Consider the following 72,089-nt stretch of genomic DNA (forward strand, 5'->3'; position numbering starts at 1 on the left):
GCCATTCTCTGTAATGACTTGAAATTTTATATAGGAGCTGTGGCACGCATAGTCTCAGAATTTCTCCAAACTCTCTATGATAAAATTCATTGATACCCTTAACTGAAATCAGGCAAAAATTGGTTGCTATGTTTTATAGTTACCATGGCAACATGTCTTAAAATTCGAAAAATGGCATTTTTTAACATGTTTAGAGCCCCATAGTTAACAATTGCGGCAAAGCAAACAATTGGCAATAACTGTTTCCTGAAGTTGAAGGTCAGATGTCTCAAATGCATGATAAACATGTTTGGTAAATCAACTATTACATACGTTACTATGGTAACAAAGTATTCAAAAGTAAAAAAAAATATTCATTGAATTTTATAAAGTCATACACGTAAAAATAAAAAGCAATTATAGGATGAAATGTTACCAAATAATAGAAAAAAGAGCCTTGAAACATATACCAAGAACAAAATATGATATTTCACTTTGGTTGGCAATGGTTGCCAAGGTTTTTATACCACAGAGAGCCTTCAAAGTAACACTCTGTATGTTTCAATCTGATCCTATCTTTTAAAAAAGCACATTTCCTCATAACTGATGATCAATTTTTGAAGATGTTGGTGTGCTCCTAGTTTTCCCATTTGAAAAAATTCAGTTTAGATTCTTTAAATAGAGCGTTGCTATGGAAATAAGCAGAAAATATATGCTTAAAAACCTGAAAAATATTTTCTGTCCTTGGATACGTACCCTTAAATGTAGATTCCCAAAACTTTTATGATTGATATTTATTAACAGCTAATCTTACTTTTAATTTTGACTATCATCCAATCTCTAAGTGGATGCAAGAAGTTGGCACACAGGGTTTAATATTAATATAAGGTTCACAAAATCGAACATTTTCCCTTCTTGGTTACCATGGCAACAGTGTTGTTTTCTTCATCAAATTTTATCTATGTATGATATTTAACTTCAGTTCCAACAAATAAGTACAATTCAGGCTGAGTCCTTTAATTTGTTTCTTGATTATATGGCAATTTAATTCTTAATGCAGCGAAAAATAATTAACTTTTAAGCACTGGTACTTTGTTTCCATGTTAACACTGCAAAGTAGCAATTATACCCAATTTTTCTCGTGGTTTTGGTGTTGTAAGGTCCTAAGGATGCATATTTGCCAGTCTTGAGTTTTCATGTTTTTCCTCAAGACAGTAGCATTAACCCAAACTTAGCTACTGGTTTTCCATGGTTACACTGTGTTACCATAGCAACCATTAAAGTTATTTATAGAATAATATTGCTTATACTCATATACTTAAGGTCAAACATTTTCATTGTTTTTCTTTAGTCGTTGATTGAGTTTGAGCATGTAACACCTACCATTAGTGAATACAGAGTGTTTTTCAGCATATTTCAGCATGTTAAATGTATTCCAAATGTATCCTTGGTTACCACTTACTTAGAGATATATTCTAAACAGTTTCTTTACAGTATAAGTGACGTCAAGGTGTCATGTTTTTGTAAGAATGACTTGTTTGCTTTTTCTAGTTTTTATTAAGCCACAGTTAAGATTTAAAGTGGCTGAAAATCTCGATTTTTCAAACTTTTCCGGTTGTTGCCATAGCAACCGAGACACATAGCAACGAAATTTTGTTTGATATTTGTTTTTGGTGTCAAGTACTAAGCATAGGTGAAGTTTCATCAAAATCGGTGACCATGCGTGGCAACGAAGTTTAAGTGGTTACAGAGAATGGCTATTAAACTTCAAACATGTTTGTATAAATTATTTACACGGATGATTCGTTAACTTTAACTCGTTTAGAAAAACAATTTCCTTATTATTCTACTTTCTCACTCAATAGGATTAGTTTAACTTCTTTGTTTTAGTGTATATTCAACAATTAAGGAACATAATTATACAAAAATATAACAAGAAATATATCTGACATCAGTCTACTTGTATTTATTTAGTCTGGTTTGCATCCCATTAACCTTTATTGTCAAGACATATTACTACCAGTAAAACAAAAATTCTTTATGTAAACTATCGACTGGATGTAGTAAGTTTTTTTTAGCACAAGGAAAAGTCGGACAGTTTGATTTACACAAAACAAATTTTAAAGGAGGCGGGGAGGGGGGAGGGTAAAAAAAAACAAACCCTCAAATTAATTTTTTTATATATATTATATCTTAAGCTTTAAAGTAATATTGGCAAAGATAAATTTTCAAGATTTGATCATTTTTGTATATTTACATATGGAGATATCTTCTTCTAAAGGAGAATCCCGTGGGGATCCGGGTTAGAATAGGTCCTCAGTACCCCCTTGCTTGTCGTAAGAGGCGACTAAAAGGGGCGGTCCTTCGGATGAGACTGTATAAACCAAGACCCCGTGTCACAGCAGGTGTGGCACGATAAAGACCCCTCCCTGCTCAATGGCCCTGAGTGCCGAGCATAGGCCCAAATTTGCAGCCCTTCACCGGCAATGGTGACGTCTCCATATCAGTGAAATATTCTGGAGAGGGACGTAAAACAGTAAACAATCAATCAATCTTCTAAAGGAGATCTATATAGGCTAAAAATGGTCACAATTCCCTAACCTTCTTAAAACCTTAGAGTTAATTTACACATATGCCTCAAAGAGCAATATTTATGTAGACATCATTTAGTACTGTTACTGTGACTAATAATGGGGTGAGGGAGATGAACGATAAAACTTGACTTAAGTTTTTTGGCATGTATCAGTAAAAGTATCTTTTAATAAAAACTCTTTCCATAAATTTATACCCCAAACGTATAAAAAGAAATACGTGTAATCAAATGTTTAACGATGTCCATATATCCCCAGCGTCAGATATGATCATCTCATGATCAATAGATGATGTCAATCATTTTAAATTGTCGTTAATGCCATTGTTATGTTTTTATTTGTCTTTGTTTTCAAATTCACTTCCTTGTTTGTTTGTTTTTAAATTTGATAATTGTATCTATACTTTTTTTTATTAAGCAGAATAAACGATAACTGTGCAAAAATGCTTTAAGAAATTTTGATTTAAACCTTGCATATCAATTGCACTTGGAGGAAGAGTAAACACTTTAAAGGTCTATAATATATTTGACAAAGCTTCTTTATTGCTTCTCCGTCATTACATTTCATTTCCAGTATTTTTGATTGGAGAAAAATTAATGTAGATTGGCAGTATCAGATTCTGAGTGAAAGAGTAGTCGAAGTGAAAATTTTGAAGAATCGAAATACAATGTACTATAGATCAAATAATTACATTATCTTCCAAATTACATAGTGAATATTATTCAGTACCTTTGGTTTTGGAATAGTATTTTTGCAAAGTTTATGCTAAAATGTACAATTTTCTCTCATTCTGCGAACAAAGTATTGTGGGAAAATAACATTTGATGCAACTTTGCATTTTCTTATTGCAAGCAGCACTGTTACATATATGGCGAACTATAAAGAAATAAACGAATTCAGACATGCAAATGCAAAATTTTAACTTTTAAATACTAAACTTATTATTGTAAATCCATATTAGCAGCTGACTTAGGTATTTATAGAAACATCAATGTATACGAAAATTAGTATTCAATCGCTTGGCCCCTTTATTTGAAAGTTACGCGAAATATGGATATAAAATGTACTTTATGGATGTCACACATAAATTGTAGTATCGCAAGGATATATCAAAATTCAAACTAAAATAAGTTCAGTTCTTTATACCTTGTGTTTTCTAAAAAAGTCCTCTTATTTCAAATAAAATGTGTAGTTTATTAGAATCTGTTTCGTGTATTGAAGCTCCAGTTGAAATATGGATGGCCTTTACAAAGTATTAAAGGCATTCATTTATTTATGCTCACAAATTCGGGAAATTTATGATATTTAGGAAAGTTATGAATATTATCCTTTATTTATACATGTATTCAAAATGGTTAAGATCTATTAAGTATATGCCTTACGATAATGTGATTCAATTAGGCACCGCGATTTCAGTTTGCCAGATCTGTTCACAAAAACAAAGTAATATGCATACATTAGATAATTCTCTCGACAATAACTGATTAATCACATTAAGATAATTTACTTTTGCATTAGAAATCCATCTAAAATCTTGAAAGCAAATGCTATTTACTTATGAAATGCATTAAACTATAATAAAAAAAAGAATACTCGATTTGCCTTTGATAGCACATACAATAGGTTTGTCTTAACCAACTTGACGTTGTCATGTTGACAGGTTCATTGTAATAAGTGCTATGTTTGCAATCTGCTTTTTGAGAAAGTAATGTATAGGTAAGTTTTATTATTGTTTGATGCGCTGTTACATAATACAATTGCACCTATTTATTTTCTTGCATTGATAAAATGGGCTTTTCAGATCACAGTGAACATTTCTCGTGAAAGCTTAGCCACAGGACCCTTCATGCAGCCTTTAAAATATGCTGCACAATCTACAAAGATAATTATAAAATATTTCTTTTTTTATTTGATTATAATGATGCGTCACTGATAGGCTCGATCTGGATGAGGAATCTAAATTGTTGATTAAGCCGAGAGGTAGATGAATTTTTTACTCGATCATAAAGATGTGAACTCGATCATGAAGATGTTTACTCGATCGTGTAGGTGTTTACTCGATCATGAAGCTGTTTTCTCGATCATGAAGATGTTTACTCGATCATGAAGATGTTTACTCGATCATGAAGATGTTTACTCGATCATGGAGATGTTTACTCGATCATGAAGATGTTTACTAGATCATTTAAATTTGGATGATGATGGAGATATTTACTCTTTCATATAGATATTTACTCAGTATGATTATGATTAGCATTATCATATTTCCTTGATCATCAATGTAAAGATATGTGCCAGACTAAGTTCATAGTTGCTTCGTAAAGAAGATCTTTTTTGGGCTTGATTTTGAAGATATTTTCATTATCATGTAGATATTTAATTGATCATATATATAGATATACATGTGCTTGATAATGGGGATGTTTGCCTGATCTTGTAAATATTTGCTTGTTTAATTGAGATTCAAATATTTACGATCGGTAAAAAGTCTATATCCTTATATATCGATGTCATTTATGAATATTATTCTATTTTTAATGTTTCATATTAGTAATATGAATTGCACCTTACCTTAAAAAGAAGATAACAGGTATGACTCCATGCAAATATATTACACCATGGAATAACTAAAGGATATCAAACACGGGCATGTGGACTGAGCACTTCCTAACTGGGACTGGAGCTTCTTTAAATGTTATACAACGCACACCGTGACGACCATATTATGTCGGGTAGATCGGGGTCAAAAGTCCTTACAGCAGGAAACATCTTTAAAAAATATGCGAATTAAAACTGTTCACACAACGTTTTTTCTTCATTGTTAATTGAAAATCCACCAAAGCATGACTTTTCTTCTTTTTAACCAGATTGTAATGAAAGCATAGCCTACATATTACTTTACAATAAATTAATAAATAATTTAAAAATAAAACAAATTTCTTAAAGAATTTCGAATCACGATAAAAACAAATAAGAATTAACAGAATCAGTTATGTGTAAATACGAAAGTATACACCTCTCTGAAATTATTAGGTTTTCAAGAGAATGAGATTTAAAATATATATACCTGAGTTCTTTTTTTTAAGTTAATTTTATTCTGCCACTCTAACCAAGTATTTCACCATACATATGTTGTCTCTTCAGAGCAATAAAATCGTTTCAATGGGTTCATCAGACAACAATATTGGGCATCCGCAACAAAACCACCATGGTTACGCACTTGTTTGACATTCATTTTATTTTACTTACAATATTAAGCATTAAAAAATTATTTTGTTATCTAGTGCATGATCAGATTTTTCCAGAAATTTCATAAAATAAACTCTCGTCTTTTATATAAAAAAAATTTCCATTGAATACAAATTAAGCATAATTTCTTCATATTTTGAGGCTCGTCAATACACAATACTTTGTGAGCAATGGACAGTATTACGGTTCGTCATCATAGATCGTTTCTGCAGCATTGTGGTTTTTTTTCTGAAAGGATGAATCAGACCAACGTAGGCACTGTTTCAATCAGGGTCGTTAGATCACAGTCATTTAAAATGTGAAAAAAGTTGTATGAAGCCACTGAAACATCAGTCATCAAGTTAAATTGAATTTTTAAATCTCGACTCGGTGTTATAACAATGAGCAAAAAATGAGATTCAAAATCATGTTGATATGTTCTATTACGTTATTATTTGAAGTTCGATTAAATATCTATGAAATATTGTTAACAAGGTACATTCATTAACTTAATTCGTTTCATTAACACATATTTGGGATTTTTTTTACCCTCCAAATGGAATCTGTCGCGGTGCAAATATTCAGCATTAAGGGGGATGTACAAGCCAATTGGATCTAGTCTGGTGTGAAATAAGAAATGCCAAGAATGCGCTTAATACTCGTCTAAACTAGCCCAAAGTTACTCAAAGTGTTAATGCACTAGTTACCTAGTGTTAGAGACCAAAATTAGTAAATAATTAAGTTTATTTTGTTTTAATTAGGAGGAAATTAATCATTGTAGAACTGCGCAGCTACAGCATTCACGAGATGAAAAATGCATTGAAAATGGTGTTAGTTTGATTCATTGATAATATGGCTACAACCATTTGTTTCGCCTTTTTCTTGTCATTATCTAGAATTCTTGAAAATTTGATTTTTCATATGTGTGTCTTCCTGAGGCCACGTGTTTATTTCGTCCGCCATTCCTCTGTCACACAGAGTTCGAATAACATTGATTTTAGAATAAATGCGACCATAAAAACATCAAGACAAGAAATTACTAAGTAAAAATCATTAGGTAATATTACTTACTACTTTTATTTGTTGCATCGCTTCGTTTGATTAATGAAAAAACGCGATTTTAACCCCACTCCAGCAAATCGGGAAAAACTGTTCTGTTATCAGCTCGAGTTTCCTAGTAAATATTAATACACTGAGCACGTGGTTGACATGTGCATATATCTGCTGTGGATAGATGCGTTTATTACCATGATTATATTTAATTTTTCATGGAACAAGTCTTGATAATTTGTTGGTAACTTTAAAACTCAAGAAAAAGCTAAAAAATGCCCTAAACATATGTGTTTACGTCGGGTCTTTTTTCTGTGGCGATAGAAGTTATTTTGAAATGGGGCACTGCAAGGAGGATGCTTGGCATTTAATTTGAAAATGTTAAACAATATGCGGTGCATGAAAAACAAATTGCAATTACATGTCTTACATTCGAAAAGTTGGTACATATGTCTATTTTGTTTAGCAGTTACATAGAAAAAATAGGCAGTTAAAGGATTTCCTTCAGGCACCTCACATAAATAGCTTGATTGTTTGCAATGACCAACACATCGTATGGAGTAATGTTTGGACATAAAAACGCATCATGTCTCATTATGTTGACTACGTTGTAAGCTCTCGATCATTGAACATACGAAGCTTGATAAAATATATAGAGTTGTTTTTTTTTTTAATTTAGAAGCAATCACAATGTTTGCAAACAAAGGTCCATTGCATATGCTATGTCTATCATCGCAAAAAAATGAGAGACTACCCCCCCCCCCCCTTCCGAAAATCCTATGTTCTTTTTTTCAAAATAGTGCCAAACATTAAAAAATTTTGCATTACTAAGTATGTGATGGAACATGTACTAGCCTTATAAGACCATTTGTTGTAAAAATATTTGGTTGCCCTCTCTCCCGATCTACTGCCTAAAAATGGCCCGACTCAATTTTATTTTACATCCAATTACAGGATTTTTTTTTCTTCCGTCAATATGATTAAATTTTCTCACCATAAATACGGACCCAATAATTTTCCCTGAGTTGGGAGGTCCACCAAACGTCATTTTAAAGATGGTATAAAATATTTAATTGAGTTGATTTTTTTCTTTACTCTGTAAAATTGTAATTTTGACAAAATGGGCAAATAGAAAAAAAAATTATTCATTAAATCTCCTAACCCACTCTGAATGATTTTATTCCTTTTCAAATGTTGCTCCGCTGTAATGAAAATTGTAAATGTTTATTTGACAGAGTATATAGGGGGGGGGAGGGGTTGATCAAAAGTAAACGATATCTTAGGTATTTGATAGTTATATTATTGTTGAAATATTCAAGTATTTTTCAAAGTGTAAATTGGAGATCTTTGATAGCATATTGCTTAATTAAAAACAAACCCCTTTTCAAACTTGCTTTCACCGGGCAACATAACAAGTATCATATTCAACCATCTGCCTTCCTTCACTAAAACGGTCTATCCAATCATTGATTGAATTATTAGGAAGTCATTTGTCTTAATAAACTATGAACAAATTCTTTTACGTTACTTCAAAGGCAGTTTTAAGATACACCATAATTATTTTAGTCGTTTGTTGAATGCGTTCCACTGAGACAACCATTTTTCGTCACAAGTACCTGCATAATGACTTTATTTTCACATTGTGAGCAAAACTTTATTCGGCATATGCTTTTTATAGAACTTGAGTGTGCACCAAATTTGTTTCTAATCTAAATTGTTGTTTTGTAGATATAGAGATAGTTCGAGAACTTTTTGATCACCCCTCGTACTAGTAGGTACTAACACAAGGTTTTTCATATCGATTTTATGTGTTTAATTTCTTTGTGTTTCATTGGTGATAATTAAACTTTGATAGATATTATAAGTTATATGTGGCAAACTTACAACCTCTTAATTTTAAACTTTGATGGTGCTCATTTTTCCTTACCTGGAATCAAAAAGTTTATTTCAATACGTACACTATTTAACAACTGTTCGATAATAATACTAAATAAATTACTTCAAGCCACACTATAACACAATTCCTCTTTGAAAAGTGTTCATATTATTTGAAATATTTTGCAACTGTAATTCTCTTCTACATTTAAAGATTGTTATGTCCCTCCATATTAAGAAGAGGTCTGGAAAACAAAATTCTGTGCTAAAAATAGACCACGTGCTGCTATCAATGAACTACTTTCAGGTTTCTTTACACTCTTTTTGAAGACAACGATACCTTGTTTTGAACTTAAAATTATCATTTAAAAGTGCAAAATTTAGACATTTTCTCAACAAATGGTTGTAGAGAGAACATTAATGCACACTTTGCGTATTTTTTTGGATTTTTTAAGGCTCTGCTGAATTCTGTAGCTGCGCAGTTCTAAGGAGCATATCAAAAGCATTTTTCTGCAAAAGTATAGATTATATATGCACAACATGCAGTCAGTTATGCATATTTATTGTATCTTTATCATAAGGGTTTAGAATTTGATCAAATATAATGTACTTTAGCCATTTGAAGAAATGTTTATATTTTGTTCTCACTGCACTAAATGTGGCCGTACATCCCCCTTAAGAGCGAATCATCTACAAACACCATTCTCTTTATGAAAACTGAACTCTGCATATAAACTATCGAATACATTTAATTAGTTGGGAAACAAACATAAATGATATTTTTTTTCAAATTTTATGGCAAATATTACTTACTTTTTAAATAAAACGCTTTCTATGAATTTCTATTTACTAGTTATAAAACATTTCGTATATTCAATTGCCTAACGGTCTCCTTATATCTAGGGTCAGATATGAGCATCTGATAATCAAATGTTCAAATTTGATCACTCTTCCTGGATATTTGAATTCTCAATTTGGATAAACGATAACAGTTCAAAAATTCCCATAAAATAAAAATGTAGAAGTTGTATTTCAATTAACACTTGGACGAAAAATGAAAACTTGATAATCCGTTATATTTCGATGAGGAATTTATTATTGTAAGAAATATAGATGTTTGATTCATCATGTACATACATATCTTTTCGATATGAAGACATTAACTTGGTTTTGTACATATTTTCCTGATTATGTGAACATTATTTTGTACATGACCAGTTGATATTTTCTCGATCAGATTATTGTTTCGTGTAGATATTTGGATGAACATGTAAAATTTTTTTTATCTTGTAAATATTTTCTTGTTTAATTGCTTGGTCATGTAGGAATTTGCCTGAACATGTAGACATTTTCATTGATCATGCTGATATTTGTTTGATTGTGTGGATATTTACTTGACTATGTACATATGTGTTTGATCATGCAGATAATAGATTGAACGTGCAGATATAAGGTTGATCATGTAGATATTAGCTAGATGTTTGCTTGGTTCATTAAGCATCAGATCTGGACTCATTTCTAATATTTAATGCTATAATTATTCTTTCATTATACAATAATTAACCATTAGTGTTGAAACTGACAACTATTCAAGAAATGTTTCATATTTTCTTGATCATGAACGTGCAGATATAAGGTTGATCATGCAGATATTAGCTAGATGTTTGCTTGGTTCATTAAGCATCAGATCTGGACTCATTTCTAATATTTAATGCTATAATTATTCTTTCATTATACAATAATTAACCATTAGTGTTGAAACTGACAACTATTCAAGAAATGTTTCATATTTTCTTGATCATGTAGATATTAGCTTCAACATGCAGATATTAGCATATACATGCAGATAATAGCTAAAACATGCAAATATTTGCGTGATTTTGAAGATATTTCCTTCATCATATAGATGTTTGCTTGGCTCATTAAGCATAAGGTCTGGTCTGCATTTGTAATGTTTCATGCTATAATTAATCTTTCATAACCATTAGAGCTGAGACAAGAATTTAAGGTATTTAATTATACATGTACTTCTAGTAAGCACTATTTTATCATCTTGATACTAGATACTAAAGAAAAAGTTAAAGTAGTGGAGTTTAAAAAAATGTTTCAATAGTAATAAATTCATTATATTGACTCCATTGCAACGTACAGTATGTAAGTAATATTTTATGGCCTTTAAGAAAACATGAAACCTTTAAATCTCATAATTTTTATTCACAAATATGTATAATGTATTTTTTAATATTTTTAAAAAGTAATTTGTTTCCATTTTGTATGCTTATGTATTTTTTAATGTGAAGAGCACTAGAGTGTCTTTATAGAAAGCGCTATAGAAATCGTTTTATTGTATTGCATTGCATATAAAGTTCATAAATGAGCTAGTTATTTAATGAATTTGAAACATAAAACTAACTACAAACATATGCATTTCATCATATCAATGACAAGAATTGCGCTTTACCTAAGAAAGTATGCAACAAGATATACACCATAGACAATATAAAAGATAATCAAAAATAAACAGGTGGACTAAAGGTCCTAACACTTCCTACCTGGGAATGGAGCTTCTGTAAAAAGTTTATAGTAGGCATCACGTGACGAATTTAGAATGTTGCGTGGATCGGGGTCAGAGGTTATTATAGCAGAAAAAAGCCTAATATGTATATTATCTATTCACACAATGATTTCTTTTCTTAATTGATAATTGCAAATCAACCAAAGTATAACTGTTATTGATTTGAACTCGGTTTCCGGGGGTTTAATATTGTAATGGATTGAAAAATTTAATTCTACAATATATTTCATTGTTTGGCTTTCATTTTATTTTTCCTACAATATTAGGTAAACAAAGATTTTTATTTTCTAATCTATTGATTGATTGATCTGAATTGTTTAGACAATTCATGAAGTATACATCTTTTTACAATCAAATCCATTGCATAAAGTAAAGCATAACTCCTTCAAAAACATATTGGGGTATATTCAGACAAGGTACTCAGGTGCGTCACCCGAGATTGTTTTTGAGGCAAACTTTATTATTATTTTTTCTTTAAGGCTGAATGCGTTCGCTCAATGTCTTTACATTTGGCCAGTGTAGATTAAATTTCATTCAGGATTATATGATCACAGTCATTTACAATGTGAAAAGGAGCTGTGTGATGCCATGGAAACATTCAACAAAGTAGAATTTCTAGACCTCGTATCACTGGATGGAGTCAGCCGATTTTAATTTTAATTAAGATACATGAACATTGTTTTAGGGGATTGGGGTTTACTCAGGGATTTATGTACATCATTACCTTTTTGTATGCAATGCTGTGTAAAGGTTACATGAAATAATTTCAAATTTCATTTCTTTACATGGTAAAAAGGAATATTATTGCACGAATCTGTTAATTATTATGATACATACGATGGTTAACATGAAAAACATCTTAATGAATCGATTCAAGTAATTCTAATATTCGTCAATGACAACCATTTAATCTCCTCTGCGAGGTAAGGGGGTACTAAATATTTAATTGCCGTACATTTTGTTAACTTTGTACAAAACATCATGACTTTTTTCATTTTGTTAGCAACTCATCTTAAGGATGGAACTTGAAAACGTAATATATGAACATGTTTCTGTCTTATCTCAAATAAACAGGAATACAAGTAAAGGTGGATACTATTTGTTAAAAGTTAATGACACATGATAATTGATTTTCTTTAAATTGGCCGGATTTAGATTAAAATGAATTCGAAGAAATAAAAAATATATATATTGGACATATATCATTGGAAAGCCTAGGTTTTGTTAAGATTGCATGAAATGGTTTCAAATTTTCATTTCTTGTTTTAGAAAGAAAAATGGATAATATGTTTAAGAATCTGTGTCAGAATGACACGTATCTTCTATACTTCTCCAGTTCTTCTTCTTCAGATATTTTATCGTTACCTTTTTATGATTTAAATATCTCGTATGAGAGATTCATTAATTGCTTTTTAAGTCCCATTCAATTATTTTCTCTAATAAAAAGACGTTACCATATACCAGCGAAGGGCTTCACATTTTGAAATCTTCTCGGCACTCACGGCCATTGAGAAGTGAGGGATCACTTCAAAGTGCCTAGCCAATTTTGAGGAAACAGTTGCTACCGATTGTTTTATCGACTTAGAACAGTCGTGGCCGAGTTTCAAAATAATGTCCTCTCGATCACGGATAGAACGCTCTACCGACCGAGCTCCGGGAAAAGTAAATCTATGTGAGATTTGTGGCGTGACGTCAGTCCTTAGACGTTCTGATAATCAGTTTGACGAATTGCACCCCTACTAATGTGTTCGGAATTTTATATTTTTCGGTGTTCTGCAAATTATAAAACCCGATGAGTTCAGAGTAGCTCTGGCAGTGGCTCTGGCGAGAGTTAGCGAGACTTCAGCGAGATAGGGAAAAATATTCACGGAAATGTGCTAGAAAGTGACTAGCACGTGGAGGCATGGTTAACAGAAAAGATATGTTGCGTTTCAGTTTTCACCACCCTAAAATCAGCTGATAATGTCTGTAGAAATGTACTTCAATCAAACGATTTCTCTCACATTCATTCAAACTAAATAAGTATTATCTATAATTCAATTTTCTGCAGTCATGAATTAAAATTTCTTTTTAGACAAATATTTTTTGCATGGAAACTGGGACTATATTTTTTGGCGTCAGATTCGCAAATGCGGCACCAGCATTATTTTAACTGACCAATCAGCAGAATGAGTATTGCATTATGGGTTACTACGAATACTACAGGAATTTTACGCTTGAAAAAAAGGAAAATCTTATGATAAATGAAAAGCATTTTTAAAAATAATATTTTCATACTCATGATGACAAACGATTTATTTCTTAAATAAACGGTGGAAGTCTAGGTCTCTGAAAGTCATACTACAAAAGCGATTTGTGTCTGGTTTAATTCCTTTGTTGTGTAACGTGCGGGACCCGAGCGATCTACTTGGGATCGTACTTGGTTATGCCCAAGTCTTATAAGGACAATATGGAATGCAAAATATACAGATTATAAGAAATGCAATATATACAAATACGGACGACACTTGCCTAGTGTCAAGTTGAAGCAATATATACAAATATAAAGGACACTTGTCTAGTGTATGATTTAAACAATCTATGAACAGATTCCTGCCACTTGACTATTATCGTCGCCACTTGGCTACACAACCGACTATACTCAGGTCACTTGGCTTGCCTTCTCCGAGCCACTTGTCAATACCTGACACTAGGCTAAGCAGATGTCACTTGGTTATACTATAGCCCCTTGGCTATCTATAAACCAATTCGTATGAACCTGTCAACTAGCTCGACACGTTCAATGTATTCTATATCTGCTACACTAAATACTACACAAATTACTTTCACAGTTGTTATCATTAGCCGTTTGACTCACAAATGTCGCTATCCGGACGACCTCTACCAACAACTTGGTTTCAATCATTAGACAACGGAACCACTGACCACCTGCCTACTTATGTGATCTTTTTGTCAATGATTACAAGTGCAGGAAATCGATTCCGTAAATTTCCGAGCATACTTTGCTCATCTTAACCAAAGTTATGTGTTTGTTGTATTTCTATTTATATAATATCCTTTGTTGTAAAACCATTTAATCAATAAACCAGTTAATTACATTATTTACAATTATTTATTGATTGTACAATATGTCACAAGTGGGATAACTCCCAACCGTTTCATTTCTCCCCCCTTAAGTCATGCGTCCCGCATGATAATATATACATGTCAATATTGCACTACTTGGTACAAAGATAATAACAAACAATAATATGTAATCAAAATGGCTGTTATTTACAACTGGCTACCCCTGTCTAGGGTACCAATATATCAATAAACAAAGTCTTGGAGCCAACCAGGAGCTTTTCTGACTCTACCAGAACGAAGAGTTTCAAGGTTGTTGTCAACCTCGCTTGGTAGCTGTTCTATCTCACTGACAGGCTTCTCACTTTCAGCAGTACTAGAGTCTGCATTTGTAGGAGGACTTTGTTCCTCGTCTCGCAAAATTTGATCACGCTTCACCCTGAGCCCGTCTACGTGTATAACTTGGGTCTTTCCACGTGACCCACAGTTAACCTTGTATGTAACATCAGTCACCTTGTCTATGATTTCATATGGACCTCGCCAGTAGCTCGTGAACTTTGGAGACAAACCAACTTTTCGCAAAGTGAAATAGACATAGACCTGATCTCCCTTGCTAAACTTTTGCCACGAGAGCTTCTGATCATGGTATTTCTTTTGGCGGACCATAGATGCCTTGATATTCTCTCTGACAAACTTATGGGCCTCTTCCATTCCAAGCTTTGAGTTGCCAAGCTTATTTGTTTTTGGGAATGTACTTCACCGCATTTGGCATTTCATACATTATGTCAAGAGGCGTAGATACCTCTCTCCCGAGCATCATGTAATTTGGCGTGAAACCAGTGGTTTCATATACTGATGCCCGGTATGCCATCATTACATACGGCAGGTAACTGTCCCAGTCAGAGTGGTGCTCATTGACATATGCGCTCAACATTGTGGCGAGTGTTTTATTGAAGCACTCTACCATCCCGTCACTTTGCGGGTGATACAGGGTGGTACGAGTCTACTTTATTTGGAGCACACGACACGTCTCAGAGAAAAGTTCGCTTTCATATTGGCGTCCTTGATCCGAGTGGATACTGGACGGTACGCCAAATCTCGACACTACTTCCTCTTGGTACAGGTCATATGATCCAGGTGACAATTTGGTTCGGCCTTTTGGTTCATAATGCTTGTCACTCTTAAGAGTAGAACTATCAAGACGATAACGCTTCAATTTCTCCTCTATCCTGTCCATTGTCGCAAGCATACTCTCATCTACAGCAATGTGGTCTTTCCCCGTTGCATTCATAATGTCCTATAAGATCCCAACGCTGCCACCAAATTTTGTAAAGTGCGGGACCCGAGCGATCTACTTGGGATCGTACTTGGTTATGCCCAAGTCTTATAAGGACAATATGGAATGCAAAATATACAGATTATAAGAAATATATACACATACGGACGACACTTGCCTAGTGTCAAGTTGAAGCAATATATACAAATATAAAGGACACTTGTCTAGTGTATGATTTAAACAATCTATGAACAGATTCCTGCCACTTGACTATTATCGTCGCCACTTGGCTACACAACCGACTATACTCAGGTCACTTGGCTTGCCTTCTCCGAGCCACTTGTCAATACCTGACACTAGGCTAAGCAGATGTCACTTGGTTATACTATAGCCCCTTGGCTATCTATAAACCAATTCGTATGAACCTGTCAACTAGCTCGACACGTTCAATGTATTCTATATCTGCTACACAAATTACTTTCACAGTTGTTATCATTAGCCGTTTGACTCACAAATGTCGCTATCCGGACGACCTCTACCAACAACTTGGTTTCAATCATTGGACAACGGAACCGTTGGCCACCTGCCTACTTATGTGATCTTTTTGTCAATAATTACAAGTGCAGGAAATCGATTCCGTAAATTTCCGAGCATACTTTGCTCATCTTAACCAAAGTTATGTGTTTGTTGTATTTCTATTTATATAATATCCTTTGTTGTAAAACCATTTAATCAATAAACCAGTTAATTACATTATTTACAATTATTTATTGATTGTACAATATGACAGAAGGGAGATAACTCCCAACCGTTTCAGTTGTACTATGGGTGAATACAATTTCCAGGTGGATTCCCTGACCGAACACGTGATCACGAACGTAAACAAAGTTTTGTCCATTTAAATTCATAAGAGATGCTGCTCGTGTTCCTTACCCTTGAAGCGCTGGTGTTCTTAACTAGACACATACTACATTTTATTAAACATTTTCTTTTCAGTTAACAACAGATTAAAAAAGCCCGTAAAATCTTTCATGGTTTCTTATATTGTATTTTGTTCGTGAGACTGAACATTTTTTTTATTTTGCAGTCCACTGACATGATCCTAGATTGACCTTAACTACGTGATCGAAGTAAAATGTAAACATGTATTTGGTGTAAACGTTGCTATTCATTCAACGATTGGTCAGTTGCTCGTGCTATCATGGGAAAGATCCTCTGTGCGCATTTATAACAATAGCCATATAAGGCAAACAAAGGTTTGTCAGTGTAGATGATAATGTACATTTTTTACCAGAGAATCGGTCACTAGTGAGCTCTAATTTTCGCCGAAAAGTATAAGATAAATATTTGTATTTGAACACCCCTCTTTTAGCCACCCTCTTTCTTTTGAAAATCATGAAAGTCTTTCAGAAAGGTCTGGAAAGATTTATTACAGGACATGTTTAAAAAAAACAGGCTATAGCAATATCATGTTTACTGCCAATTTTATTTATAAAACCGGTTCTATCCTATAACCTTTGAATAGGTCAACCTAAACCACGTGTCTTGAATTTAAATCACAATAACATTAGTGGGGGTGAATTGAGTTTGTTTTTGATATGCGTGTAAACTTGTAAAATTTAGTGCAAAAAGACTTGAGTCATCCTTTTCATTGAAAATTTTTAAAAAAAAATGAAAAAGTGGTATAGAAGGCAGAAGAAAGTTACACGGTTATGTTTCTGAAGGTAATCAAAATACATATAATATATTACTTTGTGAAGTCCACCTATATTTCAACCAGTGCTTCATTACAAAAAACGTTTCCTAATGCAATGTGAATCACATTTAAAACAGCAGCAAGGTCAAGGTATATAGAACTACTATTGAAATTTTTATATGGCCTCTTTATTATCATTGATCAAGTGACTTAAATTAAGGTGGCCAAAAAAAGTTTAAATACAAAATGGTTTATTGAATTGTATTTGTATAAATATTAAATTTATCTGTCAATATAATATGTTTACAAAGATAAATGCAGTATTTAAAAGAGCGATGACCAATGGGTGAACCTTATGAGACAGAAAGACACGCCCTTACTTTTAGAGATGGTCAGGGATTTTGGTTCTGTTGGGGAATAAATTATTTTTGTAATAGAAAATGGATTTCTCTAATTACCAAAAAGTATTACCATGACCACAATAATTTACTTTTTTCCAGGTTACTTCCACAGAGACATAGGTGTGTTGCAAATTTTTATACCCAAATGTCGCCTGATACACTCGGGATTTACCCAGCATGCCCCAACGAGATCTCCAAGACATCTCCAGGCCGAAATCTGACGCCTTTGTTCCACTGAAAAGAGCCAACCGAGGGAAATAAAACGGTTATTATCACGAGGCTATTGAGCGGGAAAGTATGAGAGTGGAAGCCAGAGACATTCCGATGTTATAGATATAGATATAGATATTTAATTAGCAATTCCAGGAAATTGAATATAAATGTGTTTTTATTCTCACAGTTTTATACCTGTGTAATAATTGTAAACACGTCACCAATACTTGGACTATGTTTGTATAAATAGATGTTATTCTCATTTGGTTTGTTGTGTTTTTAACTTTTTTAAAAAAGAAATATACGTTAAATATTTTTGTGTTCTAATACAGACAGAATTAACAGAATTGGATAAAATTAAGTGTTCTGGGTACATCAAACTCTTGCAATAAAGAAATAGGTAATCACAGACTACAGACTCACCTCAATGAACGGTGTCTGTAAATAAGGCACACTCCAACATTAGTTAAGCATACAATCAAGAAGTTTACATCTAAATCGCAAAATTTAAACTATTTTGCCTGATATAGCTTTGAGTTTCTTTGGAATAAAACTATCCAAAAATTTCAAAATATTTAAATCAAAATGAACAACAGGATATCAGCCCAAACAAACCAATGTCATACCCCTAAAACAGAAAAATAGCAAACAAAACTAAGCGCCTGGCGGCAACAAAGTTGGGAAAAAGCTATTTTTAGCATTAAGCTCACAGTCAGGGTCACAAGGTCATTGACCTTGGTGTCATATAGAAGAACCTGATTAGTGGAGTTTGCATACCAAATATGAAGTCTCTTTCATGGTTCAAAAGTTATGGTGAATGTTAAAGTTTGCAGAAAAAAAACTTTTTTTAGCATATAGGCCACAGTCAAGGTCACAAGTCATTGACCTTGGTGTCGTTTGAAAAAGCGTGTTTAGTGGAGTTTGCATACCAAATATGTACTCTCTATCTTTCATGGTTCAAAAGTTTTGGTGAAGGTTAAAGTTTGCAGAAAAAACTATTTTTAGCATGTAGGCCACAGTCAAGTTCACAAGGTCATTGACCTTGGTGTCATTTGAAAGACCTTAATTAGTGAAATATGTACACCAAATATGAAGTCTCTGTCTTTCATGGTTCGAAAGTTATGGTGAAGGTTTAAGTTTGGGACAAACAAACAAACAGACAGGAGAAAAACAATATACGCCCCGGATCTATCGATCCCGGAGCATAAAATTGATAAAACTCCATACCAAAACTTTTTTTTCATGACACCACAAACCATCTCTCAAAAGATGATTAGGCTGCTGAGTAAAATGTAGAAGGAGTTCAGGGAAGTAAAAACTTAAGAACTTTGCTTTACTATGGCAATAACTTTGGAACTTTGCTTTACTATGGCAAAAACTTTGGGACTTTGATTTACTATGGTAATAACTTTGGAACTTTGATTTACTATGGCAAAAACTTTGGAACCTTGATTTACTATAGTGAAAACTTTGAAACTTTGATTTACTATAGTAAACTATAGTTAACTATAGTATTTAAATGTGCCCGGATCGTTAGATCCGAGGCTTATATTGTTTTGTCCTGTCTGTTTGTTTATCTGTTTGTCTGTTTGTCTGTTTTTCTGTCTACTGAAAACTTTTAACCTTCGCCATAACTTTTGAACCTTGAGATATAGAGACTTCATATTTGGTATCATACTCCACTAATGAAGTTCTTTCAAAAGACACCAAGGTCAATGACCTTGTGACCTTGACTGTGACCTACATGCTAAAATATTTTTTTTCAAACTTTTGCCATAACTTTTGAACCATGAAAGATAGAGACTTCATATTCGGTATGCATTCTTCACTAATAAAGTTCATATAAATGATTCCAAAGTCGTTGAACTTGTGAGCTTGACTGTGACCTTAATGTTAAAAATAGCTATTTTCGAACTTTTGCCATAAATTTTGAACCATAGGAGATAAAGACTTTATATTTTGTATGCATACTCCACTACTAAAATTCTCTCAAATAACATTAATATCAATGAAATTGTGACCTTGACTGTGACCTATACGTTAAAATAGTTTTTTGTAACTTTGTTGCCGCCGGGCGCATGGTGTTTCACAAACACATCTTGTTTGTTAAGGTAGACCTGTAACCATAAATTTGACCTGGTCCATTGTCTTGAATAAAAAGTATGTCAGGTCCAGGAGCCAAAGCAGATCCATTTTTTGGTTGCATCCAAAGATGATTAACCCTTGCAAATTTGGCAAAATCTTTAGGATGAAGCTGCTTCGAAACTTTAACCTATTTACTCATCCAAAAATATTTTGACAAATCCAGCACCCGAAGCAAGCCTATTAGTGTGCATCCTAATATGTATTAAATACCTAATGCGTATCACTCAATTTTATTGTTGAATTTACACAATCACGTGACCTCGTGATCTGACTTTTCGGATTACCACACTGAAGTTTTCTGAATCCATATCACCACTCTCTGAAAATGATGACGTATTACGCAGAAATTAAAGTCCGCTGTTATGATGTTTCGTTTTATGGATAAATATTATACAATTGATATAATTGGTATTATATAGCGAGTTTTATTTCGCTATACATGTATTTTGCTAGTTATGAGGGGGTATGAAATAAATTTATCATTATAACAGTAACTTTGCGTCTCGTTAGATGTGATGATCCACGCCTGTCAACTCCACGTGATACGACCCTTCGGATCAAGTTACTGTCATAATAATAATTTAAATATATCGGCCTTGTAAGTTTGCTCAAGAAAGGACTCATCGTTACTTGAAAATGAGACCTGCATAAAAAATCTTTAATCTGTTCACTCAAAAAGAATTTTTTTTTCAGATTCAGCATCAGCATCCGAAGCATGTCTGGTAGTGTGCATCCTAAGATGTATCATCCATGCAAGTTTGGTCTCCATCGAGCTCATAGTTACTGAGAAAGAATCAGAGGCAGTAAGCATATATGAGCTACACAATAATTTAAAAACATTTTTACACCAGTGCTTTCGTTATGATGGTTTATTTTTCATTAAAAGTGGCCGCCCGCGTGGCGCAGTGCTTAGAGTGTCTGCTTTTGGTTAGAGCGTTTGCTCTAGAGACGCGAAGTAAGGAGTCAATCTAACGTCGCAATTTCGAATCCCCTGCGGGACGTGGAGACCGGTCCTTCGGATGAGACCGTATAAACCGAGGCCCCGTATAGCAGTAGGTGCTGGCACGAAAAAGATCCCTCACTGCTCAAAGGCCCTGAGTGCCGAGCATAGGACAAAATTTGTAGACCTCCAGCGGCAAGTGGTGGCGTCGCCATATGAGTGAAAAATTCTCGAGAGGGACGTTAAACAACATACAATCAATCAATCATTAAAAGAGATGACCATTTTGATGCAAATAGAAATAAAATTTTCAACATTTGATTTGTAGTTGAGTTATCACTATGTGAAGCTGTGTGATTTTTCCGGAATTGAGAAATTTACATGTCGACCGGTTTCCTCTGGGGAAAAATTGTACAGGTACCTCTATACTTGTAATATGACCCTGACCTTTAAAACGCTTTAAAAATAGATGTAACATGCAGTGTTTTAAACAGTGAAAATAAAAAAGCGGATTCATTATCCATAAGAAGAATTGCTTTTAAACAGAAACAAAAGAAAACAACAGTCAAATCTTCGCCAAACAAGTAATGTCAATTTCAAAGCTCTCAATCAATGACATGTTTGTATGGAGGAAATTCGAGTTAAAATCTTTAACATTGTTGAAAGTATTTTTTTTTACTTGCACTATTTACTGTTTTGGTGTTAATTTATATGTTTGCTTTATTGATTTAAATGTATACTCTGGCAATTTAAAGCTTTGTTCTGAATTTTAGATGTAATGTCAAACATTCCTTAGTGTTTTGAGTCTTGGGTTATTAGGGCAGTAGTATAGAGCGAGGGATTATAACCACCATCCATGAGCAGTGAGCAAAAAAAAAATCAATAAAAAAATCGATAAGGACCACTACTGGTCAGCAAGGAAAAAAAACAATATAATACCTGGGTATGAATAATGGATGACGCATTGATTTGGATAAAGAGATCGATGAAAGATAAAAACAATGATATTATAGGTTTCGCTCTTCTATTAAAAGTTCAAAGTAGATTGTTTTAAAAAAGAAGGTGAACTTTAACGTTTGACCAAGCATCGTACCTATATAGATGTAACCTAAAAGTTCTCATTGTTGTAAATTAATGGACAGTAGTCTGACATGCAGATGGCCGATTTTTTTATTCGTTTTTGAACAAGAGTAGCCAGAGTCAAGAGAGCTATCTATCAACATTTAGAGAATGGCAATTCTGTGAACTTTTGTAAATGTAAGAAACTGTACTTCACGAGAGCAAGAACAGTTCAAGAAGCCAACTGTATCGTGAAAATATGCATAAATGCTTGGGAAAATGAGAGAACTCCTTGATTGTGCTAACCATGTGTATACGATGTGTATACGATGAACCTTTTCCATATTAAAGCGAAGATATTGGCAGTGAAAGACCACGAGCGGATAAATGAATATATTCACTGATTTTTACTACGTTTTGTTGATAAAAAATCAGTTTTTAAAAAACATAATAAGCACTACTGCTGGTCAGTGACTAAAACAATCCATAAAACAACTGGGTATGAATAATAGATGACTTATTTGTTGGGATAAAGAGATCAACGAAAATGGAAAACAATAAAAGCATTGGTTAATTTATGAAAAATAAAAAAGTACCATTCACTTCCCAATTAGAAGATCGGAGAGATTCTTCTAGAAAATACCATAAACACGTCTTATTTGTGGTTTTCTAGGAAACCATCGATCAGGGTTAGCAAATAACCAATGAACTAGAATTTAAACACACCTCTTCATGAATAACTCATTCATTAAACAGATTGATAAGTTACATTCGAACACAAAAGAATCATTCCTCGATCTCGACCTGTACCACAATGTCTCGCTGCAAATTGACTCTAGGAAATGAACGCTTTGTACAAATTGTTGAATGGAATAGGGAATTACGAGTGGACATCAGAGAATGGGAGAACGAAAAGCCCACAAAGAAAGGAATTAGTTTAACTTTGATGCAGTATAAAAATCTGATGAATGGGATGGAATCAACGGTGTCTTCTGCATTCACTGAAGACGACGGTAATGTGACACACAGAGCTAGAAAGGACGACTCATTTCACCTGGGTGACAATGTATTTTTGAAAGTGACAAAAGACAACCCTTGTGTAGACGTCAGACGATACTGGATGCCTCCCGATCAAACTGAAATAGTTCGAACAAAGAAAGGACTTTGTATGAGACCGACAGAATACCAGGCATTAAGAGATCACATGCCTGACATCGAACACAATCTTCCGGAATTGGAAAACGTGATACCGTGTCACATGCAAGACGACCACAACAATCAGCTCGGGATGTTAAAGTTTAATCATTGTAATCCACAAACCTACCTGAACTGGTGACTTAGAAACGACAATCTGTGTTTTGTGAATTTGGATTTTAATCATATATATATATCACCTAAACTGTTGATAAGCTTCTTTTGTAATATGTCTTATGATCTGAGGACTATGTATGTATGTATGTCAGTATCTCAACAACTCACAAAAATAAATGAGTAAAAAAAAGAGTTTCTGTTTTATAATTGTTAAACATTTAAATTTATGGACAAATATGTAGACCGTGCAGATTTCGAGTACTGCGAGATGGACACAGACAGCGCTTACATGGGTTTAGCAGGTCCAGATTTTCTCTCGGTGGTCAAGCCTCATATGAAAGACAAATACCTGGATGGACTCGTGGGACATTGTAGACCCGGTTTGGAGATCGAGGCAGATTGTAAAGATCATTGGTTTCCTCGCACCTGTTGTAAACACGCAAAATACGACAAAAGAACACCGGGGCTTTTTAAGATTGAATACGAGGGAGAAGTTATGATTGGACTGTGTTCAAAACATACATAGTGGCCAAAAAGATGACAAAAATTACACCGGACGTTGTACTCCGTGCCACTCGACTTCTCCGCAAAGCAAGAAACCTCAAGCGCAAACGCCTGTTTCCAAAGACCAGAATTATTTTGAGACCAAATTTAGTTCTAAAGGGATCAGTAAGAGGACCGTCGTAGGTCCACTTACCACCTTCCGTAAAGTCCTTAGAACCAAAAAAGCAGAAAGTGGTCTCAATAAAGGTATAAGAGCTCGCAACAACAAGATGTTCAGTTACACGCAACAGAGATGCGGGTTCTCGTACTTTTATTGTAAGAGAAAAGTCTTGGCGGACGGTCGAACTACGGTGCCCTTGGACCTGGAACTCTGTCCAAACACAAAAATGGAAGAGGAGGAGGAGTCGGGGGAATCTGAGACAATGGAGTGGGACGAGTTCGATACGGATAATATTAACATATTAAATGAAATGATCATGGATCAGAGTTTATAAGAGAGGGGATCCAGATGTACATCCGTAAGAGGTCGTTTGTATTGCGCCAAAAAAAAAATGCCGGAAAGACAAGATTCGAATACTCGTTGGACATTTTGGGTACCCTTTTACTCAATCAGAAATCGTTTATTTTTGTCAAATGTTATTAGTGTACATCATCGTTGTGACATCGATTGTCAACTTGTCCTTGAATAGTGGAACAACGGAACTGTGGGTCAGCCTTCTCAGCCGTCTTTGGATAAACAAAATGAGTGACGTCGTATTACCTTTATACCCTGTTCCAGTATGTGTGTGAGTGGTCAAACCGGAAGTGGCAAAACTCAATTTGTGTACAGACTGTTACGTAATGTATCCCAAATGTATAAAGAAGATCCACCCGATCGAATCCTGTATTGCTATGGAATTCATCAACCGTTGTTTGACGAAATGGAAATTGAAATTCAAAATCTGGAAATGAAAAAGGGATTGCCCACTCTTGAGGAGATTAACGACTTTACCCAAGATCGCTGTCATCGTTTGATTGTCATCGACGACTTGGCTCATCAACTCTTGAATAATTCGGAGATGGAATTGCTGTTTACCCAGGGTTGTCACCACCGACGTATTTGTGTTATTTTCATGACTCAAAACTTATTTCAAAAAGGATCGAAATTTCGCACCATAGCTTTAAACACTTATTATCTGGTGCTGATGAAAAATGTTCGTGATACTTCCCAAATCCAATACTTAGGCCGACAGCTGTTTCCAGGTCGATCAAACCTTTTAACAGACGCTTATAAAGATGCCACAAAGGAACCTTATGGATACCTCTTGGTAGACGCGTCACCTCACTCAAATGACAAATATAGATTGCGCACACACATCTTTCCAGGGGAAGATCCAATCATCTACCACTGCTTATAAGAGGAGGTGATGACGGGTCCGTACCCAAGCATGAGTCAATTACTCACGGGCCAAAGCTCATTCTTAGAACATTTTGTGGCGGCAGGATTAAAACAGAGAAAAGCCTTACTACGAACGTTGACTGATCTACAATTAAAAGCCATTGGAGAAGTCATCCATAATGTGTGAAAAGGAAACGTACCTGTGACGTCAGAACAACAACGCGTTTTAAAAAGACATCGATCTATCTTGTATTTATTAGCAGACAGAACAATAAGATCTTTTCAGAAGCCAAGCGTCATCGAGAGAGCTGTCAACCCCATCAAACTTGTGCTCAACTTAGCATTATCACATATACCATGGATAACAAATCCGTCTTGATACCGTACGACAAGTATCAACGCCTCTTGAATCAGTCATCATTGCAGACTGCATCTTTAAAGGACAACCCATTGCAGTGTTTATACTGCAAAAATATATTCTCGAGAAAGGACGTCATGCTTCGACACGTTCGGAATAAACATTATTGTGACCTTTTCCCGGGAATGTTAAGTCAAAATCCACCGCCGCCGCCGCCGCCGCCGCCGCCGCCGCCGCCAAGAGACCAACCATTACCGCCGCCGCCACAATCTCCCATACAAAACAAAGGCATATCACCGCCGCCGCCGCCGCCGCCGCCGCCCAGCAGTTCATCGATTCCGCAATCACTGCAGCGGTCCAGTCCGCCGCCGCCTCCATCAGCCATAGTAAATACACGAGAAGTTCCGCCACCGCCGCCAAAAAGCGGACCGATTACTGCCGCCTCGCCACTACCAACAGCCGTGGTAAACCAACAGGACAGCGTATTGCCTCCTCCTCGCAAGAAGCCAAGACTTAAAGAATGGGTGTTTTTCTGATTTGAATTTGAACATTCATTCGTTGTGAAAGTATTTTAAAATATAGATATATATATTGAGTGGGAACATTATGAATTTCAAATTTTCTTTTTTATCTGAATGATGTATTTTCATATTTGAAATTGTTTATTAGTACATACATGCGAATAAATGTGTATAAATGTCGACATTTGTTTCGGTTTATTTCACGGTATGAGATCTGGCTTCTTTAATCATGACTCGTGTGATCTTTAAGTGCGCATGATCAATTATAAGTATATAAGAAACTTTAAAGTATTTACCTCGTTCATTCGTCAAGATGCGCTTGACTAATGTGGTTGTTCAAGGAAAGTTAGATGGTAAAATCGACTTGAGGAATGTAGCAAAGATACTAACTAATGTGACGTATAATCCTAAAAGTTTTAGCGGTCTTATGTGGCAACATGGGAAAATAGGAGGGGCTTGTAAGTTGTTCAAGAGCGGAGCTATACAGTGTAACGGCAAAAGTAGTTCCTTTCACGAGGGAATTGAGAGACTGAGACGTTATGCTCGTTTTCTTCAACGAAAAGGTCTTTGTACAAATGTGATGGACATAAGAGTCGTGACAGCATCGGCTACTCATCGATGAAACTGTAAGAATACAGAACATTCCCTTTAAATTTACCTACGAACCTGAAATATTTCCCGCTGTCAGGTTTCGTCGAGAAGGATTACACTTTGCTTTACATTTCTCGGGTGTGTTGATTATCACGGGGATCAAGTCTCCAAAAGATGTAAACGAAGTTGTATTTCCTGTCGTTTTAGAATTGGCTGTTAGCTTATAAGAGGAGGTAGGCGGAATCAAAATGTACTTTACAAAAGAATAAAAAATGACTTACGAAGACTATCTCAAATCTCTCTATTACAACACCAGTCATGCAGGGTCCTTTAGTGGATTAGACAAATTATACCGAGCCGTTCGAAAAGACGGAAAGTATGTTCTAGGAAAAGCTAAAATTAGAAAATGGTTGCAGAAGCAAGAGACTTACACGTTACATCAACATGTGCGTCGTCGTTTCAAAAGACGGCGCGTTATTGTTCCTTACATGGATTATCAGTGGGATGCAGACACGGCTTCCATGACGACCTACATCAAAGACAACGATGGTTACGGATTCTTTGTTCTAGTTATCGACATCTTTTCGCGATATATTTGGACTGCACCGTTACGTACCACCAGGGGGCTTGAAATGGTGGCGGTCTTAAAGTCGATATTCGACCGAGGAAGGACGCCCGACAAACTAAGGACGGACAAGGGTGTAGAATTCAAGAATAAGGCGGTACAAACACTAACCAAATACTTGGGAATAGACCAGTTTTATACTCAAAATGAAAGTAAAACCAATTATGCTGAGAGAGCCATCAAGAATATCAAGTCACGCATCAGTCGGTACCGAAGTCATCGTTAAACACATCGATGGGTTGATGTTTTAGCAGAAGTAACGGAGAGTTATCATAAGACGTATCACCGAAGTATCAAGAAAGCTCCGATTGCTGTAGAGAAGAGGGATCAAGTGTCGTTGTGGAAGATACAGCACGACATCAAACCTCCGACGAAAAATAGATCGAAAGGTGGACCATCCATTCGCTATAAATTCAAAGTAGGCGATAAGGTTCGTATCTCCCATAAACAGAGACCGTTTCAGCGCGAATACGATGAACGCTGGACCTACGGGTACTTTGTGGTAGGATCGAGGGAAATGAAACAAGGACTGGCTCTCTACACTTTAAAGGACGTGGAAGGAGATGCAGTGAGTGGCACGTTCTACGAATCCGAATTGTCTAAAGTGATTGTGTCTGATGACACGATGTACCGGATCGAGAAGTTATTGAGACGCGTCAATAATAAAGCGTTGGTGAAATGGTGGGGATGGCCGTTAAAGTTCAATAGTTGGATTCCCTGGAAAGATGTGCAATTGTACGGTTTGAAAGTATAAGAGAAGGCATCGTGTAAACTTCGGCTCTGTTAGAATGGAGCATTATCTATTTTTAGGCATTGAGGATTCGGTTCACCCAGGAAATGTGCCTGGAGATTTTATCGTTACTCTTCCGAAAACGTATCGATTGGACGAACATTGGGAATGCGCATTGTTGGAAATGTCGTTGCATATGCCGTATCACGAACGCCTACACGTGTGCTGTGATGTCGTAAAGATTCCTACGTGAAGGGAACATTATTGCCATTATTGAGAATCATACCCTCCATGGAAGATGACGGCACACTTATAGGTCGTGCAACGGTTTACGGTCACCTGCTATTTCAACGACCCTATTTCTTTTCCTTACGGGGAGTAAAAAGTCTCGATAGGATACGATTGTTTATAAGAGGTAGTGACATGCAACCTGTATCCCTGGATAAACCTGTTAGCTGTGTTTTATTGCTAAAGAAGCGAAGATGGGTTCCATAGAAATATACGACGCCAAGCTTTCCAAATGGGTACCTTATATCCCCGATTTCAAGAAATGGGAACAACATTTCATAGATATACTGAAGAGTGAGACCGGATCATAAGGGACGTTACATTGTAGGGAGTGGTTCCATTCATAAAGCGACACCAAAAACTGTCGAGCACCCTAAAGTGACCTTGGTGACCCCGGTGGCGCAAGCTGTGGAGATGGCTAAATCGGAAATCGAACGCGAAACTGGAAATGTTATAAGAGGAACAAAGCGTCCAGCACGTCAACAACGACTCGGCCCCACTGGCAAACGTTTGAAAACAATTCAGCGACATAACGAATACAAATATTAAACAACGATTGAGGAAAATCACGTACATAAGATGTCTATTTTTGAATCACCACGTTATAAGAGGAACAAAGCGTCCAGCACGTCAACAACGACTCGGCCCCACTGGCAAACGTTTGAAAACAATTCAGCGACATAACGAATACAAATATTAAACAACGATTGAGGAAAATCACGTACATAAGATGTCTATTTTTGAATCACCACCTACCGATACAGCCATACAAGTGAGGGAATGGATAGAATTTCGACCAGTCAACCAACTGGGAGAAGAAACCGCCATTGACTTCCACGTTAACCCTCAGTCTACAGGATACATGGATTTGAAACAAAGTCGACTGAGCGTTAAAATCAAAGTTACTCGATCGGATGGAAGTTCGGTGACGGACCAAGACGTAGCAGCTCTTGTGAACTTACCTTTACCCAGCATGTTTTCTAATGTGGAATGTCAGCTGCAACAAAAGATCGTTTCCGACGTAGGTACTAATTACCCTTAAAAGGCCTATATCGACACTTTGATGAGCACAGAGCAGTCCAAGTACATTCTCAACTCTAGTCAGTTATTTGTGAAAGACTACAGTGGACAATTTGACGATGCAGACGCCAAGACTTCTCCTAACATGGGGTTGTACGAGAGATGGAATTACACCAAAGACGGGGGCTTGATAGATCTAGAAGGCCCGCTGCTCTTGGATGTGTTTCAACAAGAACGACTGATTCTGAATGGTGTGACATTGGATCTCAAACTCTGGCCTAGTACAAATGCGTTTCGATTGATATCTGCCAGTGATTCACCCAACGAAAAGCTGAAAATTGTGGATGCCACCTTAAAGATGTGTATCCAAAGACCAAACCCCGCATTAACCTTGGCTCATGCTAAACTATTAGAGGAGTCCACTACAATCTATCCTTACATGTCGTCATCCGTCAAAATCGCTTCCATTGCAAAAGGAGAATTCAGCTTCAGTGCTGACAACATGTTTCAAGGAGAAGTACCCTCGCAATTGATTTTGGGTTTGGTGTCCAGTACAGCTTACAGCGGAGATTATAAGAAGTCGCCGTTCAATTTCCAACACTTTGACTGCAACTTTGTGGCTCTCTACGTGGATAGTCAGTCTCTACCCTCTAAACCTCTGCAACCTCAATTTGGAGAAAATAATTACCTGAATGCTTATCAAACCCTTCAAAGCGTGGATGACAATATATGGATTTCCAGGGAAGAATACGCCAATGGGTATACCTTCTACGTCTTGGACATTAACCCGTACGTAGATTTTAATGTCAAGAGAAGAGCACACTGTCGTTTAGAGCTGCGCTTTGCCAAAGCTCTCCCAGAGAGCGTGACCTTGATTATGTACGGAAAATTCCCAGAAATTCTACGCATCGATCAATCACGCAGTGTATTTAAACAATGAATAACCGGGAACTGGAAACGTACTTATCACCCTACGGAGTGAAAGTCATTTGCGCAGATGAGTTACCTGCCTTTGTGAAAAGAAAAAGATCCCAGTTTTATGACGTGAATACAGATCCTTGCGGACGAAGAGGAAAACACTGGGTCGCCTTCTATTTCTCTGAAAACATTTGTGAATTTTACGACTCTCTAGGACAAACACCCCAGCATTACCATCCACGATTTGAGAAGGTATTGTTGGCTAATGGACCTCGATATGGGTATATCAGAGACAGAATACAAGCTTTAGATTCCGACGTGTGCGGACAATACTGTATTTATTTTGCCGTTCAACGTCATCTTGGACGCACCATGAAAGACATTTGTCGTGATTTTTTACAATATGAACATGATGTAAATGATGAATTTGTTTTGCGCTATGTCAATGATTTGTAACGTTGTCTTTTGTGATGTGAAATCTTAAAAAGTGAGCAGATTTGTATCTTGTCTGATGTAAATTCAATAAATTGTTCTAATCAAACACACGTGCTTTTGTTTCTGAATAACATATTGGAGGTACCAAAATAAAGTATCACACGTCGAATCTTGATGTTGTAGTCATAAAACAGAAACTCTTTTTTTTATTCATTTATTTGTGTAAGTTGTTGAGATAGTGACATACATACATACATAGTCCTCAGATCATAAGACATATTACAAAAGAAGCTTACCAACAGTTCAGGTGATATATATATATGATTAAAATCCAAATTCACAAAACACAGATTACAATGATTACACTTTAACATCCCGAGCTGATTGTTGTGGTCGTCTCGCATGTGGCACGGTATCACGATTTCCAATTCCGGAAGATTGTGTTCGATGTCAGGCATGCGATCTCTTAATGCCTGGTATTCTGTCGGTCTCATACAAAGTGCTTTCTTTGTTGGAACTATTTCAGTTTGATCGGGAGGCATCCAGTGTCGTCTGACGTCTACACAAGGGTTGTCTTTTGTCACTTTCAAAAATACATTGTCACCCAGGTGAAATGAGTCGTCCTTTCTGGCTCTGTGTGTCACATTACCGTCGTCTTCAGTGAATGCTGGAGACACCGTTGATTCCATCCCATTCATCAGATTTTTATACTGCATCAAAGTTAAACTAATTCCTTTCTTTGTGGGCTTTTCGTTCTCCCATTCTCTGATGTCCACTCGTAATTCCCCTTTCCATTCAACAATTTGTACAAAGCGTCCATTTCCTAGAGTCAATTTGCAGCGAGACATTGTAGTACAGACCTAGGTCGAGATCGAGGAATGATTCTTTTGTGTTCGAATGTAACTTATCAATCTGTGTAATGAATGAGTTATTCATGAAGAGGTGTGTTTATATTCTAGTACATTGGTTATTTGCTAACCCTGATCGATTGTTTCCTAGAAAACCACAATTAAGACGTGTTTATGGTATTTTCTAGAACAATCTCTCCGATCTTCTAGTTGGGAAGTGAATGGTACTTTTTTTATTTTTCATAAATTAACCAATGCTTTTATTGTTTTCCATTTTCGTTGATCTCTTTATCCCAACAAATAAGTCATCTATTATTCATACCCAGTTGTTTTATGGATTGTTTTAGTCACTGACCAGCAGTAGTGCTTATTATGTTTTTTAAAAACTGATTTTTTATCAACAAAACGTAGTAAAAATCAGTGAATATATTCATTTATCCGCTCGTTGTCTTTCACTGCCAATATCTTCGCTTTAACATGGAAAAGGTTCATCGTATACACATGATTAGCACAATCAAGGAGTTCTCTCATTTTCCCAAGCATTTATGCATATTTTCACGATACAGTTGGCTTCTTGAACTGTTCTTGCTCTCGTGAAGTAGTTTCTTACATTTACAAAAGTTCACAGAATTGCCATTCTCTAAATGTTGATAGATAGCTCTCTTGACTCTGGCTACTCTTGTTCAAAAACGAATAAAAAAATCGGTCATCTGCATGTCAGACTACTGTCCATTAATTTACAACAATGAGAACTTTTAGGTTACATCTATATAGGTACGATGCTTGGTCAAACGTTAAAGTTCACCTTCTTTTTTAAAACAATCTACTTTGAACTTTTAATAGAAGAGCGAAACCTATAATATCATTGTTTTTATCTTTCATCGATCTCTTTATCCAAATCAATACGTCATCCATTATTCATACCCAGGTATTATATTGTTTTTTTCCTTGCTGACCAGTAGTGGTCCTTATCGATTTTTTTATTGATTTTTTTTTTTGCTCACTGCTCATGGATGGTGGTTATAATCCCTCGCTCTATACTACTGATAGCTCTTGAAAGTTGACTTTTTATATTTTTAAATTCGATTTTTCATTTCATTTAAACATTCATCATTCAATTTGACACATGTAATCCATTGAAATACATACCTGTCTCTTCAGAACTCATTTTCTTAATGCTTGATGCATAGATTAAAAAGATAATCACATTATTTGTTTTTTAGGTGAAAATTATTTTTTTTAAAATTATTATTAGGAATTATGAGGCATTTTCACTGTGTGTACTTGTCTCAAGAAGATGCCCATCATTTGACACTGAAAGTTCTGAAAGTATGTTAATAATAAACTTGAAATAAAACATTCCATTAAAATTAGAAAAAAAAATTAAAAATATATAAAGAAAATTTATGATATCAATACCCCTATCTGGATATTTGACATCTACACTACAAGTGATGCTGTATTGAAATCTAAAATAAACTGTGGATGTAATGAGCCACCTTAAACTAGAAAAGGGTTTCCGAAAAGGACAATAAAAGAAAAATGAAAAAAAAAATCTTATTTTGAGGCATTGAGTCAAAGACTCTAACTAATGGAAAACAGGGAATGTGAGGTATGAAATGCGATAAACAGTGACCTTTCTGCAAATGCTAGTCCCGGCCAAAGTTATACTAGGTATTAATTCTACTAATTGTGTGAAATGAATGACGTCGCAATACGACACATTCACGACGAGTTTTCTCGCTATTTTCCGATCATGACATAGAGCACACGGCATGGGATGTTCACTTTACCATGACACCTGATCCCATCTCTGATGTTTTGGAAGTCCTTATTTGCTCTGCTCCTGTTTTGTATTGTTTTATGCACCTTTGTTCTTGAGTACTGATCATTTTCTTTCTTTTTTCATGTACATATACATTGAAGGCAATACAGAAATCAAAAAGAAAATGACGAATATGCATAATTTTTATATAAAACAAAGAGATATAAAATATATATTTGAGGAAAGTGCTTGGTAACATTTAGTGGGCTTTATTATTTTTAAGTACATTATACTTGACTCTGATTAATATTTCAAAGGAAAAAAAGGTGGAAAAACAGTCACGAAACATTCTTCATTGACTTTGTGTTAACCCACACGTTAAGTATGTCAATTATATGATAAATAGAATACCGGCCCTCGGGCTGATATGGGGCCACTTGAGCTGATATGACATACATTTGAGTATGTAATATTCTCTATTTATTTATTATCTTACATATATGTAAATACGTGTTTTCAAATTTTTTACACACAATTGTACGTATAAATACAATTAAAAGTATTTACCTGAGGTAATAATTTTCGATTTATTTTAGAAAATTATGATTTATTAAGGGTTTCAAAGGTTCACCTCTACAACAGACTTATCCTCTTTCGCCGTTTTGTTTACAGATATCCCTTATTTTTCTTATTGCTGAAATCTCTTTATTTTAATACAAAAAAATCTTGTTTATCATTCACTTAGAACTCAAAACAAGGACAAAGACATTTTAAAAAAATTGAAAGACAATAATCATTTCATAAAGTTTCTTGCTTAGATAATTTTGCGTTACTATGTGCATACCTAATTTGGGATCGAGAATTACATTATTCGTCATCAACCGTAACCATAAGCCTATATATAATGAACGCTGAAGAAAATCATTATTATTTATTTCTGAATTCTGATCAATGTTGAATTTCACCATGAGATCTTTAATTTGTTCTATTATTTTTGGTAAGTCTGATAATAGAGATCATATTAATCTGCAATTTATCTTTTCAAACTTACTTACTTTCCATATCTTTTTCAAATTACTTGAAAGGTAAGGAAAAATTCAGATAATGATTGCTAACGCTGATAAATGGATACGAGTGTCTAAAACCCATTTTAAAAATCCCTTACTTTTATTTAGCACTTATTCGTAAGTCTATCTTTAAGTGTTGTATGTTTTAAATATTCATTCAGTGTATTTAAATCTATCTGTTTATCTTCTTGCCCCATTCCTCTCTAGTATGCAATGTTTATCTTTTTGGCCGAATTCCTGTCTATACATTGCTTATATTCTTGCCCCAACCCCTCTATACATTGTCTTCTTGACCCGTCCTCCTCAATACATTATTTATCTTCTTGGCCCCAAACCCTTTCTATACATTGTTTAACTTCTTGATCCACCCCTCTATATACATAGTTTATCTTCTTGACCCGCCCCCTCTATATATTGTTTATCTTCTTGTCCAACCCCTCTCTGTGCATTGTTTGTGTTCTTGGTCCACCCCTGTATACATTATTTGTCTTCCTGACCCGCCCCTCTCTATATATTGTTTGTCTTCTTGACCCTCCCTTCTCTCTACATAGTTTGTCTTATTGAAACTCCCCAGTCTACGTATTGTTTATAGTCTCTCATAGCTTATAGCCTCTCTATAAATTGTTTGTCTTCATGAACCGTCCCCCTCTATACATTGTTTACATTGTTTATCTTCTTGACCCACCCCCTCTCTATACCATGTTTATCTTCTTTGTCCCGCCCCTCTGTATACATTGTTTATCTTCTTGACCTGCACCTCTATACATTGTTTGTCTTCTTGACCCACCCCCTTGTATACATTGTTTTTCTTCTTGACCCACCCCTCTGTAAACATTGTTTATCTTCTCGACCTGACCCTTTCTATACATTGCTTATCTTTTTGCCCCAACCCCCTATACATTGTTTGTCTTCATGTCCCGCCCATCTCTATACATTGTTTATTTTCTTGAACAACCCCTCTATACATTGTTAATCTTTTTGCCCCAACCCCTCTATACATTGTTAATCTTTTTGCCCCAACCCCTCTATACATTGTTTGTCTTCTTGACCTATCCCTTTCTAAAATTTTGTTTATTTTCTTGATCCACCCCTCTCAATACATAATGGTTCTATATTTTCTTGATCAGCTCCTTCTATACATTGTTTATTTTCTTGATCCGCCCTTTTTCTCTGCATTATTCATTTTCTTGACACGGCCCTCTCTATACATTGTTTATCTTCTAGACCCGTCCTCCCTATGTATTGTTTATGTCCTTGATCCGCCGATCTTTATACATCGTTTATCGTGTTGATCAGCCGATCATTATACACTGTTTATTTTCTTGACCCGCCTCTCTCTATACATTGTCGGCTCAGAGTTTTGTCTCCTCACATTTTTCGTCCTCTGCAATTGTTAGATTCTGCATTTTATTTTTGCTTACCACTTGATTGAGATTGCATTGGATTTCCTGTGCTTTAATGGCTGGATTGTAAGCCATGATAGGATTATAATGTATCATCAAAAAATACGAAAAAAAAAAGAAAATATTTAATGGTACGACATATTCAAAATTTAAAAAAAGAAATTGAAAGTTTCTCGTTCATAAAATGTAAAAATCTTTTTCTCGAAATAGATCATGAGTCATATTGTTCAAAGGCACGCTAATTTGTTTGTGCCTTTTGCAAACAAATGGGTTGCAAAAAGTTCCTTTTTAAAATAATTTTCCTCTTTCTATACTTTTATCTATTGATACATTAAAGAAACTGATCGAATTAAATGGAAATTGAAAAAGAAAGTGTACCAATTCTTATCACTCTTTCATCGTTTTTAACAGATTATGTCATGATTATTCACACATCACATACAAAATGCTTTTCTAAATCATTTAGGGGTAGCATATGAGAGCTGTAACCAGAAATGCACAGGTTCTCCTTGAATGTACAATGGGAAGGGATGTGCCTCCACAACACCTTATGCTGAGTACCACAAGGGGGCTTGTGGGTGTGGCCACGGAGACAGCCAGTTTGGCAGGAACCATGACCACTTCGTCACCGCCCCTAATCAGATGTTCTTTGATGAAGGATACGGCGGATGGTGTGGTCAGAGGTGTGGGAAATTCGTCAAACTTACAACCATAGGTAAATGCATCAAAATGACAAAGTCAACTAATTGGGTCAAAATGACAAACACAGGTAAATGCGTCAAAATGACAAGCACAGGTAAATGCGTCAAAATGACAAACACAGGTAAATGCGTCAAAATGACAAACACAGGTAAATGCGTCAAGATGACAAACACAGGTAAATGCATCAAAATGACAAAGTCAACTAATTGGGTCAAAATGACAAACACAGGTAAATGCGTCAAAATGACAAACACAGGTAAATGCGTCAAAATGACAAACACAGGCAAATGCGTCAAAATGACAAACACAGGTAAATGCGTCAAAATGACAAAGTCAACTAATTGGGTCAAAATGACAAACACAGGTAAATGTATCAAACTGATAACCACACGTTTGACAACCATATAGTAATTTAAAATCAAAACTGAAATCACAGGTACATAGATAAACGACAAACACAAGTAAATGCTTCAAACTTAAGACCACAAGTAAATGTGTCAAGCAGACCGCTTATGAAAAGGGTGCTTGAAAACTGCACCATTATTAAGACAGTGAATAGACTATCATAGGTAAATTATCAAAATTACCTTCCGAAACTTTTTTTTCGTTTAATTCAATCTGTTTTCATTATTTCGTGTGCATTTGGGGAATTTAACACCTGACATCAATATAAAAGCAGTCAGTTCCGTCAAAATGTAAAATTACTCCACTTTTATTTAACGAGGCTCTTTAGAGGCGGATCAAACTCTAAATAAGGGGGTGTATTTTATTTTTAAAGGGGGCTGGGTGCCTGGCCAGGGAGGACCAGGTCCTTCAGGACAATCTCAGGTTTTCATGGTAACCAACTTGTGTCCTAATGTTTACCCCAACCAGAACTGGTGTAACCAGGGAACTGGTCCCTATGGTAACGGACACAACGACTATGGCTACGTTGCCCATTTCGACTAGGAAAATGGCGCCAATCAAATTTCAAATTTAGGTTGGAACAACCCGGAAGTGACGTGGAAGATTGTGTTATGTAATGAATATAACACCCCCAGCGACAGCATGTATAACTCATGTGAGTGTGCACATCACGGTAAACGCTCTCTAAATGGAACAGCCAATGGAAGTGAAAACTAATCCACAGTGATCAAATTTGTTATAAGTTATTTGATTTTAATAGAGATTAAATCTGAAAAAAAAAATTGTATAGACGTTTTACGTGCACTTTATCGACAAATATAAAACTTGTCTAAACTGGGTACAAATGGTTCCAAAGATAAGAAAATTTCACAGATAAGATAACATTTTAAACAAATAAATTTACTGAAATGGTCTTAAAGTTAACAACGTATTAAGCAAAATTTTGGATTACATAAAAACTGGATTAGACAAGTTTCTCGAAATTTATTCCCTTATTTGGTTTCTATCATAATTGTCACCGGTCACGGTAGCCTAGTGGTAGAGCGTTCGCTTCGTGATCGGAAGGCCCGGGTTCGATTCTCGATCGCGGCGCCGTGTCATACCTAAGACGTAAACATAGGTAGTGACTGTTCCTTCGCCAAGCGCTCGGCACTAGAAGTGAAAGTCACGGGTCTTTCAGATATGACCTTAAAAACGTAGGTCCCGTGTCACGGTAGGCGTTAGCACGATAAAGAACCCTCACTGCTCAATGGCCCTGAGTGCCGAGTATAGGTCTAAATTTGAAGCCCTTCACCGGCATCGGTGACGTCTCCATATGAGTGAAAAATTCTCAAGAGGGACGGTAAAACAATATACAATCAATCTATCATAATTGTTTGAATTTGATACAGTCAAGCTTGGTTTTAGAAGTCACAGTGGCCTAGCGGTAGAGCGTTAATTTCGTAATGGATAGGCCAAGGTTCGATTTCCCTTAGGCGTGCCTCACAACCAAATTTACCAAACATAGTTAGCGAGTGTTCCTTCGCTAAGCATCAGTCAGCATGAGATGTGAAAGTCACGGGTCCTTCGGATGAGATCTAATAAAAAACCAGGGTCCCTTGTCATAATAGGCTTTGTCACAATAAAAAAAAACATATGTGGGTCAATGGCCTGAATTTGATGTTCTTAATGGATATAGAGTATCGTATGGGCATGCGCATAATCCCATTGTGGGACGTGGAGAAAATTTCTGAAATGTGTAATTAATTATGTACTACATAAATACCAGCATTACAAGACAGATTGCAAAATGAAGAAAATCATGATATATATTAGAATACAAATATAATTGCACATGCTTGAACATCCCCCTATACCAATGAAGGACTTCAAATTTAGACCCCACGTGTTCATTAGTACTATATAGAGGAAAGAGAAAGAGAAATTAAGAACAATGGAGACGGACGATGTAGGCACTATTAACTTTGTTTATGATTAAAAAAAAGTTTTGAAACAACATCTGTTGGAAATGAAGAGGGTATATTTCAACTAAAATATGGTTGAAAAAGACTGACCTCTTATTATCAATAATGTAACTAATGTTCACAGCGCATCTATTCCTTTTTACTTTTTGTTTTGTTTTGTTTTTTTGTTTTTTTTTTTTTTTGTCAAAAATTTTCTGGGTTGGAAATTATTTTTGACTGGGGTACCATCCCCTCCCCCCATGAAAAAATTTCTGCATCCGCGCCTGTTACATGTCAGCCATTTTTATGAAGGTCTATTACAAAGGTTCAACATGCCATACGAAGCTGAATACGGCTAGTTTATTAAAAAGAAATTGTATACAATTACCTGAATGCACGATGCATTGTGATAACATTAACGCGACAATTTTACATTTACATACAAGATTATACAAGGTTATAAAAACGTTATTTTTCTATATTGCTTATGCCTTGAAAATTGCAATTTGCAATACTATTTGAAATCTTAAAAAACAATTTTTCAAGTTTAAAATTTAAGAAAAAGGTATGAAAAGTTTAACGAGGGGAAAATACTTTAATACATTGGCATATTATTATACAGTGGACCCTCATATATCCGGACGCCAGATATCCGGATTCCGATGTTTCAGTATCCGGACGGGTTTTCTTTGAAACAGAATTTTTTTTTGTTATTGCAGCCCGGAGGACCGGGCTGCTCTATACATATAAGTTGAAGTGTTTGTGTATGGGGTTTGTGATTGGAGAAGTTATTCAGAATTAAAGGTTTTCGAAAAATTGAAAAGATTGTTAATCAGAAAGTTTTTTCATTTATAAATTACGAGATACATATTATATTTACTAAAATAAAGTGAGTCTGTAAAAATATATATGTTTTTCATATTTAATATGCAAAATAAAATCATTTTCTATCGAAAAAATGACAGATCCCTTTTTTTAGAACATTGAATTTTACTTCTCGCATAAAAACGTACTCTAGATCTGCACAGTTCGTGTTTATATACTAAAATTGAAAATAGATACATTTTTTAATATAGGTGATGCATATGTCTAACTTCAATTTATATTTTTTGCAGCCAACATTTACTCAAGTTTACAATGGTATTATTTTTTTTTATTTTTATCCGACTATAAGTTTTCAAAATATTTGCGACTATCGTCTCTATCAATTAGACGCATGCCTTTTCACACACATAGAAGCGGTTCGATGGTTAAGACTCATTTTAATTGTTTACCTTATATATTTCTCGGGCGACAATTGATAGTTACATCAATGTTTTCTTGTTTATTCTTGTTTAACTGGTAATTCTGATATCCGGACACTTCACATATCCGAACAAATTGACTAGGACCAAAGCGTCCGGTTAAATGAGGCTCCACTGTATATTGTAGAGGAACCTGTTGATTGAGTTATATATATAGGGAGTTGGGATACATGTATTGAACAAAATGACACTTGCAGGATATTCGTTCTATTTAGTGAATTTATATCAGCCCAGTTACTGATTTTTGTAAATGTCATTAAAAATAATGTTCATTTTTATTATTGTGTAATGAAAAAAAAATAGCAAAATGTAATTTAAAGAGAAATTCGAGGTATTTTCCGCTTAACATGGTGACGGAGTTTGGGTATTCAGACAGGAATAACTACAGCTCAGTTTTTATATATCAAATTAGTTACAAACGGCCTTTGTTGTGTTCATTGCTCACTTTTTGCTTTCACTGATTTTCATTGGGGTTTCTCCTAATGTTAAGTTTTTGTATATGCCAGTAACTTTGGGATAAATTGGAAGCATTCACTTCGATCAGTACTTTAAGTACTTTGAAATGTCACTTCTGCCAGGGTTTGTTCCAATAAAAATCGAGATCCTTATTCACAAAATTGCTTAACTGTGTTTCAGCAAAATATTTCGTCATACACGCACTACCTGTGATCATTGTGGATAGTATTGCGGAAATAACTTTAAATGTAAAGGTATTGTGAAGCTTGTATATAAAAATATCCATGCCAGGTTCCAAGAAAGATCACGTTAAAAAAATTAGCTCTCATTACTTACAACTAAGTTATCTGAAGTCTCTGATCATGCATAATAAAAACAGAAAATTGATGGATTGAAATTGTAGTTTGATATTCATTTTCAATCCACCGGAGCTCTTTTCAATAGCAGATTGTGAATGTATGATCCAGAAGACAAGTATTTTCCATTCCCAGATATATGTTCGTTGAAATTAATATTGATATGAGTTAATAACCTATAGCATAATCTTAAGGACATTGGTAAAAGTCATGGAAGACATTTATTATTTTTTCAGGAGACGGCCATTTAGTTCTAGAAAGGGTGGTGTCAAAAATTCGACGCGGACGGCCGAGAAAACATGCTATATGCCAAATTTCGTGCAGTGGGTTCAGAGAAAGGCTTAGAATGTTAAAGTGTACGACCGACGAACGTTGATTTATAAAAACATATAGCCATATGTCATCTGATTTACTCCGTTGACCTAAAAAAGCAAGCATCTCCCTCCGGCCGGTCACATCCGCCGTGAGCTCCTGGGGCCCGTTTCATCAAAGGTCGTACGCCCAGTCGTAGCGCTACGCCGGTGTAAAGTCAGGACTAGCACGAAGAGTTGCGTTTTAGTACAGAGCGTATCGTTGCACCTGACTAAATTTAGGCCAAAATTCTACGTCTACTCATGAGTAGGCGTAAGTTTGGGCGTAAAGTTTAAATTAAGTAATTAACTAATTCTAAAACAAGTAAGCGAATTCTAAAGAAAAAGCATGGTTCTAAGAAGTCTGTAAAATACAATCATTGTATTATTTAATTATACATACTATGAAGAGGGGGGGGGGGGTCACAACCACTTGAGGGCGTAGTTGATTGGAGTAATAACATACTTAATTAAATTTGCTCAGAAGGAAAGATTGTAAGAAATTTCTTCGACTACCATGCCTTTCGTTTTCACAAAGCATTCACACACATTTGATTATTGTATATATGAGGTATTGTAAATCGATTATACATATATAATTATTTATTTATACCCCCGCCTGAAAGCGGAAGGGTATATAGTAATCGGGATGTCCGTCCGTCCGTCTATTACGCTTTGGGGTGCCATTGTGTCTTATTTTACTTTTTGGTCCGACTCATATTATGGGCTTACCATAGCAAAACATGGACATTGCCATTATATGGGAGGCGGGAGATCCATTAAAATCGTCTCTTTTGAAGAAAAAAAAAACGCAAAAATAATTTTTTTGAAAAAAAAAAATCGGTCTCAAAAACATAGTCATCCTCTTTCTGGTAATTTTCTACATTTAACTTAAAGAAAAAATAATTAATCCTAAAACCAGATAGGTTTTTTATCTTGTTCGAAGAGTTCATTTTTTATTTACTCCTCGTCCACAAGCGTGGATTTCGAAAGGACCGGAGAGAGGATTCAGAACTTCCCGAATTTGCAGATAAATTAACATTTTTAAATGTAAAGAGTTAGGGGCGAAGGTAATTATTGGTATATGTGTATCTGAGACAAGTGAAGTCCCTGAGAATCAAAGACGAAACCCGGGGATAGTGGTCTCATAGACAATAAGAAATTTTTAAATTGGGAAAATATTATTACTTTTATAATATCGATGTAAAACGGTCATAATTACACAGTTAAGTTCAAGAAACGATTTATTCCTAAAAATTTTCTTTTTCTCAGACAAACATTGATGCAGAAGACATCTTTATTTTTCATGATTTCGTCTAAAAGAGTAAACTTTACATACTATATGATAATCTGAGCACATATAAAGCACAAGTAAAAGAACAATATACATATTTTTTTTATTTCCAGCATAACTTAAATTCTAATGAAAAAAATAAAGACTAAGTGTAACTTAATTTCTAAGAGAGAGGGCACGCAAGCAGAGACTTTCTGTAAGAATATCTTTGTAGTCATCTCTCTCTCCCTCCCTCCCTCCCTCCCTCTCTCTCTCTCTCTCTCTCTCTGCATACTTGTAAAACGGTACATTAAATTCAAGCTGCAGATAGTAAAGAATTTTTGTCTATAACTGGCTTTACCTAGAGTCTAGTATTTCGAAATTATTTCATGAACCTTTGTGCCATTTTAAGAGTCAATAAAAAAACTATAATGAATCATTTGACAAAAATTTTAGACTTAGAAAGGATTGTCATACATGTACCTTAGAAGTAAACGTGTAAAATTTATTTCTTGACTCAAAATATGTACATATGTAAACTGCATTTTTTTTATTATAATACATTATTTTTGCTTTCAATTTAAAATACATATCTTAAGAAAATAATGTTTTAAAATCGTATTCTGTCTCAAACGTATTAGTATTTTATCAGTAGAGTCAATAATTATCGAATCATGAAATGATTATCAAAGGCGAAGTCATTAACATGTGTCAATTTCGGGAAGAGGGGGAGGGGTGCTGTATATAATTAAAATTCCAAAATAAACAGTTTAGCTTTTGTTTAATAAAATTCTGAAATACATGTACGATCCTTTTTTAACTTCCAATTTATAAGACTTTTGTTATTGAAAAATTGTAAAAACCTAAAATCGATTTCTTATAAGGTACATGTCTCCTACATGACCCAATAAATCCATGCATGTTTCAATCAGTGCAAGTATTTATTATTCTATAATTTGTGTTATTCTATTCTTTTAGGTGCTAGAATTATATACATGTTTGTACGCAGTGGACAATGTGTATATTATTGCGCCTGCGCAATGCAACGTTGTCAAGGACTTAGTCCTGCGACTAAGCGTATCGTTTACGACAAGACTTACGCCACTTGGTGAAACTCAAAGTACGCCTGACTAAATTTTGGCGTAAGTCCCGGAAGTACACCTAAGTTAAGGCTTAAATCTACGACCTTTGATGAAACGGGCCCCTGGTCATGGTCGTGAAAAAAACCCTGAAAAATCCTTTAAAAAATTGTTCATTGCGTAAATAACGGGATTACAATAAGTATCAAAATCAAAGGTCAGCATTTGTCTAAATGTGTTGACAATATCCTTATATTTACTCGAAACTTAAAATTAAAAGATGAATTCAATGGAAACTGTTGATTAATACACATATATTATTACATATTTATAACGCGTTCTCTTTTCACAGAAAATCTGTGTATTGACATAGTCTTTCTGAAGCTAGCAATTGGACAATTAGCACCATGCAGTTTATTGCATTATACAAACTGTAGAGATAGGAATAGACTGTACATCGATTTTGTACAGAGTTTTGTCGCAATTTATTTAGTCGTGCTTTGTAGCTTGGTTTCTTTATAATGTTTATTGAATAAAATGAAAAATCCCATATTTGAAACAGTCATATCCAATGAAATATCAAGAAACAGAAACAAAATATTTTTTTCATATTTCACGAAGGAAATGCATCCAGATTGCCTAAAGTCTCTCAAAAAATAGTAAATAATATGTTCTTGGCCACATCTTTAAAATGATATCAAAATTAATATAGGTATCGCAATTACACGTGCACTTTTATATGATTTCAAATGGAATTCCACGAAAATACCCGTTTCTACATATTTTTGCTAAAGCGGAAATACGGGGGAAAAAGTTGTTATTGATTATGACGTCATAATAGATTAAGCTCCACAAAATTAGTCAAAATTTATTTACTAGATCTTGACCTCAACATAGGAGTTTTATGAAGAGACTTACTTTTACAATTGACGACTGACTTTTACAATTTAAACATAGACAAACTCCAATCACTAAAATGTAAAAGTCAGCTGTCAAATCTAAAAGTAAGTCTCTTCATAAAATTCCACTAGTAGCCTTAAAAATTCCTGATCTGACTTTACATATCGTGATTAAGCGTTTTGCATAGTTATAGTTTTTTTTTTCATTTTCCTCTTTTAAAGTGCAGTCTTTTAATTTTTAAAACATAATCGAAATACATATACTAGGCCTTTCAACTATTTTTTAAAGTTGCACATATGAAAAAAAAAATTCATAGATAAATTTATAGGTACATGAAAATTTCAAAAAAGATAACTTATGCATACTTTTAATTAAATCATTTAAAAATTTAATATTTCATAATTGACTTTTACGATGTTGTTTTAAGGACAGGTTACTCAGGTGTGAAAACTGACCAACTAAGTGCCGATAAGTTATCGTTTATAGGAATGACATATAGGCTGCTTCGGCATTGGTATTTTTTATTGAGGGGTATTGGAAGGAAATGAAAAATATAATTTAGAGTTTTGACAAAACCTAGAACCAGTTGACCTTTTTATTGCAAGTTTTTAAATTTAAAGAATATCTAAAATCAATACGGTCTCAACTTTGTGCTCTAAACTTCTGTTTTTAGAATGAAATTCGACACTTTGAAGCCACATTCGGAAAGAAGCAGAAACCGAATTAGATGAGCTAATATAGAATTAGACAGGAAAAACATATAAAAAAGTACGCAGGTAGGTTAAGGTTACAACCAAATATTCTACTTGCCTATATGTTATGACGTCATAGTTAGCTATATGACGTGAGGTCTAGAGATAATTATTTTTTTAAAATCGATATCTAAGATTGATTTGAGGTCGTAAAAATGAATCAATATATGCAAAGGCATAATATAGACGGAATTTTGTCGTTCCTGGGCCTCTGTAGTTATCACAGGAGTTACATACCAAACCCGTGACGTCATAACTGTTGATCATGCAATAGCAGAGTGAAAGTGAAATGTAGCGAGAATTGATGTAAACAAACACAAGAAATCGGGAGTTTAAAAGCATTCAGCATGAATATCAAGTGTGATTCTTGTGGGAATAAAGCGTATGAATAAGGTATGGTAATCTAATTTTGCAATTTCTTCGTAAAATTATAGCAGGGAGAGTGTTTACTTGCCGATCAGCCTTTCCTCTGTCGTTTGTAACAAAAAAGATGCAAAAGTTCAACACTACGCCGCATACCTTGAAACTTAATTTTTGTTTCTATCTAAAGTTCTTATTCTTTTGTTTTTGGAAAGTGCTGCTAGAATCGTATGGTTTACGGGAATTGATGTTTTTTTTTTAATGTTATGAACAAAATGTAAAAATTTCGGGAAGGTTTCGTCCGAAATTGTTGATTAATTATTTCTACAATAGGACAGTACGATTCTAGCAGCACTTTTTATGGTACAGAGATGTTTTTACATAACTATTATTACAAATTGAAACTAATTATCCCCGGGGTAGTGTTAAACTTTTCACTTTTTCATTAAGGCATATTTTCTAATTACAGACGTCACGTGATGACGTTGTGGTGAAGTGCCTCCTGTAGTATAAGTCTCGTTGAAGTCTATAGAATGCATTATTAAAGCAAAAGTTTTATCCTTAACTTTTCCGATTTATTAGTGCTACATAATTATAAAAAAAGTGTTAATTCGCCGAATTCCGATCCATGTGTTGCCTTAACATACCCGCGTACATTTAGTAAAAACGATAACTTTTTAAAATAAAAAGATAAGACATTGAGATTTCTTGGAATTTAATTGAATTCAATAAACATGCATTCATCATCATTGCTCAAGCTCAACTGAAAATTGTTCCCAGTATATGAAACCAAAGCTGTATAATATTATTACATTTTAATTTTATCACTTTTTCAGATTATGAGAATACATTTTACAGTGCAGACCATTGATGCTGGAAGTGAATGGATAGTGTTACCGGAGACTCAGGGATCCAGAAAATAGATCCATAAATTGTACAGAGTATTCATGAAAGTGGATCAAATAAAAATGTACAATCCAAAAGCAACATTCTTTGTTTGTCTTTTTTTTATTGATGTAAATCTAATAACTATTAATTTTTGGCATGCAGATTCATAATTAGGTAGTAGAAGAATCTGAAACACATCTTTATATTCTGCATTTTGAAGTATCATAATTAAGACAAGGTCAATAATTTATGATCAATCAATTGATTTCATAACTGATAAAATGTTTTTGTGCAAAAAAAAAAAAAAAAAAAAAGAAGGTGGGCTAGTTTAAAGTCAGACGACAGTTCCTCAAATTTTATGTTATTTATCTCTAGGTATGATATAAAAAATATTTGTATTTGTCATTCTCTTCCGATTTCTACATTGTTTTCAAAATGTTTTTAAGTATACCAGGGGTGATCAAAAAGTTCGCAAACTAATTCTCTATCTACCTAACTAAAGTTCTGACAAGAATGAAATTTGTCACAAATATAGCCCTAAACATGTGCTTAATGCAGTATGAGTCATGTTGAAATGTGCGTCATAATTATGATGTCATGATGTTAAAATGACGTCAATATAGAGGCGACTGTGACGAAAATGGATGAGTCAATCATACTTGAACAAAGAACTATAATAACGTTTTATGTAAAACTAGGTAAATCCTTCACGGAAATATACGATGATTTACATAAAGTTTATGGGGAATGTGGGCTTTTAAAAGGTACAATAAGTAAGTCGATGAAACGTTTTATTGAGGGAAGGGAGAGGGTGAAAGATGATGATAGATCTGGGTGCCCGCTGAACGTAAGTACCGAGATAAACGTGTCTGAGGTTGAACAATATGTAATGAAAGATCGAAGAGTTACGATTAGGGAAATAGCTAATGATCTTAGCATGTCTCATGGAACAATTCAAGATATTTTAACGAGTAAGCTTAACATGCAGCGAGTTTGTGCGAGATGGGTCCCTCGCCTCCTTCTGCCAGAGCAAATGAGAATGAAAGTCAATGCGTGCCGGTCCTACGTTAGTAGATATGAAAAGGAACAAAATTATTTCATGAATAGTATCATCACATGTGATGAAACTTGGGTATACATTTCTATGAGCCAGACAGTAAACAACAACGTTCAATTTGGAAGCATCCTTCCTCGCCATCACCAATAAAAGCACGCGTAACAAGTCAGCAGGGAAGGTTATGCTCATAGTTTTCTGTGACATCAACGGTATAATTCTAAATCACATGTTACCACCCAAAACTTCAGTTACTGGGGACTACTATGCATGGGTTATCAAATCAGATTTGATGAGAGCAGTAAAGAGAAAGCGCCCAGATTTGATAAGATCTGGATTCATTCTGCACCATGATAACGCACCTAGCCATAAAAGTCGGGTTGTGATGGACACCATGGAAACACTGGGTACAGAAAACCTAATGCATCCCCCCTACAGCCCAGATTTGACAATTTTTGACTTCTGGCTATTTCCAGTTTTGAAAGATTACCTACGGAGAGAAAAATATGAGTCCCGGAAAGATCTTGGTACTGCTGTGAACAAGGTGCTAAGGGTCACATCACGCGATGGCTTGGATCACGTGTTTCGCGTATGGGCAGACCGACGGGAAAAGTGCATAAAAGCTAGAGGGGCCTTCTTTGAAAAAGAATAAACTCAAAATCTTACTTTGAAAAATATTTTAAAAGTTATTCAATTCGTTTGGGAACTTTTTGATCACCCCTCGTAAGTACAACAAAAAATTTCGATATATGCCATTCAAAAGATTACCCATTTATTCAGTTATTATGAAATATCTTTTAGGGTCATTTCAAGTTTAGACATTCATAGAAATAATATAGCCCTTCCAGATTTTTTTAGGTACCAGTAACTACTGAGGTCTTAGCTGTCTAGCAATATTGTTTGAGCAGCAGGAGAATATATCATCGGTTCAATACCAAAGGTTGCAGTCATTCGTTCTTAACAGACATGGTATCGTTTTCGAAAGTGCATGGTGTGGGGTAGGCATAAAATAACTGCAAGAAAAAAAGTTGGGAAATTCTCCAAACTCGGGGGGGGGGGAGGGGGTAAACATCAGGTTATGATGAGAAAAGAGTTGGATGGGGGATGTCATCCCCCCCCCCTAATCCAACCCAACTCTCTTTCATAACCTAGAATTATTGTGAGCAAGTTAATAAAATGATACCCACCCTCCTGCTATTGCATTAAATGTTTTTTATTACAAAAAAGGTCCAAATATTAATTTAAAACCTTTTTAAAACTTTGCTATTGTAGCTATACATACCCATATGACTATGACATATACTCAAGTCATAGGTAGTAAAATCGATGTGTTGAGCACAAACTTCCAATTTCTCTTCATTCGAAGTTAAATATGTAAATGTGCCAAACTCATATAGTACACTTTTACTGCAATGACCTTGAAAAAGCTATGTCCTTGAGTCAAGGTCAAACATGTCCAAATGAACTTTGGTCAAGGACATGACAAATCTACAGCTCAAAAATAATCCCTGACACAGTTTTTGTAAACAGGGCTCGAGTTCTGTTATTGTTTATATTTAGAATTCTCCGGGTGCTTTCAATCGTCACAGTCTGCTTACCACAACTGCACGGACTGACAATATATTGTGTGTTTGTTTTGCTTTCGAACATGTCTACTCTGAATTTTCTGGATTATAGTGTTAATATTTTTCATTTATACAAAACGAAATTGCCACTTTTCCTAAGGATTAAAAATAAAATTAAATTTGTGAAAGTGCAAGGATATGTCAATCAAACTCGCCGAAAATTTTAAAATTTCAATATCTTTTAAACGAAAAAAGATTTTTAATTAATTTTTGTGTGAAATGCTATTAAAATATATAATTCGTAATATTATACAGAAAATAATAACTTCAAATCTGTGTCCAAGTACCTTTCATAGACTCAACAAACTTAATATGTCCTGAGCAGATATCATGATATTAAAAAATAACATATATTTCAAGGAAAAAAAATTCCATTTCAATTTCATTAACATTTCAGAGGTCAATTACACATCTTCCGCCAATTTTGCGAACATTGAGACTAATTTTCCTAAAATCTTTGGATATTACTTTGGATATTATTTTTGTGCAAGAGTTTTAAGGTGAGATGGGTTAAGGATGAAATAATTGAAATAAGTTATAATTTGTTGCATTTCAATGTGTAAAATATTAAATAAAGATGACTTTTACTGTCATGAACATTTCCCATCTACTTAATAACTTAAGCACAGCATGAATAAAGTTATTCAGATGCCAGTCGCGTAGTTTGGACAGTCTTCATTAAGGAAATAAATAAAAGAATGTCAATATACAAGGTCATTCATTAAAATATTCTTGACAATTCAGTTTTCAATAATAAGACAGTAACATACATGTACACAGCTTAAAGAAACCAAAATACACTTTTGCTTTCTCGATCAGTCATCCCGTTTTCGTTTGCGTGATGTCCATCCCAGTTCACTGATCACATCATTTCTGTCTATAAATGTCAATGCATTGCAAATCTTCTGTCGGCTAAGCATGTAACGACATTCCTCCTGTATTTTTGTAAGTGATTTATATATTTTATCCTGTATCTTCAAACCATCTGCTTCCATTTGTTCGATATATCTTTGAGCAAGCCCCAAAAAGCGGACGAAATGAGTGTAGTCTTTTGAAAGATATTCGGACAATGTTTTGAATTCCGTTGTTGAAACATTCTGATCAGGGCTAATCACGCCAATACAGGTAAAGTCTGTAATATCAAATGTTCTAAGGTATTCCGCAGCTTGTCCTTGGCCTTCTCTCTGTAAAATGCTTTCTAATTCTCTCAAATGATCAAGGTGTGCATTTTTTGATTTCCATTGGTATAAGATTCTAAATACTTTCTCCTCAAAACTGAGTGTAGGAGAGACATCAATACTGACTTCAAATAGACCCTCTAAAAGACTGATTCCTATGCCTCGGATTTTTCGTGTAACTGCATTAAGAACCAGTTCTACAGCTGGAATATAAGAATATACAATGTGTGTATGTAATATAAGACATTGCAATGTCAAGTTCAGATTATAATTACCTTGCAGTTTTAAAATTCTCTTTATATTGCGTACATAGCATATAAAATTAATATCTTGCGGAAAAATTAACTTCTACAGTAACCTAGAGTAATCGATCCCAAAGTCCATATTGGATTATTACAATTTGCTTTAGTACATTCTGCGTCGAAATCAAGGCAGAATGTAATAACACAAAATGCACAAAACACACCTTCTTAGGATTATTACATTTTGCTTCTCTTTCTCTCCAGTAATAAACTGGATTGGTTCTGCTTTTCATACTAATATAATGGTCAACATACGAAGTAAAAACCCACCCAATCCCTGCACCTCGTCGCTAGACAAACACACATTCACTTCTAATTTGCTTACCAATGTACACATGCCAAACATGCATATCAAGAGTTTTTAATGGACCTATGGTCAATCTTTGGTATTTGAAAATAGTTAGATACTTAATAAGACTGATTTATAAACAAGAGGCCCAGGGGCCACATCGCTCACCTGAGCACATCGGCTAGGAAAAAGTACAAATTAGATCAGAATTGAAAAGTTTACTGAGGGGTGGGGGGGGGAGGACCTGAATTCTAATACTACTTGAGAATGCCACTATATCAATTCTGCATATAGCTTCTTGAGAGAGAGATTTTTAAAGATTTATTTATTTAAACATTTTGTTTGAATATTTTACTTTGTAATAATTTGAAATTGACTCCCTATCGTTTCTTCCCCTATACCAAAGGTACTCATGATTTGAACAAAATTAAATCTACAATACATGATGATGCTTGCATGTCAATATGACTCAACATAACTTTTCTATTATCGAAATTTTCCCTTTAAGTAACTATGTTAAAATTTGATTCACCAGTGAGACCCTTCCCTACACTTGGGGGTTATGATTTGAACAAAATTCATTCTACACTACCCGATGATGCTTTCATATAAATATCACTAATTATGGCTTTGGTATTCTGTAGAAAAAGTTTTTAAAAAAATATTTTAATGTAAAACTTGGATCTGCCATTGTAGCCCCAACCTATCCCTAGGGGTTATGATTTAAAGAAACTAGAATCTACAGTACCTGAGAATGCTTCCATAAAATATCACTAATCATGGATTTGCAGTACTTAAGAAAACTTTGATCGGCCATTTTGACCCCACCCTACCCCCAGGGGCCATGATTTGAACAAACTTGTATGTACACTATCTGAGGATGAATCAACATGAGATTCATGTTTCCTATCACAGTTGTTCTTGAGAAGACGATTTTTAAAGATTTTTTTCATATATATTCCTATGTAAAACTTCGATCGGTCATTGCGGCAACATCCAACACACGGGGGACATGATTTGAACAAACTTGAATGCAAACTACCTGAGGATGATTCCACATGAGTTTCATCTTTCCTGTTCCGATGGACTTTGTGAAGATTTGTTAAATATCACCGTATACAACGGGTAACGCGGGGGAGTCGCTAAAAAGTATGGGGGAGTCGTTTTCAACGTATGGGGGAGTAGATTTTCACCGCTTCGGAGTCAGAGGAGATGTGGGTCACGTCTTTTTTCGGTATATATAAGATGTATTTACAAAAATGAAATAGCCCACGGAAGATGGCAATAGTTAAGCTTTATCGTGGTCATTTGTCCGGCTATCCTATACGTCTAGTTTTCTCAAACACTTCGAAACTATTTGACAGTTTTCATATTTACGTTGATCGGGTAGTAAAAACATACATGATTTGAACAATCTACGGCTTGCGTAGGGATTCTCACATTTAAAACAGCGAGAGAAAACGTTTATCTTTTAAATGCAACAACTTAAACTTGACTAGACTTTATAAAAATTAATAATTAAGACATTTTCTCCTCAGACAGTAACGGATACGTAGGGGGGAGTCGTTTGTGGGAAAGCACATGGCAGGGGGAGTCGCAAAATAAAGTCAAATGCATACATTTGGTGTTGTTTTCATCTCTTTTATACTGCCAATACCATTTTTATTTACTCGTAGATATCTATAAATCTATGTTTGGTTATTTACTTTATAATCTGAAGTTACGAAAAGAGATTTTTCCAGAAAACAATCAGCAATTAAAATTACATGAACAATTGGATTATATATCATGGGAGCACATGTGCTTCGGTACAGGATCCTCCCCCTCAGTATGTAGTATTCGTACATGTATATCACAAAAAATTCAATTCACGAACATTCACTTTCAATATGAAAGCGTCTCCATAAAAAAGAACAACCCGATTAATAATTTGGAAAATTTCTTAATAATATCAAACAATTTTTATGCGCCCGAATTTTTTCGGGGCGCATATTGTTTTTGTCCTGTCTGTTTGTATGTTTGTCTGTTTATCTGTTTGTCTGTCTGTCTGTTGTCAACTTTAACCATCGCCAAAACTTTTAAACCGTAAGAGATAGAGACTTCATATTTGGTATGCATACTCCTCTAATAAAGTCATTTCAAATGACATCAAGGTCAATGACCTTGTGACCTTCACTGTGATCTATATGCTAAAAATAGCTTTTTCCACTGTTTGTCATAACTTTTTAACCATAGGAAATAGGGACTTCATATTTGGTATGTATATTCCACTAATAGAGTCCTTTCGAACGACGACAAGGTCAATGATCTTGTGACCTTGACTGTGACCTATATGCTAAAAATAGCTTTTTACACTTTTTGCCATAACTTTTGATCAATAAGAGATAGAGACTTCACATTTGGTTTGCATACTCCACTAAAAAAGTCCTTTCAAATGACACCAAGGTCAATGACCTTGTGACCTTGTCTGTGACCTATATGCTAAAAATATCTTTTTCCACCGTTTGTCATAACTTTTGAACCATTAGAGATAGGGACTTTATATTTTGTTTGCATACTCCACCGATAAAGTCCTTTTAAACGATGGCAAGGTCAATGATCTTGTGATCTTGACTGGACCTATATGCTAAAAATAGCTCTTTACACTTTTTGCGATAACTTTTGAACCAAAGGAGATAGGGACTTCATATTTAGTATGCATACTCCACTGATTAAGTTCTTTTAAATGACACCATGGTCAATGACCTTGTGTCCTTGACTGTGATCAATATACTAAAAATAGATTTTTTGAACTTTGTTGCCGCCGGGCGCATAGTGTTTCACAAACACATCTTGTTTTTTTTTTTTGCATGTCAAAATTTTTCAGGTTAGTTGTCTGTAATTTTTGTTTGTAATACTTTTAAAAATTGTTACATAAATTTACACTAAAAAGAAAAACCTTTCTACTGTTTTCATAAGTCAAATAAATAGCTGTTTTAACCGTGGCGCAAGATGTTGGACCTTTCGATGAGATATTGCACCGTTTACGTCAAAGTGTGGGCGGGGTCAGCTGTCAGAACTTTACGGAATTGACAGTTTTTTCAATGCAGTGGGGGTTAACAAAAATTTCATTACGATAATATCATAATAAACAGTAAAATGTATAACAAAACATTTATAGAATGTATTCTCTAGATCTGGCAAAACGTGATTTGTCGACTCCTTGAAAAAAACTGTTTGCCTTCGGCCTAATCGTCTCGTGCAAACAGTTTGGTTTTTGAGTCCGACAAAACGAATGTTGCCCTTGAACCCTGTCTATGAATGTATAATGCTGGTTGCCCCCGACTGATTCAGGTACAACAACCCGCCATGCTATGTGTTCACGAAACTGCGAAAGGGTAAAGGGGGTAACATGTTGGGCAAGGTAAGGGAAGGTATCGTGATAATGAAATGTATACATTGAAGAAATATTTTCGTATTTCCTCTTTTTCAAAGTTTGTGGTTAATTTTTTTTAAAATTAACACTTCTCATGTTATTTATCACAGACATACATTTCTCGCGCTCTAAGTAATATGCAATCCAGTCCTTCTTCAGCCTTCATTCTGTACATTAACCTATGTGTATCCAAAATATTCTCAATTAACATACTGATTCCTTTGTGTCTGAAGATGGGTTACTTTATATTATAGATAAATAATAAACTGTGAACCTAATCGTGAGAATATACCAGTTAAATCTAACCCCTTTCCAAAGAAAACGTCAAGGGGCGTTAATTAAGACACGTCAGGGATCTGCCTTTTTCTAATTAAAAATAACGGATAATATTTTCAAGAAATTTTCAAATTATAAATCTGGTTGATTTTTTTTATGGAGAGGCTTTCATATCGAAAGTTAGTGTTCTAAATTCGTGAATTGAATTTTTGTGATATACATATACTAACATTACATACTGAGGGAGAGGGTCCTGTCCCCACGCACATGTGCTCCGATGATATATTATCCGATTGTTCATGTAATCTAAATTGCTGATTGTTTTCTGGAACTGATAAAGCCACAGAAAAAATCTCTTTTCGTAACTTCAGATTATAAAGTAAATAACCAAACATAGATTAATAGATATCTACGAGTAAATAAAAATAGTATTGTCAGTATAAAAGAGATGAAAACAACACCAAATATATGCATTTGACTTTATTTTGCGACTCCCCCTGCGATGTGCTTTCCCATAAACGACTCCCCCCTACGTAACCGTTACTGTCTGAAGAGAAAATGTCTTCATTATTAATTTTATAAAGTCTAATCAAGTTTAAGTTGTTGCATTTAAAAGATAAACGTTTTTTCTCGCTGTTTTAAATGTGAGAATCCCTACGCAAACCGTAGATTGTTCAAATCATGCATGTTTTTACTACCCGATCAGCGTAAATATGAAAACTGTCAAATAGTTTCGAAGTGTTTGAGAAAACTAGACGTATATGACAGACGAACAAATGACCAAGATAAAGCTTAACTATTGCCATCTTCCGTGGGATATTTGATTTTTGTAAATACATCTTATATATACCGAAAAAAGACGTGACTCACATCTCCTCTGACTCCGAAGCGGTGAAAATCTACTCCCCCATACGTTGAAAACGACTACCCCATACTTTTTAGCGACTCCCCCGCGTTACCCGTTGTATAAGGTGAATATGTTCCTATATATTCGTTTGTAAAACTTTGATCCGCTAATCCACCCTACCCCCGGGGCCATGATTTGAATATACTTGAATGCACACTACCTGCACTATGTGAGAAAAAAATTTATGCATGTCTTTGTAAAATTCATTCATTCTGATGTTTTTTTCTCAGAATACTCTACATATCGATTATGTTCATAAGCTGTTAAACATAAAAAGACCCGTATTTGAGGGTGACTTAGCTCTTAAAACTATTTGCAGTGAGGTTGATATAGATATAGATTGTTTTCTTTACTTTTTCTTTTATACACAATCCCCACTGCAACAGGGTTATGCTTCTAATGGTGTTAAAATCATACTTTGTTACATAAAAAAATAGTGCATTTTTTAAAATGATATATTTATGTATATGTATGAAATTGAAGCGTCAATGATTATATAGTACAACTGTAGTATAATGTGAAAAAATTCTGTGATTAAAAATTGGATATATATCTTATTATACCGATCCAGGGAGCACATGGTACTCCAGGTAAGGTATTACCAGAGGGCTTCTGTGGATTATTTTGCCTCACGGTTACATTGTAGGTTATTGAATAAATGATTAGAAAAAAAAGTGTACACTATCTAAGAATGATTCAACATGAGTTTCATCTTTCCTGCCAAATGGGTTTTTGAGAAATTTTTTAAAGATGTTTCCTATATATTCCTATGTTAAACTTTTATCGGCTATTGTGGCTCAATCCAATCCCCAGGGGCCATGATTTGAACAAACTTGAATGTACACTACCTGAGGATGATTCCACATGGGTTTCATCTTTCCTGTCTCTGTTGATCTTGAGAATAAGATTTTTAGAGATGTTTCATATATATTCCTATGTAAAAATTGATCGGCCATTGTGGCCCCACCCTTACCCCGAGTGTCATGATTTGAACAAACCTTAATCTATACTACCTGAGGATGATACCACCTAAGTTTCATCTTCCCTGGCCCAGTGGTTTTTAAGAAGATTTTTTGAAAATGCCATTAATTATCACTACTGTGGAATCATCATTGTTCATGGGGGACCAATGTTCGTGGCTTTCGTGGGTAACCTTAACCCACGAATTTACATCCCCACAAACGTATATACAAACATTTGGTTTATCATTTGTTAAAAGTTATTTACATCGTAAAATAATTGTTACCCTTGTGTCCCAGTGATCTCGCATAACGAAGACTATCTGCATGTTGTTAATTATTGACACGAACCAAAATTAAAAATAATATATTAAGTATCAAAGACATCGAGAACTATATACAATAAGTAATAAAATGATAAATACAACTGTTTAATTTAAGTAGTGTTTCCATTAAAGTCCAACACGCTAAAATGCCCCTTCGATGAGGTCAACTTTTAGTGCGATTTTGGAGTGGGTGCTAATTAGCCAATTAGCATGATTTGGTTTCAGGGTAAACGTTTTTAAGTCAATTTTGGCATTGTTGTCGTAGTTCTCATGTCACAGTGTGAATTATAATTAATTAATGTTACTAATTATCGTTTCTATCATTCGGCTGTAATTTGTCGGCGCAAGCCGCCAGTACATTTTTGTTACAAATCACAAGACAGATAACTTAAATAAGCATTATTGACGGGGTTATCCTTCTTTGTTTTAATGTTGGAGGGAAAAAATCGAAATGGAACTTGTTACCAACGAAATTACGTCCCCACGAACTAAGACATTTTTGGCTACCCACGAACTTGACCCCCACGAATAAAAATGATTCCACAGTAATTCATAATTATCTCCTATGGAAGAAGGCGTTACCCCTTTATTTGAACAAACTTAAATCCCCTTTACCCAAGGATACTTTGTAGCAGTTTCATTGAAATTGGTCTAGTGTTTCTTGAGAAGAAGATGAAAATGCGAAAAGTTTACAACAGCAACGACAACAACAGACAATGGACAAATGGACATTTTGATCAGAAAAGCTCACTTGAGCCTTTGGCTCAGATAAGCTAAAAGCATGTCAATCAAAGTTAAATTTAGGTTTAAATATACAATGTATCCAATGAAAAATTCCTGAAACCGAGGCAGGGTTTAAAAATATTATATCTGTCTGTAAAAGGCCTTACGTTACATTATTCTCATAGTTCCAACTATTTTGTAAAGTGGGTTTTCCCATGGTTATACATGTATATTTAAGTCAATTTAATTGCATTTTGTGTAATGCAGAAATTAATTAACCCAAAATGTAAAAACGAACTAGAACTGTCCAATAGGGACAAATACCCCCGCTGGGTTTTTCAGAGAAGGTGCAACTTCAAAATACTTGATGGATCTAGAGGTGCTCACTATTAACTTAAAAAAATTTGCAGTGAAATATAATTGCTCAACATGTTTCTTAATGAATGAAACAAAGGTGCAATCAAATGAAACATCAATACTAATACACTGTAATTCCATTGTAACATTATTTTTTTTATTTTATTTTTTCATTTCTGCATTTAAAAAATATATTGCAATTATGTGTTATGACACTCTGCAAACTGATTGTTGAAAAAAATCATATTATACAAAATTACATTAATCTTGATAACTTTATATCAAATTGAAAATAAAGAGCTGGTCATCCAGTAATGAAGTGCTTTGACAGACAATAAATTACAATTAAGAGAACTAGAAAACTGACCAGTCAGCAAGGGCCCCGCCATGGGGTAGAATTATAAGGGTGCAGCTTATGGAATGATTAAAAAATGTACGAAGAATAAGCAACAGCAACTGTATTCTTAAAATTTCAAGATAATTAATTCCTGAATATTGAAAAACCTGAAAATAATATCCTTGTATTTACATTAGGCAGTAAAGAACAATTTAACATTGAATGTATTAAACAATTATGAAGCTTGTGTTATATAGAATGCCAGCCTTCAATGAATGCAAATATCATGAAGGCTTGACCTTAACTTCAAACAAACAGCAGTTGCAGACAAAGGTTTTCATTAATCTTAAAGATAAAGAAAAGCCTACTAAATTTTCTGCAGCAGGCTAGATAATTGATCCCAAAGGATTAATTGTACCTCTCTCATCATTTTCTTCTAAAGTTACAATAAGAACTTTTTCAGTATTAATGATAGAATGGGGTTTTTATAAAACTACCTTAAAAATTAATTAACGTAAAGTGAAAAAAATAATTCAAAAAATCTTCTTTAATCTATTTCTTGTTTTTAGAATTCAATGAAATAACTATTAAACAAAAATAAATTATAAAAATTTATATCTTAATCCACATTTCACAGTGTTCATAGCATTCCAAATTGACTTAACTTCAAAACAAACTTCATTTGCAGACAGAGGTGGTAATTAATCTCAATGTGACAGATAAAGATAATGCTCTGGATTTTCTTCAGGAGGAAACCTAATTAATCCCAAGGGACTCATAGCCAGCATTCATTTTACAGTGGGAACATCATCAGCAGTTATCTCTCTTTGCCAATGCATTCTAAAGTTAAGGAATCTACCCCACCACCCCAGCTCCAAACCAGGGGACATAGAGAACCAAACTTAGCATCAAAATATGTATTTCTGCCTACTGCACTACCATACCAAATTTGAACTTGATTGGGCAACCATAAAAAAAAAGTTGCCCATTCATTCTTATGCATAGTTAAGGAATCTACCCCACCACCCAGCTCCAAACCAGAAGACATTGAGAACCAAACTTAGCATCAAAATATGTATTTCTGCCTACTGAACTACCATACCAAATTTGAACTTGATTGGGCAACCATAAAAAAAGTTATTAGAAAAAAACAGAAAATTTGTGGACGGAAGAGAGACAGACGGACAGACGGACAGACAGAGTGATTACTATAGGGCACCCGCAAATCCTTGCGGGGCCCTAATAAGAGAAGAGGGATCTTTAATTCTTGTGCCCGATTCCCAGGAGATAACTCATAGTTGATAATGAGATGCCTTAATGTTCAACTTCCCACACCAAACTCATTAATTTATCTTTAACTGGATGCATGTCCAGTCATTATTCCCAAGAGACAAATGAAATTACATTATCTTCTGTGCAATGTAAAAACTGATTTTAACACTTGATGATGTTTCTTTTTTTTAAGTTTTTATGAGTAGTTTTAAGCTGTAGTTCAAATTTTTTTACAGTTATTCTAGATTCTATGTCTCAAACCTTATACATGAGCCCAAAATGAACAAGTCAATTTAAAAAAAACTTGTAAAATGCAGAAAAATGAACCAAAAGAGTTGAAAATTCCAGGTGCACACCTTCATATGGTGAATAATAAGTGTACAATTTTTCAGATTAATCCTTACAATACTTTCTGAGAAATGGTCGGGATAAAACCACAAAATTAAAATGAAAAAAATAACACCTGTAAAATTCAAAATAATAATCGAATCAAGATGAAAATAGCAGGTGCACACCGTCATATGGTGAATAATACGTGTACAAATTTTCAGACAAATCCTTCCAATAGTTTCTGAGTAATGGTCCGGACAAAATCTCGTCTACAGACAGACGGACGGACGGACAGACAGACATGGTGATTCCAATATACCCCCCTAAACTTCGTTTGCGGGGGGTATAAAATGTACATTATTATATTTCACGTTGATCTCTATGCAAAATGTTGCATATTAAATTTTGCATATTAACGAAAAATGTAATAATCAAAAAATCGTTCCATCACATTTTGTGTTATAACATTTTGCATCGAGATCAATGCAAAATGTAATCATCACAGTGTATTATATTTTGTTTTGTTATTACATTTCGTGTTGTAACAAGGGTTTGAATTGACGAAACTCTGTCAAACATCTTCATTCTGAATTAAATGTAAAATTTTAATTCCCTGTTGCATCCCAGCCCTACCGTTTTGGTCATGTTTTAAACAATTTAGAATCTACACAGCCCAAGAAAGCTTTCATATTAGAACATTAAGCTTTTCTTGCCTATTGGTTCTTGTGAAGAATTGTACATATTTTTCTTTATATTCAATGTTAAACATGATTCCCTATTGTGGCTCTGTGACAACTCCAGTGGGTAATACAGATCAGCAAACAGGTATCAATGTTTGCAGCATTGTATTTTCCCTAATTCTTTTTTGAGTACCGTGTTTGCTCTGATTTTTTTTTGTACTGTTATATGGACTTTGATATTTTTTAAAAAATACTGTTCGTTATCTCCATATCCTTTATTTTAAACTTTTGAAAAATAAGTATAGTACAGGTTCTACCGTTCTACATGCATAGTTACGTAGATAAATGAATTAAATGTAATACATACAGGGACCTGTTTCAGTGTCTTCACTGGTTCCACTCTCAGACAGGCTATCCTGTTTTACAAAATAGAAAGGAGGGGGTATCAAGTTAAGGTGTACATGTATATTTAAATACCCATAGACTCTTTCATAATATACATTTTTGTATTTCAGAGAAATAAGAATTTTGCATCTTCAAGAAAGTTGAAAAATTATAATCATTTTAACAAGCCATAAAATGGTTAACAATGTTAATTTCATGAATAGCCTCAGAATTACTGTATAGGGGGAAAATAACTCGCGGTGTTAAGGTGATTCGAACCTGTCGTGAAAGTAATTGGAATTTTAAAAGATGGTTACCTTCGGATAAAGGACAAGTTTGTGGTTTAAGAATCATAAAAAAATATATATGGTAGTGCGCTCGTTTCCATGGCAACAACCTCTGAATATGCCCTTGTTTAAAAATGTAAAATCTGTGAAAAAAATCCCACTGCCAGTAAAAAAAAGTATTAAAAAACTTACAAATTATCATCAGAATTTATTTATTTTCATGTATAAAATAGGGTAACAGATCAACATCATCTTGTCATTTTTACACATAGATAGAACATTCCAACAACATTCTACGACAGCCTGAATTTCCTCTGTCGTCTTAAAAATTGTCCATTTTTTCTTAACCTTGACAACAAAAATGGTTATAAAAACACACTAAAAGTAATTGGATATTTATTTTCTAAACTTTATTTTAAATAAGAGGTATATAGCTCAGTAACAGAGGGGAGAAATTGGTATGATCATGAGTCAAATAAAAAGATATTGTAATCCGAATTTCCTCTGGTCTATTTTTAAAAATTACCCCAAAATACATATAATGGCAATTGTGCATATACAGCTTAATCAAAATTAATCAATGTCAATTTATTTAATAAAATATGTTAAAAACAAACTTTAAAAAATACTTTTGGAGAAAAAATAAAATAAAATTTTAAGAATTTTAAAATTTACATTAAATTTCCGAATTTCCTATGCTTTTTTAACCTAAAACTTGAATTGATTCTAGACGAATTAAACATTTAACACAATATCATGATACAAAATTTTTCATAATTTTTTAAAGATTTTATACGTATACCTAATTTAGAAAATAACAGTGACATATTTGCATAGTTCAGGTGAAAAAAGTGCACATTACAAATCCGAATTTCCTCTGAATTTTTAAAATAACAAATCAATAATGTAAAATGTTTGCCTTAATAAAAACAAGAAATCTGTGAGCCAATGCTCACTAGTTATACGCCCGCTCCTATGTAAATAAGCACTATCATGTTAATATACACAAGTTCAATTACAGGCAGATGCACAGAAAAATATGAAGTTGACATCAGATTCATATCAAAATTAATCCCACCATATGGCATGCCTCAACAAAGAGTGTAATAAAATTTCAAGCATCCGCTATGAATAGCTAATGAGAAAACTGCGACGAAAATTTATTATGTGTGAAACAGACAGACACACAGTCAAACAGGATGTTGATAATCGATTTGAAAAAAATTGTAGCTAAACATATGGCATGCCTTAGAGAAGATTGTGTTAAAATTTCAAGCATCTACAATGAGTAGTTGCTGAGTAAACTGCGACAAAAATTTGTTTCGGATTGACACAGACAGACAGATAGACACACAATGGTAACACAGTATACCCCCTCTCCTTCGGAGTGGGGTATAAAAAATATATATTCATGGACTGCCATTTAAAATATTATATATCATATCGGAATATGGAACATAGTGATGTACATAAGACCAAATTTCAGTAAATTAAGATTAAGATCAACGGTTTACAATCTTTTTGAACACACACACACACACACACACATGACAAAAATGACAAAAGACTTATATAACATTTTTGAAGAAGTTTTCCCATTAAATCACAAATATATCATTTTCATCAATATGCCCAGAAAAACTGCTTAATCATGCCGGATATAGTTATGTTCCACCGGAAACAGTTATATTGCCCTCCCGAACACATTTATGTTCCCTGGCGTGCAATCATTCTGTGTATTAAATATGTCAGGTTCGAAATTTACAGAGGCAGTTGCTAAGCAAAGATAAAAACTGCTAAAATTAAAAAATAGGGACAACATCTTTGATTTGTTTATTTGAATTTAGATGAATTAAATAATTTAATTGAGGAGAAAAAAATCCTTAAATACAACAAAGGTTATCAACTCGTCAGTATACTGAAAACTCTCTGCAATGAAACAGGACAGAATATTTCTGAATTATACTCAAAGTACATGTTTACCTAGGCCTAGTGTTCAATAAATATGTCCGATGATTGATTAGGATTCAATAATTAAAAATGTTAAATACCATATATAACATGGCTTAATTCTCGGGCATTAATACCATAATATATGCCCCTCTGTGACAGGAAAGCCCAGAAGTGTTATGTAGCCCTTTGCCTTTGGCATCGGGTGACATAATACTTCAGGGCTTTCCTGTCACCGAGGGGCAGAAATTTTGGTATGCTGCCCTTGAAACCATGCTTTATATGTATAATGTATCATTGCTAAACTTTTGCAAGCTTAAACTTAAGAATAAGAGAACTGAAAAAAAGACGGATTTAGTATGACAAAAGTTCCTCAAAAAGTATATCATTTACATGTTTGCAGCAGGTCTGTTCATACAAAAGTACTTTAAATCTTAAGGGAGGTTCTGACACAAAAGCTTCTTCCCCTTATTTTTCCAACTTTAATCTTGACTTTCTGTGGCTTTCAATTGGTAAAATTCTGATGAACAATTAGCCTCGGTCTTTCATTGCAGCTTGAGTGTAAACACCTCAGTCATGTTGACATGTGGCCAAATTCAACACAGATGTGATTCTTAGCCTGAAAAAAAAAATTAAGTTCAGTTACAGCCTTATTGACAGGTGGATACTGAATATACATGTAATAATGTAACATCTTTTATAAAATTACCTATTACTGACTGATTATTGATATTCTAATAGAAATAGTTACAATGAAATAAAAATAGCATTATACATACTGGTACAAAATAATATTTACATTCCGCATGTATTTAGCCTATAAAATGCATAGAATTTGGGGCATATAATACAAAATTACATTGACAGTAAGCTCCAAAGGTAAATATTAAGTTTTTTCAATTTTACATTTATGTCACAAACCTTGAATACTGTGCAACATCATATGGGAAAATCAAAAATCACTCTCAAATTGAAGAGTTTAACATTCATTTTCTAGATTTGTCATGGCTCTTTCATTGATTTAAACTTACCCCAAGGATAATACAAAGGATTTTGAATTCATTAATTTTGTAGATGATACAGGGATTTAAAATATGTTGTGTTCTTTGAATTCGGCCAACCGAGGTCAGGGTGAAAGGGGCAACAATAAAACTTAAAGGGAGTGAAATTTCCCTGGTATACAGTTATATGTACATTTTATCATTCTTGCATGTACTATAATTATTTTAGCAAGTTTACTTTTTAAAATTTGAAAAGTTCATCAATTTAGAATTATAATTTTTTCATACCCAGCCAGATGGTTTCAGCATCACAGTAGCACATCTGGATCAAAGGGATTATACTGCACAGTGTTGATTCAGGTTGTACATTTTGACTGCATACTGATGGAAACTCCAGTCTGTTCCTTTGGCCGTTATTAAAAACCTATTAAAAAAAACAAATCACTTATCTGACAGTATTCCACTTACATGTGAATTTTATAGACTTCTCTGAAAATTTTAGGCCTTCCTTTTTATAAATTAATTTCGAACAAAAACTAATAAATGAATGTATGCTGTGAACAAGAACTTAGAACCAGTGTCCTCAATAATGTTTTATAACATGAGAATACATATAATATAAAAATTGGTCACAATGGTCAGCTGTTTTTTTTAAAAAGACTTCTTTATGTTATTTTACACTGTGTGACATTGCATCAAGTTTGTAGGAAAGACATCAACTCATATTTAAAAAATTATAAACATGGGAGCTATTTTTTTCAGTCACTCAATAACAAATCATGAAATGTGCATGATTTTTTTGTTATTTTCTCATTTGTGTGAATATATTCAATATTTTTTTAAAGGACAAGTATAAAAATTTTAAAATATCTTTATCAAGAGAATAAGAACTCACTGCATCAATGGTGTCTTTGACTCATTCTATGCACTGCCAATAGCAGTCATGTGAATTTTTTCCCTTCATTTTCGAGATGAGACAAAAGCGTAGATAGATCAGATTATACTTCTGCATTTACTCGATGAGCTAACCTTTCATCATGATGAAGATAAATTGTGTCTTCTTAGAAGACATTGCGTACCAAACATAGTAAACAAAAAAGTCTCGGTCGGAACGTTTTGTTGTATTTACCTGAAAACCATGGGGTTACATCTTGATCTTGTCGTGCATGTTGTACCTAAAAATAAAATCGCCTGAACGGTTGTTGCAAGGTTCCAAACAGCATAGATCGGTACACTTCTTGGATACAAAAACAAGCGAAAAAAGTGTTTTTTCCTTGAAAATAAAAGAGACTCTCTCTGTGTCAACATGGTGGCGGAAAGCGGCCAGGTAATTGTCGTAAATTCCTGATGTCGGAAGATGACTCGAAAAGCCAATGTTGAATGATTTAATCAGAATTCTATTGAAAATTACTTTATTTGTCTATCAATCGTTGCTTGTGGTCCATTAAATTACTTTTATAACAAAATGAGACGTAATAATGAGTATCACGACATTAGCAGTGATCAGCCTATTTTCAGCAGTTCGAGTTGCGCGGTAGATTTGATTTCGTCAGGTTCGAATCACCTTAATATACGCTATATTCACGGTGTTAATAAATCCGTGAATTCAAGAAACAGTGAATAAATTTACAATAATCTCCAAGGTTTTTTTGGAAATTTGAGAATAGACTACGATAGATTTAAATATATGTACCGCAGTACATGGTCATTTCAGTAATTACGAGTAGTACTCGTCATTCAATTATTTTAATTAGCACGCTTTACATTAATTCAAGTCCACAGATAATAACCTGTATTTGTTAAAAGGCTTTTTAATAGCCAATGCTACATGTTTCATCAATCTAAACTCGTGGGCCATGAGTTTTGATTACTCGTGCGTAACTAATGTTAACACCTACGGTGTGTGCATTACCTGCATTTTCATGCATATTTTAGTTTTTATCGACATTTTGATTTTCAAAAAATCATTCAAATAACTATCGAACTTACTCAAGATTTGGAATGATATTATTTCGTCGACCTACATGAACACATTCATTACCGTCCAGTGGTTTTTCGCCACGATGTATTAAAGATCTTGGGGTGTACATGTATGCACTCATCGTAATAGAATATAGGAAAGTTATTTGACGTTATTAGTCAAGGACTTTTGATAACTGCACCTGTTTTAATTGATTGTCAATTATTTATTAAGTCTAACTTTTTTATATTAACTTACCCTGTTGTTCGTGAAATAAAAACATAACAATGATGAATGTCGTTTACATGTAGCTATAAATTAAACGGATATAGACAAGGGAGGTAACTTCTATAACATAAGAATTCCGCAAATTCAAGAAACCGCGATCTTGTTCAATGAGAGAAAATCGTGAAAATTACAAGCCGTGAAATTAATCCCCTATACAGTATTAGCTGGCATATAACAACTACTCAGTAATCAATTATTTAGACTTCTATTTTAAAAAAAAATCACAGGAAGTGCAGATCATATAAATCGGGCAATTCTATACTAGTTTTCTATCAAGAATCAGTGACTAACATCTTCAGATTACATTGGGTTCTTTTTTTCAAATTTTGTCTTTGTAACTTTTGGAATCAAACATTTTCAAATCATGTCCTCAAGGTTAAAATACAATATATTGAATCCAGATTTTTTTTAAATCTAGTTCTCTACCATATTCATTGGTCTTTAATACCTATGAACATATTGGAGGTTCAAGTGCCTTAATACTCACCTGAAAAACTTTTTTCTTTGTTAATTTCGAGAAGAAAATTAAATAAAAAAACCCACTGTTTTAACCTCGAGACACATAAATGACCAGAATATGAATTTTTAAAACAAAACCGGGCTGTAAACAAATAAATAAAGTGGCAACAACATTCTAAGGAGCAATATACACCTGATGACATACCGGTAAATACAACCACACTCAAAATTGTGTGCCACAATTTGTATTTTTTAGGATATAAATAATATTCTGATGTACCTGTTTCCAATATTTCATGATATATTTTGTGTTGATAGGATGCTTCTTGTTTGCTGGACAGGAAGGACATTGAAAACTTGCTCTTGTTAACATTGATTGCTTTATGACAGCACTTTCTTTCCTGTCACAAAACCCAGAAGGCTTGCATTTGAACCCAACCTGATATTTCGAGTTTTTCTGGAATGTTTTGGAAAGGTTATCTAATATACACTCAACGTTTTCTCTAATCTGGTGACAGGTTAAAACATCAACTTCTCCCTCCACAACAAACACTTGCAACTGAATTTCTGTTCGAGTCATTCCAAGCATGATGTTATGGTGCTGGTCATGAAACACAAAAATAGCTGCAGTCTGGTAAATGCATAATCTTTCTTCATCTGAAAAAATCTCCCAGGGAATCTGCATGCAAGTTGCTACAAGGCGATGGAAAATCTCTACAGGAAGAACATCAAACGTGTAGCAAAGGATGGAGGAGGCAGGGTAAGATGAAAAACATTCTACTGGAAATTGCATCTTGTTCATACAGGGGACATACCAAATTTTGTCGCTCATTTTAGCTAAGAGTCCTAACTTCTCCATGTACATCAGGATATCCTCTTTGTGTTCAAGGTAACCATTGTTGTTCATTCTCCATATAGCAGATAGCAGTGCTTCATCTATCTCTCCAGTTTCATCGAATTTGTCCCATTCTGATGCAAATTCAAATAAATCTTCTTTTGCATGGTTTTTATCTGTAATGACATTTTTAAATGCATCTGCAAACCATTGAACATCGAAAATAATAGCTTCATTGAGGAATTGTTGATTGAAGTGTATAAGTTCTCTGATGTCATGGAAGAACTGCAGCATGGCATCCATATCTTCAATAGTACAGAGCTTTATTCCCTCTGGCAATGTTTCATTGAAAGACTGAAGTTCGACCCTACTCAAAATCTTGCGAATTTTCTTTTCCTGAAAGAATGTTTCAAACATAGCCCATGACTGTGGAAGCTCTTCACCCCAGTGATCAAGCTTGCACACAACATCAGCAATGGACAGCTTAAGTTTTTCAATGCTTTCATTGTCATGGAATCCAACCGCAAATCGACGTTTCACATCAATATGTCTTTGCAGAGACTTCTTCTTCATGTCAAGAGTCTTCCAAACTTCTCGGAAAAACGATTCTTTTTCCTAACGAAAACAAATTCCTTATTTTATCTTATGCTAACAAATTAGTCATAGTTAAATAATAATGTTCATAATCATACATTGATTGTTAATGTTTTGTTCCAACAGAGTTTATGAAACACATGTATGTCTCTAAATATTATAATAAATATTTACAGATCAGAAAACAATGACAAAGTAAAATGTTTGTGTAAACAATGAATAACAGTTTTGAAAAATGATACCTTTTCTTTTTTGTTCTCACAATGTGTACCAACCAGGATGACAGGAGCCTTATCACTGCCATATTGATGAATGGACTTCATCCAGAATTCTAGATAATCTGAAAAACAAAGACACATTCAGCTGTAAGAGTTTTCTTTAAGATAGATTGCAGGAAATGATGGCATACGTAAATGAGAAACTCTATATGTCAGAGCCATTTACAAGGCGGTGCATAGAGGAAACAAACTTATTGCCTTCGTTAAGCTGCACAGGAAGACAAACAAAATAAAAAATAATTCTCATTTTATGATAAAAGTTTCAAAATTCAATGGGACAGATAGGTTCTGAAAATATGGAAAATTTAATTATTTCTTTTTTAATATGTCAATAACATTTATCAATGCATAACATTTTGATCTAATGCGGTGGTACATAAAAACGATTTTTGGGGCCATAAGTGTACTAAGTGAATATTACCTCTATTTGTCCATCCCCCGTAAACGGAGCCTTCCTGACAACACACTTCTTCTCCAACCTTATCATCAAACTTCTTCTCCATATTCAGCACCAGAATGAAGAACGCCCGGGGACTCAAAAAAATCTGGTGTGAGGCATAATATGAACACTGTCCTGCAAAGTCAGTCATAGTTATTTTTTTATCTGGATCTTCTGAAATATTTACTGCACCTATCTGTAAATTTCCAAAAATTTCTGGAACATGACGAAAATCTTTTCTTTCATTCATAACTTCTGCTACATTTTCTGGTGATGTGGCCCCCTGTGGTTCATGGGATGAGGTTGTTTTAATGATGGTATCATCATGTGATATCTGTCCACTGTTTGATGCTTCAGTCATACTGGCCTCATCATCTTCTGGTTCCATCTTTTCCTGCGTTTCTCCAACATCAGCTGCATTTTTTGAATGAGATTTAGGAAGACTCTGGTGCAGATCTTTTTTATCAAGTTGAAGTTTGAAGCGTTGTTGTTGGCTTGAAGAATTTGCTGTAAATAAAAATGCATACACATTTAACACCGTCTCTCTTTGTTGTCCCTGTTCTTTATGCAAATAGACATTTATTCTACTTTATATAAATCTACAACTCAAGAAATAAAATCTAGAGGTACTGAGAGTATTGAGCTCACAAAATGATATCCACAGGTTCCATATGAGTATAATGGTGAAGTCTGTTTTACTATTAAAAAACCAAATATCTGTCCAATCTTAACATAAAGAAGGAGATACGCAATGATAGTATGTAGTAACTAGAACTGTCCAAACAGGACAAAATACCCCCCGCTGGGTTTTTCAGAAGTAAGTTTTTCCATAATAAAGATATGTTTCAAAGAGGAATTTTTAATTTTTTTCCAGTGACCTTTAACTTCCCCTAATGACCTTAGGTCAAGGTCATGACACACCCTTGGGTCATGGGCAATCTTTGTGTAAAATGAGAACCTACCAAGTTTACCCATAAGAAAGATATGGACCAGACACAATTATAAAATTTTTCTTCCAGTGACCTTCAACTTTCCCAAATGACCTTGGGTCAAGGTCATGACACACTCTTAAGTCATGGGCAATCTTTGTCTGAAATGAGAACCTACCAAGTTTATCCATAAGAGAGATATGGACCGGACACAAAATTTTGAAATTTTTCTTCCAGTGACCTTGAACTTCCCCAAATGACCTTGGGTCAAGGTCATGACACACTCTTAGGTCATGGGCAATCTTTGTGTAAAATGAGAACCTACCAAGTTTACCCATAAGAAAGATATGGACCAGACACAATTATGAAATTTTTCTTCCAGTGACCTTGAACTTCCCCAAATGACCTTGGGTCAAGGTCATGACACACCCTTAGGTCATGGGCAATCTTTGTGTGAAATTAGAACATACAAAGTTTATCCATAAGAAAGATATGGATAGGACACGAATTATGAAATTTTTCTTCCAGTGACCTTGAACTTCCCCAAATGACCTTGGGTCAAGGTCATGACACACCCTTAGGTCATGGGCAATCTTTGTGTGGAGTAGTAGATTCTAATGTTCCTCTGTAAGAAAGATATGGACCGGACACGATTGCACAGACAGGCGGACGGACGGACAGACGGACAAGGTGATTCCTATATACACCCCCCCCCAAACTTTGTTTGCGGGGGTATAAATATTATGTGAAATTGTCATTTGACTTTATTAAGTTGTACAGGTGGAGTTGCAAATACGAGATGGGTTACCACCAATATAATGGTAGTTTCTATGTTTTGCATCTTGTGTCCATTCAGAGAGTATAACAGACGGTTTAAAATTTCGCTATATAACAAAGATTCTATGAAAGTTTCATTAGTTTTATTAAGTGCCTGTGGTACAGATTTTTATTCAGTGGTTAAGTTGTAATAAGGAGTTGCAGATATGAGATGGATACCCCAAAATGTAATAGACGGACTGATGGAAAGGTGGATAGGAGGACACACTCATCGCTATTAAACACCCTACTTTACAAGCAGACAAATAGGTGTAGAGGGGGGAGGTGGTGCTTCCACATAAGTTTCAGCTTTTCTTGCGTTGTGGTTCTTGAGAAGAAGATTTTTTAATGACCCACCCTATTTTGTCTTTTCTTGATTATCTCCCCTTGTATGGTAACTTGGCCTGTCAATTTTACAATTGAAATTTCTCTTCACCTAAGGATGCTTTGTATCAAGTTTCGTTAACATTGGCTGAGTCGCTATTGCAGAGAAGTCGAAAATGTGAAAAGTTTACAGATGGACAGACAGCTAGACGGACGATGGACAAAATGTGATCAGAAAAGCTCACTTATGCCTTCAGCTATGGTGAGCTAAAAATACCTTGGATGCTTTCTTTCACATCAAACACATCTGTGTGGATATCAACTCCTCTAGTTGACCTGATATTTTTCTTTATTTTCTCCAAGTCAATGCCCTTTAGTCTCTCTAACAATGTTGTTTTCCCACTACCAGCACACCCTATTATCATCCCAGAGGCGTGGTACATGGTTGTCTTCCCTTTCTTTAAATTCTCAATGAAGTTCTTCACAGATTTGTCTCCCCTTATGATGATCTGCATTGGTATTCCAACTATAATAACAAAACTCTAACATTACAAAGCTGTGACGGAGTCAAACAAATGATTATAAACAATCATAAAAATAACCTTCAATCATGGAGATTTTTTTTAATCCCTTATCAGTATGGCAATTAAAAATAAAAGTAGACAAGAGGCCCACGGGCCTTATAGGTCACCTGAGTATCATGTAACAACTTTCCAGCGATCGTATTTGGTTCGTGTTTTGATCCAAAAGCCATGAAATTCACAAATTTTGAAAGAGGCACCATTGCTTATCAAAGGGCAGATTTCAAAGCATTAATTTATTTTTAGTCAAAGTACCCCCATGGTACCCCTGACCCAGTGGCCCTGAATTTATCTATTTTGAAAGAGGCCCCTC

At 34.5% G+C, this 72,089-nt stretch overlaps 4 protein-coding genes across 4 annotated transcripts in view; 3 read left to right on the forward strand and 1 right to left on the reverse strand.

The window, feature by feature from the left end:
• Positions 1 to 26,476: 26,476 nt before the first annotated feature.
• Positions 26,477 to 26,785, forward strand: LOC134250370 (TATA-box-binding protein-like). Its single transcript, XM_062732724.1, has one exon. It carries the CDS (start codon positions 26,477 to 26,479, stop codon positions 26,783 to 26,785), a length of 309 nt encoding a protein of 102 aa, XP_062588708.1.
• Positions 26,786 to 29,460: 2,675 nt separating this feature from the next.
• Positions 29,461 to 30,357, forward strand: LOC134250371 (uncharacterized protein F54H12.2-like). The gene has a single exon (XM_062732725.1). The coding sequence runs from the start codon at positions 29,461 to 29,463 to the stop codon at positions 30,355 to 30,357; it is 897 nt and encodes a 298-aa protein (XP_062588709.1).
• A 5,994-nt stretch (positions 30,358 to 36,351) lies between these two features.
• LOC134250374 (endoglucanase-like) lies at positions 36,352 to 37,729 on the forward strand. The gene is made up of 2 exons (XM_062732727.1): positions 36,352 to 36,568; positions 37,334 to 37,729. Exons 1-2 carry the CDS (start codon positions 36,367 to 36,369, stop codon positions 37,501 to 37,503), a joined length of 372 nt encoding a protein of 123 aa, XP_062588711.1. The 5' UTR covers positions 36,352 to 36,366; the 3' UTR covers positions 37,504 to 37,729.
• Positions 37,730 to 49,999: 12,270 nt separating this feature from the next.
• The window catches only part of LOC134250372 (uncharacterized), a 30,590-nt gene continuing 8,500 nt past the window's right edge, over positions 50,000 to 72,089 (reverse strand). The window contains exons 4-9 of the mRNA XM_062732726.1: positions 71,473 to 71,721; positions 69,109 to 69,633; positions 68,652 to 68,749; positions 67,261 to 68,430; positions 61,019 to 61,067; positions 50,000 to 50,681 (exon numbers count right to left, since the gene is read on the reverse strand). Of these exons, the coding sequence (XP_062588710.1) occupies positions 50,116 to 50,681; positions 61,019 to 61,067; positions 67,261 to 68,430; positions 68,652 to 68,749; positions 69,109 to 69,633; positions 71,473 to 71,721 (2,657 nt within the window). The 3' untranslated portion in view covers positions 50,000 to 50,115. The remainder of the gene's footprint in view (positions 50,682 to 61,018; positions 61,068 to 67,260; positions 68,431 to 68,651; positions 68,750 to 69,108; positions 69,634 to 71,472; positions 71,722 to 72,089) is intronic.

This window comes from Saccostrea cucullata, unplaced genomic scaffold, assembly GCF_032062105.1.
Source record: "Saccostrea cucullata isolate Sc308-1 unplaced genomic scaffold, CSIRO_AGI_Scuc_v1 ctg4935, whole genome shotgun sequence".
NCBI classification, from domain to species: Eukaryota; Metazoa; Mollusca; class Bivalvia; order Ostreida; family Ostreidae; genus Saccostrea; species Saccostrea cuccullata.

Bases quoted from the DNA above. Each gene is read 5' to 3' on its own strand.
- LOC134250370 (XM_062732724.1), top strand. From the start codon at position 26,477: ATGCGCTTGACTAATGTGGTTGTTCAAGGAAAGTTAGATGGTAAAATC.
- LOC134250371 (XM_062732725.1), top strand. From the start codon at position 29,461: ATGAGCACAGAGCAGTCCAAGTACATTCTCAACTCTAGTCAGTTATTT.
- LOC134250374 (XM_062732727.1), top strand. From the start codon at position 36,367: ATGTACAATGGGAAGGGATGTGCCTCCACAACACCTTATGCTGAGTAC. The intron at 36,569-37,333 runs GTAAATGCATCA...TTATTTTTAAAG, and splicing joins CGTCAAACTTACAACCATAG to GGGGCTGGGTGCCTGGCCAG.